Raw genomic sequence first — 55,290 nt, 5'->3', positions numbered from 1 at the left:
AATTTTTATAGGGACAGAAATTTTCTACGGCCTCTTTACCAAGGGATACATTTATTTGGCATTTGTGCTGCTGTCATTCCAAGACACTGTATGTGGAACCATCTTGCACAAGTTCCACACTGAATCTATATTGTGATAAATACATTAAACGTATTAAGAAAATGTTTACTTAAATCTTATCCCTGGAATTTCACCCCAGATTAATTATAGATTATGCACTATTAAGATTATCTACTGTATTGATAGTTTAAATCAATCAGCATCAGCAGTTTTGTGCAGGTCCTCATTTCAACACAAGGAACAGAAATTATATTACTGCTAAATTTGTAAGAAGTGCTCAACACATTAATTGCAAAAGCACATTTTTCCAAATGAAGTGTTGTAGTATAACCAGCAGTAGACCACTGATATGTGTCCTGAATTTGGTGACACTACAATGTGTAACAGTGAAGTTATTGAATATTTTTGTAGGATTATTTTCGGTTTTGCACTTTGCAGACGGTCCCTGCGGACTTGTATATCAGCCGAATGCGCGTAGAAATCAGTGTACTTTGTCCAGCTCGGAGGAAGGCTCGTTTAGATGAAAATGAGGTTATAGCTCGTTGTCTACATTACTACGATTGGAAAGAGGTGTCATTTGTATTTTAACAACGTTTCTGTAATTAGTTATTGATCCGGGAATTTCGAATCTGTGAATATATTTCCAAATTTACCGGACTGATGTCTAACGCGTCATAATATGAGCTAGTCCGAGTTAACAAACAATGCACGCTCAAATCCACATACAAAGCTGGACTTATCTGTACACGTCAAAACAAATACACTTCACTTCATTTAATGGAAATCAAAGCTTTTTCTTTGCATTTTGTTGGGTTGAAGTGTTGCAGTGTTGGCCATCACCCTCCTGAAAGTGCGTGCAAGATGCGCAAAAAGACTGCAGTGGGTGAACGGAAAAGTCTTGAATAAAACGACCAGTAAACACAAGGAGGTTTGGTGGGCTGTTCAATCATATGCGTCTAGTCTACGATTTTAGGAGGCGAACAGATCAAACACATCTGTGTTGATTGAACTGGAGCTGTCTTTCAGCACTATTCCGATCAGACACTAAAAACAATGTCTGAATAACACGCATACATGTTCCCATTAGTTTCGTTACTTGTAGACTATAATAAGAGTGCGTTATCTACATTTTGTTTTAAAGGATTAATTATTGCATATGAGCAGATGGTCATGAATAAACCACCGTCAAAAGAGCTGCTATCTCGTTTCACTTCGTTGACATCTAGTGGTTGCATGATGAGGTAACCTCACTGGATTTAATTTGTTCTATACTGACTTTATCATGAATACAAGAAAGGACGGCATGTTACATTTTAATTTCGTCTATAGGCCTACTAAGCATACCCAAATAGTCCTGACAACTGTGTAACTGCTTTGTGAAGTGCCCAAATAAGTGCCATTACAAAAAAATAAAAATAAATACAAAATTAAACAAACCTTGGGCACTGCCATGCACTACTTCCATTCTCACCCAATCAGAACAGGGCTTTTTGACAGGCACTTGAATTGTCCAATTAAACATTCGTTCTCTGAAGGCAGAATGGACTTTAACAACTGCACTCTATCAGTGGGGCTCTGGTTTTCCAGAGTGGTTATGAGTAGACGGAACAAAAACTTTTAAAGAACTGTAATTTTAAAGAATGTTTTTATTTAGCCATAGATAAGATCTGCAAAACGTCTTTCATTCATCCTTAATGAGTAAGTTGTTTCGATTTTGGTTATATGTTTTCGATTTATATAAATTATTTTTATATTATACGTGATATACACAACATGATTTTTATATGATGCATTGGGACTGGAAAATATATAGATGCATTCTATATAATATAATATGTATATAGAATGTACAGTATATATATTTATATATATATGCGATATAGATATATGTAAAATATATATATATATATATATATATATATATATATATATATATATATGTAATGTTTACAAATACTTGTTGTAAAGTTTTGAATAAATTATGTAGATACTGTGAAGTTAACTGAAAGAAAACTGCTGCTGTATTTATTAACTTAGTGCCCAACTAAGTTGTTTCAAATTTGGTTTCTTAAAAATACTATGAATCTCAGATCAGTTGTGTGTATATGTATAGATAGACAGATATATAAATATATAATATATATAGACATAAAACAGATTTAGATATGTAAAAAAAAAACATGTTGTAAAGTGTTGAATAAATTACATAGACAAATGCTAATATTTAAGAATTTAAGTTAGCTGAAAGAACACTGGTGCTATATTTATTAGCTTTCTTTTAAATTTAATTTAATTTAATTGATCAGTTGTCACACATTATACATACACTCACCTAAAGGATTATTAGGAACACCATACTAATACTGTGTTTGACCCCCTTTCGCCTTCAGAACTGCATTAATTCTACGTGGCATTGATTCAACAAGGTGCTGAAAGCATTCTTTAGAAATGTTGGCCCATATTGATAGGATAGCATCTTGCAGTTGATGGAGATTTGTGGGATGCACATCCAGGGCACGAAGCTCCCGTTCCACCACATCCCAAAGATGCTCTATTGGGTTGAGATCTGGTGACTGTGGGGGCCATTTTAGTACAGTGAACTCATTGTCATGTTCAAGAAACCAATTTGAAATGATTCGAGCTTTGTGACATGGTGCATTATCCTGCTGGAAGTAGCCATCAGAGGATGGGTACATGGTGGCCATAAAGGGATGGACATGGTCAGAAACAATGCTCAGGTAGGCCGTGGCATTTAAACGATGCCCAATTGGCACTAAGGGGCCTAAAGTGTGCCAAGAAAACATCCCCCACACCATTACACCACCACCACCAGCCTGCACAGTGGTAACAAGGCATGATGGATCCATGTTCTCATTCTGTTTACGCCAAATTCTAACTCTACCATCTGAATGTCTCAACAGAAATCGAGACTCATCAGACCAGGCAACATTTTTCCAGTCTTCAACTGTCCAATTTTGGTGAGCTCTTGCAAACTGTAGCCTCTTTTTCCTATTTGTAGTGGAGATGAGTGGTACCCGGTGGGGTATTCTGCTGTTGTAGCCCATCCGCCTCAAGGTTGTGCGTGTTGTGGCTTCAAAAATGCTTTGCTGCATATCTCGGTTGTAACGAGTGGTTATTTCAGGCAAAGTTGCTCTTCTATCAGCTTGAATCAGTCGGCCCATTCTCCTCTGACCTCTAGCATCAACAAGGCATTTTCGCCCACAGGACTGCCGCATACTGGATGTTTTTCCCTTCTCACACCATTCTTTGTAAACCCTAGAAATGGTTGTGCGTGAAAATCCCAGTAACTGAGCAGATTGTGAAATACTCAGACCGGCCCGTCTGGCACCAACAACCATGCCACGCTCAAAATTGCTTAAATCACCTTTCTTTCCCATTCTGACATTCAGTTTGGAGTTCAGGAGATTGTCTTGACCAGGACCACACCCCTAAATGCATTGAAGCAACTACCATGTGATTGGTTGATTAGATAATTGCATTAATGAGAAATTGAACAGGTGTTCCTAATAATCTATTAGGTGAGTGTACATTTCTGCATATACATGGTGAAATTATTTATTTTTCACATATCCCAGCTAAGCTAAGCTGAGGTCAGAGTGCAGGGTCAGCCATGATACGGCACCCCTGGAGCAAATAGGTTCAAGGGCCTTGCTCAAGGGCCCAACAGTGGTGTCTTGGTGGTGTTGGGGGCTTGAACCCCTGACCTTCTGATCAGTAACCCAGAGCCTTAACCACTGAGCCACCACTGAACCTGTTACGTTTGTTTTCATCTAGGTAAGATGGACACTAGTGCCAACCCACCATCATCCCCAGAGACTCCCAGGGAGGATGGTGTAACCCACGAACATATCAGTTTTCCCGTTTCCTTGACCAAATCCATTCCAGGCACTGAGATTTCTCAGATGGCTGGTCCTCCTATTTCAAGCTCTGACAGTGCAGATCAACCACCAAAATCGACCCCTTCTGCAACTCAGGATAGCACCTCAAAACACACTAAAGTTAAAACATCTAATGTTCCACTCAAACCAACACCTGAGAATCCAACAGCACCTACATCTAACCCTGCATTATTTCATATTTCTAAAACTACTCCAGCAATGTCAGCTCCAACACCATCATCATCAACTTCGCTAGCAGGAGTTTCTTCTGAACCCTCTGCAGCACAATCATCTTCTCCCAATGATGTAATGACACCAAACATCACCATTTCTGCTGACCCTGCCCCATCTACACCTCTCCCAGAGGGTTTGAAGTCTACCACCACAGCACCTGGAGTGGACACCATTAAGCTTCCTCGTCAACGTAGCTTTTTGACTGCAGCCAAGAAGGTGATTATGCAGGAGAAAATAAAAAAGGCTGAAGAGCAGGCTAAAGATGAAGAGTCAGGTAAGAGAAGTTTTGCCCAGAAAAGCTAAAATAATCTTTATTTTATTAAGCACAATTGGGATTCCTGATGGTTCCATTATGTTTTTATTGCATTATTGTTGTATGTTCATGTTTAAATGCCCAACTTCCAGAGACACATATTTTCCTGGTTTACCATGTAAAACAATACTTGATCCAGTCTAGCTTTGAATTGTTTATTTTTTGATATTGATTCAAATGCCTCATTACATTTGTACTATAATATTTTGCTCAGTATATAGTGCACAACACATTTGTCTCAATGATAAGCACCAGTGAGACATGCTGGGGCAGTAGTGTTTACTAGCAGTGTTATGCCCACAAATGTGTGTGGTGACTCAAGCACATACATCCTTATTTTATCACAAACCTATATCCAACAACATGAGGAGGCTTATGTGGGCCTGGAGAAATAGATTCACCCCTCACTTCAATAAGGGATACACCTATATTGTACTTGGTATGGTTCAATATTGTGTCAAAATAGCATTCCAGTTGTATGAGCTATACGTTGTTTTCTCTCCTAGATGATGCTGATGAGGATCTGCCTTTTGAGGAGCTACTGGAGAAAGCTGAGGCTGGAGATCCCAAAGCACAGAGTAGAGTGAGTTCATTAATACACATATGGAAACTCACCCACATTATTTGTAGATTGGACCCTTTATATCATGGATTTTCTGTTTTATAATTATAAAATGAATTGTGAGATTCTTGTGGTATATATATGACATAAAATGTTGCATGCAAAACATTAATATTGTTGGGTATTGACACAGAACTATACGAACACAATATTGGTTGTGGCTTAAATATATTAAACTATCCACAGTGTATTATCAAGTACTCGATTCTTTAGTGTTTTCTGACTCTGTAGTTGACAGAGTGTCCCTCTTGGCCAGGTCATGAGTGTCTATTTTCAGCTTTCTGGAAGATGAGCCCACTCTCAAAATAACTGCTCTTGCATGAACACATTCCACATAAAGTACTCTCACAGTCAGAGCGGATGAGTCTGCATACAGACCAAGCTGACACACATAAACGCATGTATGTATACATTGAAAGATGAGCCCTCCTGACTACTTACTCAATATTCACTTCTCCTTTCCTCTAAAATAAATCTCATACCTAGACCTTTTCTTACTCTTGATAGTAAGGATCAAGACAGTAATATGTAGTGAAATCTGTTGAATAGGGGTCAATCTAAAAGATGGACCATACATTTCACAGCATGCAGTAGTTCTTGTATTACAGCTTATTCTCTGTTGATGATGTATTTTGCATTTGGTGTTAAAAACACACTGTAAATATCTTACTGTGGTTTAGTAATTAGGGGTTAACATTAGGAGAGGCTCAAATTAGATTTTTTTATTTGATACTTAGCCTGGCTTTGAGCCTCTAGGATTTTAGGTCAGTTGTTACTGTTTATTGAAAATGTACTGGGCTGATCAGTAATGTAGTCAATAGTTTTGGTATAAGTTTTAGTGTTATAATGTATATGTTTGCTGTAGCTTGGTAAATACTACCTTAAACTGGGAGCAGAGAAAGACACAGAGGTAAATGACCATACAGCTGTTGAATGGCTGATGAAGGCGGCAAAGCAAGGTCGGATGGATGCAGCCAAACTACTTCAGAAGTGCTGGATCCAAAAGAAAGGTGAGGGGAAGGAATGAGGGAATTCTTAGAACTTGTCTTCATTGTTGGCTATGTCCTCGTACCTACCTAAAAGGCTCTTAAATTGTCATTTGAATTGACAAATAAAAGGTAATAATCACAAATGAACCGTTGAAACAAAACCAGAACAAACCTGAAGAAAACCTGATTCTCTACTGGCAGGCATCACACCAGAGAATGCACAGGAGGTGAGAAGGCTCTCCTCAGAGAGCAAGTTTGAACAGGCAGTGAGGAGGGCTGCCATGATGATGTACTGGCAACTCAATCCTGACAAGAAGAAGACAGTAGCAATGTCTGAGATGCTGGAGAACGTTAGCCATGTCAATGCTGTACCAGGTAATAGGCAGAAAACGCAAAGTTGCATTTGCTCATCTGGCAGTTTTCTTGTAACAGTATAGTAGTAGTAGTAGTTTTCAGACTTGTGGCCTTTAAAACGCTCTTTCGATGTAGTTATATAGATACCATTTAAGACAATTTGTGACTGATAAAAGTTTTTATATTTTTTATATTTGACACGTCTTGCAAGCAGTATGTCATAAAGGCGCAACAAGTAATTTCTCTGCCCACACTGAAAACAAAAATGCTGTGTGACACAACACAATTATATTTCAAAGGCCAATCAGAACATTATGGGATTTTGTACAGATGAGATTTCACTGTTGGTCTACCAAGAGTGACACCACATAAATAGACACCAAGCAACTGACAAAATGTCCTGTTGGGGTGGAGGGTGGTTAGGACAAATACTCAGTTTTACATGGAAGAGATTTTGCTTTTATCGCTTAATCATGTCACACCTGGTTAGGACATGGTGTCAGTGAATTAGCGCAGTAGTAACTCACTGGTTCTTTTTATTTGATCAATCACTCCTTCCTTTCAGGTGAGAATGCAGTATGTGGCGTAACACCCACATTACAAACTCAAAGGAATATGTTGGAAACCATGGTGTCTAGAGAGTGTAAGTGCATGTACTGTATGTTTGAATGTTGTATGTGCGTGTTAATTGATCTTGAATGTGGGCCTGCATATTTCAAGTTAATCCATACAGAAGTATCTCATTCTGAGATCAACAAAGTATAAAACAAAGAGATGTTTGTGAGTGATTTTGTTTACTCTGTGACTCTTTGTGAGGTACCAACCTTAGCTGTAATATATTTTTACAAAATATTTTAGCCAAAGAACCACAACTATGCCTTTTCTGCTTCTTCTACAGGTGGCTCTAAGTATGTGGATTTGGAAGATTTTGTGGAGATGACAAAAAAGTTCACAGAAGGAATTGGTTGCACTGCTACAGCGAGCAGTGCAGGTGTCGATGCAAAGAGAAACGAAGACACATTAAGGAAAAGTCCTGGTGATGGAGCCACACTTGATAAGGTGAGGTACTATGGAAGAAGATCAGAATCTTCTCAGAAAATCCATATTGTTGTTATTTAAACCTCAGCTACTTTACTGATGACAGCAAGTTCCCAAAACCTTGATGAAGTTTGTTTTTGAAAAATGCAAGGTTTCCATAATTCTATGGAAATCATCATTGTGCCCTTGAGCAATTTAACCTCTGGTTGCTCCAAAGTGACTATTCCCATAATAAGCACACTGTAAGTTGTTAAAAGCGGCAGCTGTATGATACACGCTAATAATTGTAATTTTTTTTTACTTGCTCATACATACATTTTTTTTTTTTAAATCTAGACTTGCTCAATGCTTCTGAAAGAGTTCTTCACTAAGTAAGAACTTGATTGTGTTGGTATTTTCATATAGGGAAAAAATGAAATGGCTCCTGTCTCTCATAAGCGCCTTCGAAAGACCAGCTGGGGAATGGGAGGCAGTGGGATGATGCTGGCAACCAGACGCAGTGATGCGATGAAGAAAGCCCTGGATATAAAAGCTCACTTCTTGGTAAAATCCATAAATGATATATTAATTTTAGTCCCTAACTGGCATAAAGCCCATTTTGTAATTCAGCTTCTGTTTTACAGTATACAGATAAAACATTTCCTATGCAAACATGTTTTACTTTGTGTAAATGTCCATCCTTTTCTTGTAGGGTCTCCAGTATCCTCTCCACATCATTATTGAGATGAAGGAACATTTAATTGACTGGGCATCTCGTGCTGGCGTACAGTGGCTGAGCACCATCATCCCTACGCAACATGTCAATGCCCTTATTTTCTTTTTCATCATCTCCAATCTCACCATTGATCTGTTTGCATTTGTCATCCCACTCTTCATCTTCTACCTCTCTTTTGCCTCCATGGCCATCTGTACACTGAGAGTGTTCCAGAGCAGCAAAGGCTGGGACAACTTCCGTGCCTTAACTGCCCTCCTCATCCGCTTCGAGCCCAACTTGGATGTAGAGCAAGCAGAGACCAACTTTGGATGGAACAACTTGGAACAGTACCTCTACTTCATGATATCTGTGTTCTTTGTGATCTTCACTTTCCCAGTAGCCAATAAAGGCTGGATCCCATGTTCAGAGCTCTCCACGGTGGCCATCTTTTTCACGGTATTGAGCTACATGAGTCTGAGCCCATCTGCAGCAGCATATGCGCGAAAGGCACTGATCATCGAGGTGGCATCATCATTGTGTGCCCTGGCCAGCAAGTTGCCCAAGGAGATGGTGATGGTCAGGATGCTGGGGCATAATTTTGCAACCATCCCTCTTGGAGAGTCAGTGGTGCTGGAGCTCAGTGTACCCTGTGTACTCTACATCTACCTGCTCTACCTGTTCTTCAGGTAAGGGGAATGGTTTTGCAAGTTCTGTTTAAGCCAATGTAGGTCAATTCATTGTTGGATTGGATAGTGGGAAGTTTCACTTCTCTTGAATTTGTAAATGTCACTTTTTAGTGTTCAGGTTTCTTCAGGTTATGACTGTTATGGTGTAGATGAAGAAGTTCAAAAATGAATAGATATTCCTTTCAAATATTTAAGTAATGCACACAGGAATTCGTAAAATTCAAAACCTTGAAATGCAAAAATAATACATTGACACTTTATTGGAAATTGGCATCAGTACAGTAATTCAATATTATGACAGTGAATTGCATGAATTGCTCTGGTAAGATTGTTCTCTAGAAACAGTTCCTCTTGTATACTGATTAAAATCTCTTTTTTTTGGTGCTTTATAGTATGGCACGTATGAGGGGATTCAGAGGGACGTACTGCTTCCTGGTGCCTTACCTAGTCTGCTTTGTGTGGTGTGAGTTCTCTGTAGTTCTGCTACGGAATTCAACCACTATTGGTCTCATTCGCACCTGTGTTGCTTACTTCCTCTTCCTGTTCGCATTACCTCTCTTGGCTATGGGTCTGGTAGCAATGCTGATGATTCAGTTGGTTAAATGGTTCCTGGAGCTGGAGTTGACTAAAATGCTGGTAACGCTAGCAGTGTGTGCTGTGCCAGTGACACTGCGGCTATGGACTCGATTCAGCCTCTCCATTCTCCAAGTCTTCAGCTCCATCACCCACAGAGGCCCGGTAAAACTGATCCTCCTATGCATCTCTACATTGATTTTACTCTCTGGGGTCTATGTCTATAATGCTGAAGGTCTGAAGGTTTATAACTCCACACTCACCTGGCAGCAATATGGTTCACTTTGTGGCCCACATGCCTGGCAGGATCGTGGCATGGTTCAAACACAGCTCCTCTGTAGCCATTTGGAAGGCCATCGTGTCACCTGGACAGGAAAATTTCGTCATGTTCGCGTAGCTGAAACAGAAAACGGAGCTCAGTCTGTTATAAGCATGCTACCAGTGTTCATGGGAGACTGGCTGCAATGTCTCTATGGTGAGGTTTACCCGAAGTGTGAACCATGGAATAATACTTCTCCAGTTGTAAATGTAACTGAAGGTGACTCAGTGCTTGTCAACACCACCATGCTGTTACTCCGACAGGAAGAGGAAGAGCTCTGTCGAATAAAAGCCTTTGCTAAACACCAATGCCATGTAAAACGCTTTGACAGTTACCGCTTTGAAGTGATGGTTGGCATGCCTGTGGATGAGGTCACGAAAAGTGATGATCTGGCAGGTGATATCATCTTGATGGCAAGTCATGAGTTTAGACAGGTGCTCCTGAACCTCAACCCAGGCAGCATGGTAGAATTCAGCACAAAGCTGGAGGGCAGGTTGGGTGCCAAGCTACCTGCATTTGAACTGAAAGCCATACACTGTCTAGACTGCAGCTCATCACTGGTGCCTGAGGGACGACAGGTCAAGATTGAGCGCAACTGGAGAAAGACCATGCTTAAAGCAATTAAATTTGCATTTGACTTCTTTTTTGCTCCCTTCCTATATGCTAGAATCAATGTATAAATGAGAATACAGAGATTCGGGGCCTGGTGTATAAACACATGCAATTTCCCAGAAAGACATCAGGATTTATAAAAAATAAAGTGAAATCGGATCACACCATCCACACACTATTGACTGTATGTATGTACTCTTATGTGAATTGGTGACTCCAAATGACCATGTAATGAACTGATCAGACTGATTCGAACTACTCCACATTTAGAATAAAAAAGCAAAGATTTAAGCATTTTGCATTTGTTATCACTATCTACGTGATTTATTATAAATATTTTATGTAACTAATTGAAAAGGCATTAAAATGTGATGCACATTGACTGAATGGTAAAATAAACGGTATAATGCTGGACACATTGAGTAGATGAACAAACAATTGGAAAGGCTAGAAGTCAGCTGTTTGATAGTCTTATCAGAAACACTGTACAGTCCAGCCAAGTAGGGACATGCACAGTAAAAACAGGCATTGTAAGCCCATATGTGGTATTTTGGGGAGGAAAACTGGGTGGAGAATAAAGCTATTGGATGAATGCACAACTGGGATTTATTAAGTGAACTTTGCCCAGGTTGTAGCGTAGGTGCAGTTTTCTAAATCTGAAAACTTTGGGGATACACATGCTTTTGGATAGAACATATGCCAAGTTTTATACATGAGGCCCTAGAAGCGGCCGGAGAGATGACAGAGGTATGGAAGTTTGAATAAAAGTTTAACACTTTTGATGGTGAAAAACTTAGTAGGATAGACTAGAAATTCATGCTCCTAATTTCTATGATCAATCGTAAAAAAGGGTGTCATGACAATTTGCACGTCACAAAAGAAAACTTTTTAGAAATCAAAAGTCTTATTAGATGTTGTGGATTATATTTGTGGCTTAAGTAAAATGATTCAAATCTAGAAGGGCATGTAGTGAGTAGCCTATGATTGATGCTTTTTGATAAAACAGGATTATTATTTGCATTATTATATACTATTTGTACTGCTGCTTTTATGTTCTCATTAGAGTTATATCGGGTAACGCATTATAATAACTTTATTTAGTAATTTACTAAATGTTATCATCAAATTTGAATATACATGAATCAAAGTTGAATGATTTTTGAATGAATGTACCATAGTAATCTATAAAGCATTTTATAATGTATTGATTATTAAATGTAGGTATATTTTCAAAATGTTACAAATATATAATTTCAGTTATTATCCAATGAGTATTTTTCAACTGCCCTTATTCCATATTTTAATCTTGTTTAATTCTCCGCAGTGTTTCTGCTGTTTCAAAAAAGGTACTTTTAGTGTGCCACAGAGGGTTTGATATTAAAAGTGTTTGTCCTGTTTAAATGTAAGTTAGGATTGTCTTTGACACTTTTAGGTAAAGTAAGTAACATTTAATGTCATTTTCTGCTTTTTATCATAAACTGAAAACGGCTTGAGTTTTTTCAGCCAACCCTATACAATCCAAAATGATAAACCACATAATTATGGTTATGATGCATGTGCAAGGCAACAGATTATTATTTCCAGTACATGTGTATATATATCTTGTCTTGTGCTTTTATTGTAGACTTTTGACTGACATCACTTTTAGTCATGTATTACAGAATGCTCTGAATATTTATGTATGGCGAAGATTATCTTATAAATCAAGCTTTTGTTGGAATGGTTTTTTTTGTGATACACAGATATTAGTCTACATCATTCAAGTGTCTAATGTAAATACATCACACAGCCAACTTACAACTCTTTGTCGCACTCTGATGATGTTTTCCTGAAAATCCTCTCCTGATAGTTGTGTACAACCTGTCTACAGTATCTCACAGTGTACTTTGTCCTATGCTGATCTCTGGATTCTGGGATTTTATATCAGGGATTCTTTCTATTTTTGTGAAAATGTAAAAATGAATAAAAGTGAATTTAAGGTTCACGATCTGTCCTTCTAATGTCTTTGTCTGGATGGCTGATGGCATTGTAATCATGTGTGGTGTGTGCATGTGAATTATAGACAGAGAAGGAGAAAGAAGGAGAAAGAAAGAGTGAGAAATAGCGCAATTCTGACACTGAAAACATTATAATCTACTTATATATATAAACTTAATCAGAGGTAAACAGAGGCCATATAATCACATTCCTCCATTAGCTCTTTTATTTTTCCATTAAGTGTCAATAGAATATGTTTAGGCATCATAGATATAGACATTTGTAATACTGGATAATGATAAACATGCTTGTCGGTGTGTATACTTGCATGTATGTGCCTATGTAAGTGAGTGTGTGTGCGTGTGTATGGGAGAGAGTGTGTGCCCTGAAAAAGTCAAGCCATTATTCCCTGGTTGCATTGTGAATGTGAGCACGTGTTTCACTGCATGTCTAAGACTAGAGCATGAGAGAATGTGTAATGGCAGAAAGCTTATCGCCATGGTAACAGTATGTCAGATGGTCATGATGCTGTGGTATTCAGTGAGAGAGAAAGAGAGAAAGGAACAAAGTGTGAGAGAGAAGCGTTGTACAAAAAGTATGTTAACTATAGTGCATGATGTCAGCTGTCAGTAAAAATAAAGAAACCTGATTTGCATTTCCTAAAAGAAATACTAGTGCTTGCAAGGCAGCACAGAAGTAACGTTAAAGTTTTAACCAAGCTTAGGTTTTAAGCTTTGGTTTTGCGTAAACGAAACGCCGCATCAGAGCTGCTTAGGTGTTGCCGTGACACTCAATCTGGGTTTTATGTCAACGGTGTATGAGTATCAACATGACACAAAATTTGCAGCGCAAAGGCTCCTGTATGGTTAACTAGTTGCAAAAGACAAGACCAATCACAAATTAGTGTGCAAATGGAAAAATATGAAAGAACACGTATATGACACTGTCATCGTTGTCAGTTAGATTGTCAATGTAAGTATAAATGGGACAATTTCAAACATTATTCTTACATATTTTTAAATTATGAAACCAAAAATAGCAGGCATACATAAGGCTGAAATTATCTACAGAAAGTTTGTGCATTAGCAGTAGTGGCTAAATGAGCTGCTTTAATACTTGGAGTTTGGGATTTAGAACAAACCCCTGACAAGAATGCATGAGAAACATCAATACAGTACTGCCATGCAAGCACTGTAACAAGAGTAAAAAAAACAAACAACTAAATGAGATAAAGACAGGGAAAGAGAGGGAGAGACTGATTGTAAGAGGCACAGCCCCTGTATATGCACAGAAAAGAGCACTAGACAAATGGGACATGGAAACACGTGAACGACACTGGAAAAGACAGAAAAGGGATGATCAGACAAAGCCAAGAAAAATTAGAAAGCAAGCAAGCTCACTTGTCAATTTTAGAGCACCCCATTAACATCATAAAACTTTAAAAATGAAATAACAAAAGCATGTGTTTGTCAGTTACATTCATTCAGCCTTTGCCATATAGCAAAAACAATCACTGACCTCTGTGTCATAAAGGCTACGCAGACACCCAACACTTCAGTACCACATCTACACCAAACTAACAGTCACCCATTAGGTGATTGGCACCTCAAGAACAATTACTTTCATGTACTTTCTACAGTGAATAGGGTGTTACATGTACACCTGTGTGGTCTTAAAGATAGCAGGCTTCAGCTGTTTTTCCAGATGTCAAGGTGCACTTAGTAAATTTTAACAGTAGCATACTTTTGAAAAATGTTTAAAATGATGTACACTCGCATGAGATGAAAACTGCTAAATCAGCTATATCAGCTTTTTCACATCAGAGAAAAATACAATAAGATGACCAGCCAAATGCTATTCAATTTATCTGGGTAACCCTTATATTATTTACCACTTTTGGTCGGTTAGTTCATCCAATTAATAATTTCATAATTTACTCACCGTTATGCCATCCCACATGTATACAGTTTTCTTTCTTCTGCTGAACATAAACACATTTTTTTAGAAGAACTCTGTAGGTGCATACAATCTGGGATGCCATGAGGGTGAGTAATTGATGAGAGAATTTTTATTTTTGGGTGAACCATCCCTTTAATAAATGAAACACGGGTGGCAAATACGTCTACAATAGCATCTGGTAACTGATTTTGGTTTTGCATGATGCTACATCCATGCCGTTAAGCATCAGCATAAGGCCCAAGACCACTGTTCAATCTACCAGTGAAACAAAATTAATAACTAAACTATTTTTTTATGTTCACCTTTAAAAATGTATATCAAATATACTGTAAATATACCAACTGATTTCCCATGTTTTGCAGTATTTCTCTCATTGTTTCTGCTGTCACAAATTGTTCCCACTTATTTTCTTTACATGATTGAACTTTTTTGAGGGATCAGTACAATCAAAATATAGAGTTTTTGATTGCAAAATTTCTTTCTTTCCACATAGGTCTAGATGTTACACATTACAAGGTGTAATCCAGTTAAAACTGTTTTTTTGATGAAGTGAGTTTCCTGAAGGAGCATCCATCAGATCTGTGTATATTCCAGATAAATACTGGAATTTGAACCTCTTTTAAGTGTGGTATAGTGATTCGGTCTTCTAGGCATCCGTGTCTCCACAAATGATCAACGCAATGTGAAGAAAAATGAGTGCTCGTGTAGAAGATGCATTGTGGGATAGGTTTTTGGGAAGCACGTGATAGGAAGACTGCTCAGAGCACTCTTGTTACCATGACAACTGAGTAACCTGTTTCCATGGCAACTTGGCATGGTGGAGTGGAGCTGTCTTTTTCTTGGTCTTCAGCCCAAAGTCACCACCCCTTATTCCTGTATGCTGTCAGTCACAGATCAGCACATTCTGGGATTGGTTGACAACACCATCAATCACTTTTCAAAGGAGTCCAGGATTGGCTAACCATGCAGTCAATCAAAAATGTCATGTACCATAGCTAATTTGCATCATTCTTGGTGGTGTAATAAACCAGAGAGTTATTGGTTACACATAAATGCTCCTCCACCTGTGCAGTTCTCTTCTGTTGGAATGGCGTAACTGTAAAGTCCATATGAGTACTACAGGAGTTTGGCAACTATTTCCTTCTCCACAGGGCCAATAATACATGTTTTGTAAATTATGTTTTGAAAGGATGAATTTGAGTGCATACATGTGTGTGTTTTATTCACAATTTTTTTCTTTTTCTTTTTCTTTTTTTGTGTTGTGGCCCTGTGAAGATCACCATTGCTTCCCCTGAGTGAGTTCTTATGTCACTGGTTTTCTGCGTTGACCCTGTCCTGAAAGATATATAGGTTGTTAGTGGCTGCTATGGCAATGATGTTTTCGGCTGGGTGCCAAGCCATGTGCAGAATCTTTTTACTGAAGTCCAGACTGTCAACACCCACATCACCCCGGCGCCGACGCCCCCCGGTGTAAATGCGGCGAGTCCGCAGCACGGCTCGCGGTTTACTGCTCTCACGCCACGCCTCGAGGGTCACACCACGACCGGTCTCTCGATCAAACATCCGGAAAAAACTGTTATACGCTCCAGTCATGATTACACTTGATGGGGGCACAATGAAAGGCAGCAAAACATAATGGGAGCATGAAGCGAGAATGAGTGAGAAAAAGTTCAACAACAAATGAGGAGATCAATGGATGAAAAAGAATATAACAGAAATGCAATGGAAGAAGAGAAAGAAGTTTTGAGTAGAATACAGGAAATATGATAATTGTATAATCTAAATAAGAAACCTCTATAATCATCTGAAGCCTCAGAAATTCTTACCTGTCTGTACTATTCCAGACACACTCAAACTTGTCAAAGATGCAGTCGTTTTCATACAGGGAGCAAAGTTTACTTCTTAGGTACTCATGAACCTGGGAAGGCAAGAATTTCTAGAAGTTTACATTTTGTGAAAAAAAAAAAAAAGGCCAGTGGTGCTGAAAATATAAAAGTTACCGCCACAATGCTAGGATGTGACGATGCAGTGCTACTAAACATAATAGCAAATATGGGCCCTATTTTAAGAGTGCTATGTCTGCAGCGAAGCACTAAGTGATAAATCATACGCACAAAGTCAGTGTGCATGGCCATGAAGTTTTTATATTTTTGTGCAAGTATGTGCTAAGTCTAGGTGCATGTGGGTTGGTGAATTCATGCGTGCAAAGTGGTATTTAATTCTGAGGTTCAAAATACATTAGACCTTTTACGCACTTCCGCATTTTTCGACCGGAAATACGTCAATGAAGTGTATTAGAACTTCCTGTTATCGTAGTGGCAGATACGAAAAATGGCAGAGTCGAAGAGTCGCAGTTTCTGTTGTGTTCCTGGCTGTTCGTCTTCCACCCATAAACAGCCCTACCTTTCGTTTCATTCTTTTCCTGTCGATCCAAACCTGAAACCCAAATGGATGCAGGCGATCCGAAGAGAGGAAGGGAACAGTTTTGACATAAAAAGAGGTAGCACCTATGTCTGCAGCCGGCACTTCGCTCCGGAGGATTACGTTGGTGGCTGTGTCATTCGTCGCCTGAAGAGTGGTGTTGTTCTGAGCCTATTCCCTTGGAACAATTTTACTGCTCCTTTGAGAAGGGAGTCAGTATATGACAGAACCATCAAACGTCAGTCTAGTATCCAGCTATGCTGTGAAGATAGCACCATGGTGGCTAAGGCAGTAAGGATGGATCACGACTACGTGACACACCCACCTGCAGGTAAGATTGCTCATAATGTGTTTAGTAAGTTAACGCTAGTCAACTATGTGTACCGTTAATGGATAAATGCATTTCTAACTGAATAACTTAACCCTTGTGCATCAATTAAACCGGCATTCTGTCTATAGTCAAACCTCCAGTTTGTGAGGCTCCTCGCTCTTCCTCATTGACCTGAAGCATCTACCTCTCACTACAACCTGTCCCTGGAGTATATTTGATACTATAACCGCATGCAACAAGAAAATATTACGTGTTATCTCACATAGAAATACACAACTTTACTTCGTAACGTTAACGTTAAGTCACAACACAATGTCAGTAACATTTACCTAGTACAGCTTCACCAAATTACTGGTTATGTTATCTCATACCCTCTCACTTAAACATACACACGACATATTCACTGCGATGTGTTATACCTTATATTACAAATTCACAACACCTAAGATTTACCATTAAGTTACTTACTTTACAGTTAATGTTAACAGAGTGACCGGTGATATGGTTAAAGCTAGCTATAGCAATTTCTTGATTTCTTACCTTGGTAATTGTGGATAAACTCTTTGTGGAAGAATTTATATCCCTTGTCCAGTTTGTTCCCTTTAGTGGACGAATGTATCTCCACACTCTTCACCACATCGGCGCTGGTGAACTTCGGAAGACAAGTCAGGCTAGTTGAAAACACTCTAACGGTAGCTGCCATTTATCCGTCAACAAAGCTTACACCGGAACTGGGTTTATGCTTCCTTGACGTATTTCCGGTTTTTGCGTAAATGGTCTATACAGTCTGTGACTATATTGTCGTCTGCACAGCATTTCTGGAACTTTTGGTTCTCGTCCTGCTCGCCCATGTCTCATCTGGTTGAAATATGCATTCCTTCTCTTCCATTGTTCATAGTTTTTTAATGTATATTTCTTATTTATTTCTCTTTTTAATGTCTTCTGTTTAATTTCTATACAGCATCCTTGAGATTCGGAAAGGCGCTAAACAATATAAAAAGCATATTGCCATACAATCATATCTACAGAGACACAAAAAATGGCTATTATTAAAAGTGATCGATAGCTCTTTGACATCATCTGCTGGTGGAATTCTCAAATTGCAAATGCAGGAACAGACATTAGACTTTGTGCAGAGACTAGATGGGGTCCTCAAATGTCTTAGCATAATGTCCTATTTCTCAGGAAAATAGCAAATTGTGCTCTGTGCCACTTCATTAACATACAATAAACCCACAGTTTGTGCGCCTACACCCACAGATAGCACAAACACTCCCACACACGCCCACTTGCGCTGTGTGCTGGTCCAAAAATTGCACTTAGAATCAGCACTCCAATGAAAATTGGATAAGAAGTAGCGCACGGATGTTGCATGTAGTGCTGTGCCTAGCGCATTCTTGAAAATAGAGCCCATAGTGTAATCAGCATGTTACCCTCTGTGTTCTCACCTGATAGGTCTCCAATGGGCCCTTCTCCATATGGAGGTCCCAAACCTTGACAGTTAAGTAGTCTCTGGTGAGGAGATATCGTCCACTATGGCTGAACTTGACATCAGAAACCGATGAGATGATCTCAGAGAAGAAAGAACGATTGCCTGGGTCCTCTGGCTCCTCGAAGACTGAGGTAGAGAAAAGATGCAGATTCAAACTGTGTTCAGATTTACTTGAAATAATTAGAATAGGGAAGCTTTTATCAGCTTATTGCAATAACTTTGCATTGATGAGCTAGCTTCACAGTTTACACTCTAGCCTTCAGTCACCAGGCATTTTGTGTCAATCAAACGCTGCTTGGCAACGGTTTAAATGGTTTTACATGTAATGATGCAATGAAAAGCCTTTAACAATGTGGTCTGCTTGTCTATTAATGCTGCTATAAGTGTAAATCTCACTACAGTGCTACTAAAGTGCTACAGTGCTAATTGCCCCAGCAGCTAGTGCAGCTGATCTTCTTAATTGTTTTCGATTTCAGTGCTTCCCTGCTGTCATTTTTAACTAAGCTACTTCCAGCAGGTTCTGTCTAAGTCAGTTTCAAGGGCATAATAAAACTCAGAAGGTGGAAACAGGGATTCATGGCAACTTGAGGTTCATTTATAATATTAGTAAGATTTTTTTTTACACAAAAAAATGTCAAATATTTGTAAAATATGATCATTTTCCACCTTCATTCTGTCAGAAACACTCTGTTTTGGTGATTCTTCTCCTATAAAGGAATGAAAATGATCTCATTATTAACTCACCCTCATGATATACCAGGTGTGTATGACTTTCATTCTTGACCAGAAAACATTTGAAAAAAATTAGTAAAATATGTTAGCTCAGTAGGTCCTTAAAATGCAAAATGACAGTGATTTATCTTTTGAAGCTCCAAAAAACACAGTCAGCATAAACGTCATCCACATGACACCAGCTGATAATGTCTTAAGTGACACAATCGCTTTTGATGTGAAAAAGATAAACATTTAGGTACTTTTTTAACTCTAAATCATGCATGCATGCTGCAGCATTGCATATGATCGCACTGGCATTTGAAACGTGAGAACTGACACACTTGAGTCACAGCCGGAAGAGCAGTGCTGTTTACAAGCGAGAAAGAGGAATGCTGTACAATAACTTGGTTGGTTTTGGTTTATATTTGTATTTAGTGTTTCTAATCACAATGATGCATGTGTGTTCTTATCAAGGATGTCTCAACTGAGTGGAGAACTTGAGATAACGTCGGTATCATGGTAACGGTAATATGTCACATGAAAGAACAATCTCCACCCTCTCATGAAGCTTACCAGAAGTGATAATTAATACGTCAATAAGTACTTAAATGTAGATTTTTTTTCCCACCAAAAGTGATTGTATCGCTATAGAACACATACATTTTTGGGTGAACCATCCCTTTAAAACATGACAGTAAACACCCACTGTTATGATTGGCTCTCTGCTCTTGACTGACCTGCCATCTCACTGCCAAAGAAAATGTGATTCCTTCTGTCATGACCCATTTAAAGATAGTTGTATGAAAGTAATCTATGCATCATTACGATTTTCAACACAATAAGTTGTACTTTTTAAAACAAAATGTAAGTGGCTTTCACAATTGCCGCAGGAATATACATATTATATGCACAACTTTTAGAGAATATAGTTACCCTTATGACATCCCAGCGGAAAAATCTTAAATTGAGTGCAGCAGATGAAAGAAAGTCATACACATCTGAGATGGCATTAGAGTAAATGATGAAAGAATTTTCATTTTTGGGAGAACTATTCCTTTAAATATATACACCATAGTTAGAAATTCTGACTTCTAGATGATATCTTTAAACTATACATTTACATGTGAGTGGTACTTGCCATCACAATGCTAGGGTGTTCTTAGTGCTTCCCAGGATATTGCTATGCAGTTGCAAGGGTGTTCTGAGTGGTTACTAGTTTGTTACTTACTAGGCCAAGTCAAGATTGCCCACCCCTGTCTCTATAATATTCTGATTTCTAGAAATGCCTCTGGTCTATCCTTCATTGTAAATTTGTGGGATTTTTCCATTTGTTTTGTCATTTGCCATGCAAAAATCAAAAGTCTAAATGTTCAGAAAAGTAATAGCACACCACTCTTCAACAAACCGCATGAATTGGATATCATTCATGTCTGTAGAACAAACAATGCTGGATTATTTACACGCCAAAGTATAATACTTGCCATTAGGGGTTATCAACAGTAGTGTGAGAAATAGTAATAGTGATGATTCCTTTAGCAAGCACCACTAATACATATGAAATGAGAGAGTACAGACTCTGCAGAGTAATATTAGAGCGTTATATGTAACATCATATGTATCATACATTTACAAAAATGCATATACTTACTTTTGGAGTGCTTGTCACAGAGTGCAGACTCTCTCATGTCACAAAGGCGTAGAGTGCCCTTACTACTGCTATACACAAACAAGTGACAGTGGTGTGGATGGAACTCCGCTGCTGTTATCACCTCTGTCAAGTCCTCCATATTGGCTGGCTTAATATCCACAATGTCTGGGAGGGGCAGTTGTCAAGGGAAGCATCTTATTAACTGTTCTGAAAGCTTGTACATAAGAATACGAGTATAAACAAATTGGGTGATAATTAAATATTTTTTTGACCATAATTGATCATAACTGTGTGATCTTGGATTGTGGAAACTGTGAATTACAATATACAGTACTTGTTAGACCAGCGACAGTCCCAAAGGAGCAACCTGGAACTGCCTTACTCAAGGGTGTTGTTTATGATTCATCCCTTGTGGGGTTTAGACCTCCAATTTTGTTTTTGCCATTTTAATGATAGGGGTAGATTGAGAGGAGATAGGAAGCAATAGAGAGGTAAAAATAAAGCAGAATTGGGATCAGGAAATGATAGGAGTCGAATCAGCCACAGCAGCTCAGGTCTAGGCTACAATAACAAAAAAATCTATCAATATTTTGAAAATTAAAATGTTAGAGTTCTAAAGTACTAAATAAGGTTAATATAAAACTAAGATCACATAGGGTTCACAGCTAAAAGCACATTCCGACAGTGATAGCTTATCAACAGTATAAAGATTTCAGTTGTTTTTTATTATTCTGTTCACACATGCATACAGACTCAAATTTCATGCATGCACGCACACTGCGAACATTGCTCCTGAAGGTAGCTATTATGAGATTTAGAGGAGAGTGTTTCCTTGGTGAATTATTTAAATGTTTCCATAGATATTTCTTTTCTAGGTCAGCGCCCTGCTCGATGTCTGGAACACAAAAACTCTCTGGCTTCAGCCCAGTTTCAAGACTGAATACACAGAAATGTAAGCCATCCAGTGCAGGAACATAACAATTTTTCAAGCTCTTAGTTCATACTAATTAGATCTCAAGGATGCAACATTATGTCCCAATTATTATGTACTGTATTATGTTGTAGCAATTTTCTTGGTGCTTGGTTTAAAGAGACATAATGGGTAGGGTGTATTTCTTCTTTTTCTTTCTGTGCTTCTCTCTTGTGTGTGTGTGTGTGTGTGTGTGTGTGTCGTGTGTGTGTGTGTGTGTGTGTGTGTGTGTGTGTGTGTGTGTGTGTGTGTGTGTCTCTGTGCTCGTGTACACGTGAATAAGACTTACAGAGCCAGAATTTTGACTGTCTGCATTAAGTCTGGTCTATTTTGTAGCCAAGAATCACCCACTCAGACAGGCAAAGACCATCTGATTGATAGGTAAAGCGACCGATTACAGTTTCACTTTCAGGGGAGTGCAATTGATTGACACGCAATTGAGTGGAAGAACGCTCAAATAATGGTGCAGCGGTCTGTGTGAACGGTTGTAAAGACAACAGCTGAGAAATTCCACAAAAATGTGTATAGACTTTAATAGAAATCGATTATACAGACATAACTCAGGGGGCAAAGCAGTATATACAAATCTTAAACAAAACCCTAAATGTCTTTCAAAGATTATATGTCACAAACCTCACACACTTTGAAAACCACTGATTTGTTCTTCCTAAGAATTGTATCAACCAAGTACCTTGTAACACAACATTGTTTCCAGCCTGACTGATAAAAACCTGTGCACCCTCACCCGAAAATTGTGTAGCAACCAACAAATCAGATTATAACTGGTGATTTCAGTCAGCTCTTTTCACTTTTGTTTGCGGTATGCATTATATAGTCAGTCAACTGTCAATGGGTGTGCATGGGAGGAATGAATAGACCTAGACATGAAGGATACTGAAGCTTCTGTCTGTGATGTCCAAGTGCCACATGTTGATTCTGAGATCATCCGCAGACAGATAGGTCTCCCCATCGCTATTGACTGAGATAGAATTGACATGGTAGGTGTGGCCGTTAGCAAAGATTCTCCTGGGCCGCACCTCAACCATCAGGTCAGCGGGTTTCAAGACTGGCACCTTGAAGTAAATAGATTAAGGCATCTGACTAAGGAAATCACCTCAAAATCCTTGTAACACTATATAGTGACTTTACTTAAAGGGATAGCTCACCCCAAAGTTAAAAGTCTCTCATCATTTACTCACCCTCACGCCATCCCAGATGTGTTTGACTTACTTTAGTTTGTAAAACACAAACTAAGATTTTTAGAAGAATATATCAGCTCTGTTGGTCCATACAATGCAAGTTAATGGTGACCAGATCTTAGAAGGTCCAAAAGAGGACATAAAGACAGCATTAACGTAATCCATATGACTCTAGTGGTTAAATCCATGACTTCTAATACTATATAATATGTGTGGGAGAGAAAAAGATCAATATTTAAGTACTTTTATCTATCAATATCCACCTTTGACCAGCCCCAACCAGAGGGTATCTGAATTTGAAAGTTACTTTCACACCAGAATGTGGAAGTGAAAGTGTAGGTTTACAGTAAAAAAGGACTTAAATATCTATCTGTTTCTCACCCACACCTATCACATTACTTCAGAAGACATGGATTAAACCACTGGAGTCTTATGGATTACTTTAATGTGGCCTTTTTGTGATTTTTGGTGCTTCAAAATTCTGGTCACCATTCACTTGCATTGTAAGGACCAACAGAATATTCTACTGATATACTTATATAAATCTTTGTTTGTGTTCTGCAGAAGAAAGTCAGTCATACACATCTGGGATAGCATGAGGGTGAGTAAATAATAGAAGAATTGTAATTTTTGGGTGAGCTATCCCTTTAATAAATCATGAAAAACTTTTACACAAGGTCAGAAGTTCATTTACAAGTCAATATGAAAACATATAAAGTTTCATGACATTTTAATGTATCTGAATGTCTATTGACTACTGATCTGTAAATCATTATATAATGTAATGAGAGTTTTTCATTAAATGTTTGACCAAAATCAGTGACTACAACAAATGCTATATCACACCAGTCATACACAAGCATGAATTGGATAAGCTATCCATCATTCAACGGTTAACCCAATATGCCAGCTGTGAAAATACCCGTAATGAGGTCACGGTGGAAATGTCCTTTATTCGCCCTTCTTCGTCTTTCAGATTATAGCCCTCTGGCCGCTTGTCTCTCTCACTCACCTTCCAAAGCTTTATTGTTTTATCTGTTGGAGTTTACATACCACATCAATGAAAAACCATTTATTTTTATGTAACTGAAATGAACTGGTCACCTTGCAAGGCCAATTTATCTAACTATGATACTATTATTATGTCTTATATTTGAATGGCAGATTCATGCAAGTGATAATTTCTTAGAAAGTGTAATGCACTATTTCAGTCTAGTGTTTTATATTGATCTATAGCACAGATTAATCACAGACCAAGATCTATTCCATTTATTAACATGATGATATCCTACTTGGTCAAATATTAGACTAGTTTTAACCACTGATGGGTAGACAGACAAAGGTTTGCTTACCGTTGGTTGATAGGAGAAAGTGGGCAGCATTTTGTTGTGGCAGCCAGCAGATTTTGTTGATCTTCTCCTCGATTTCTAAACTCTTCAGATAGTCAAAGTCTGGCTCGTGACTCTGGAACGTACTGTAGACATTATACTCACCTGATTCTCCCAATTCCTCAGGTTCATCTTTAGACTGTTACAAGAAAGAACACACAAATACATAAACACAGAAATACACACCACATAAGCAGCAAAGGCAAAATTATAGAATTCTGAAATGCATTAATCATATTTGTGTTGAACATTAACAAATATACAATATATACAGTACATTATATAACTGAAGGTGATACAACACCTATGAAACAAAGTCTAGTTTTAGTTATATGTGTAATGCATAAATATATGTCATTTCCTTGTGTGACAGGATAAAAGAGCTAGGTTATTGGTTTATTAGTGGATGGGTGGAAGACCAATGAGGTGGTAGCACCTTTAGTATTTAAGGACCTTTATTTTGACGTCAGTTGACGTGTCTTGCTGATTCTGGGCTCCCCCCTCTCCCCCTTGGCATTTCCTTTCCCTGTTACGGTGGTTTGCAGGTATGTTAAAGCTAGTAGCATTTTGCAATAGGCTGGACTGCTCTGTTGTAATATGTACTGTTTATAGTTTGATTCACAGCATTGCCGGCGACATGGGCATTGGGAGGAAGGGCGGCTGTATGTGATCACAGGTATGTGCGGCATTCTTGGTAAACTTTACTAGCGGTTATAGTAGTTACGATGTACTGCTCTCGCTAATAGTAAAATAGCGGGTGTGTGGGTGCTGGCTGACAGATTGGGCTGCGGCGCTTGGAGCAATCATACAGCGGACCGGTGGATGTTGTTTATTTAAAATAAACCAGGCTGTGGCGCTTTGAGTAGCCACATAACAGGCGGTTGGTGTTCACTTGGAGACACTAAGTATTTCGTTCTTTTTTTGGTTTGAGATTTTTTTTAGACTTTGTTTAATATCTGGTGTTGCTGGTGTTAAAGGGAAAGGGGACTTCACCATCAGTAAACTTTATCCAGTGTGAGGACCATACCGGAGATGCCGCTGCTGTTTTGCTATCGGATCAAATTTCTTATTTTCGTTTGTTTGTTTGCTCCGCTGTGCTGAGTTTACCGCTTAGCAGGTTGGTTCTTTTGGGTCAACCAACCCACGCTCTGTGTTACTGCTTGTGTGATGTACGATTGATTTGACTGGTTAAGTGTGTACATTTATTTGTTTGTGTTTGTAGGATTTTTTTCTTGTAATTACTGCGTGTGGATTATTAGGGCCCAAGCCTTGAAAAGGCAAGGCCCTATTGTTTTCGTTAGGATGACTATGATTATTATTTTTTTTACGACTATTGGGGCACTTTTGGGGCTCTTAACGTGCTCGAAAACTCTTGAAACTTTGCACACGGGTCAGAACCCATGGCCATTAGGGCCAGGCTGAAGCTGGTACCTGGGCGTGGCAGGGGGGCTCGACGGCGCCCCCTGGAACGGGGTCCGAAAACTTGGTCCATAAATCAAACACGCTTGCATGTAATAATATGAAACTCGGTACACATATAGATCTCATCGTTTCATATATCCTTCATACTTTTACTTTTTACCTCAGCCCAACAGGAAATTGTCTATTTAGGGTTTTTTGGAAAACGCATGCAATGGAATTTGAAATACTCCTCCTGGAGAATTCCACCAATCGCCACGAAACTCGGTCAGCATGAAGTCAAGACATTGAGGTTGAAAAATTGCCGGCGGAATTTTGATATGTCGAACGGTTTGGCCGTGGCGAGGAAACGAAATGATGGCGTGAAAAGAGAAACAGGAAGTGTGTTATAACTTCTGCATACATTAATTGATCTCGATGAAACTTCAGCAGTGTGTTCGCTGTAACAGGCCGATCGCATGGATGTGACTATTGTGAGTCAAAGTTATAGCGCCACCAACTGGCAGAAGGACGTGTGTCACTTTCAAAATGCTTTGAAATCACCCTCTTATTTTTACCCGATTTACTTAAAACTTTTGGTGTGTAATGTAAACACACGGCAGATGTAGACATGGGAAAGGATTATTGATATCTTAAACTGTTGTCGTGGCAACGCTTCAAACTTGAATATTCTTTTTTTTATGCTTTTGAGACTCTTAGCATACTTGAAATTGCATGAAACTCAACAGACACATCACATTTATTAGCCAGTAGACATGTGCAAAGTTTCAGAAACGGGCGTGGTGCAGGGGCTCAGTAGCGCCACCTTTTGACAAAAGTGGGGGGGTTGCTTTACACTTTGACCCACAGTCACAAAACTCAGTAATTATATTGTTCTCATCGAGCCGGACAACTTCCTAATTTACAGTCATTAGCTCAGACCAACAGAAAGTCAGCTATTTTGGTTTGAATGTGGATGTTTTGGAGAATTTTCTCTCCCTCTCTCACTGACCCTACGTCTCTCTGTGTCTGTGGGGAGGGTGCTGATTTTGCTGAAGAGTGAAAATGCTTTTATTTTAGTTTTTCAAGGTTTTGGGGCCCTTAACGTCCTCGAACACTCTTGAAACTTTGCACACGGGTCGGAACCCGCGGCCATCAGGGTCGGACCGAAGATGGTACCCGGGCGTGGCAGGGGGGCTCGACAGCGCCCCCTGGAATGGGATTCGAACACTTGTCCATATATCAAACATGCTTGCATGTAATGATATGAAACTCGGTACACTTGTAGATCTCATCGGGCCGAACAAATTTCGTGCTCTAAGTTTTACGCCAGCCCAACAGGAAGTCGGCTATTATGGGTTGTTTGGAAAGACATGCTCTGGAATTATATATATTCCTCCTAGAGAATGAATCCAATCGCCACCAAACTCGGTCGGCATGAAATCAAGACATTAAGGATGCTACATTCCGGACGGATGTTTGATATCTCGAACGGTTTGGCCGTGGCGAGGAAATTGATTTAGGACTAAAAATGGACACATGAAGTGTGTTATAACTTAGTTAGTTCTATCTACAGTTACAAAACTCGGCGTGTATATTGTTCTCATCAAGCCGAACAACTTCCTAATTTACAGTCATTAGCTCCGACCAACAGAAAGTCAGATATTGTGGTTTGAATGTGGATTTCTTTAAATTTTTCTCTCTCTGAGTGACCCCTCCCGTTCAGTGTTTTTTCTCTCTGTGTCTCTCTGACAGACAGAATGGCCCTGCCAAATTTTTTGTGTGTGGGAGGGAGGGAGGGAGGGGGTTCTCTGTTGGGTGAGATTTGCTGTTTGATTGTTTTTCAAGGTTTCTGGGACTTTTGGGGCCCTTAACGTGCTCAAACTCTTGAAACTTTGCACAAGGGTCAGAACCCTTAACTTAGTTAGTTCTATCTATAGTTACAAAACTCGGCGTGTATATTGTTCTCGTCGAGCCGAACAACTTTCTAATTTACAGTCATTAGCTCCGACCAACAGACAGTCAGATATTTTGGTTTGAATGTGGAACACATTGCAAATGAACTTTGAAGCTCCAAAAGCACATAAAGGTAGCATTAAAGCAAGGAAGTGTGTTATAACTTCTGCATACATTAACTGATCTCGATGAAACTTCAGCAGTGTGTCACATAGATGTGACTATTGTGAGTCAAAGTTATAGCGCCACCAACTGGCAGAAGGAAGTGTGTCACTTTCAAAAAGCTTTGAAATCACCTTATGTCTCAAGTGAACAAACAGACCAACAGAAAGTCAGATATTTTGGTTTGAATGTGGAACACATTGCAAATGAACTTTGAAGCTCCAAAAAGCACATAAAGGCAGCATAAAAGCAAGGAAGTGTGTTATAACTTCTGCATACATTAACTGATCTCGATGAAACTTCAGCAGTGCGTAAATTATAATTACATTAATAAACCTGTTCAGAGACCTCCGGATAAATACTGGCCTTCTGGATTAACACGTTTAAGTGCTGCAAAAGATATTGACCTATGACATCAAAAATTATTCTACATTTGAATTACCTCATAGATGTGACTATTGTGGTTCACGGTCATAGGCCCTGTCCCAAATGCACACTTCATATGAATTTTCAGTCTTGTGTACTTATTTCTTGTGTCCATTAACTCCATGAGACCGGGTGTCTCATTTTTCATTTTAGGTATCGGAAGGGTGCTCACGCATACTTTGTGGTTGATATGTGCCCTCCATGCGCACTTTTGCAGAGCCCACGCTGATGCGAGCTCTACAGCACACGTCTTCTCGACGGTCAAAGCGAGGTTACGTTATTGCCCATCGTGCACAGCGACCCTAAAGGCACGGGGGTAGCGGTGCCAGCAGCGACCCTAAAGGCACGGGGGTGGCGGTGCCATCGGCTTGGGCCCGCCATCGCTGCTTGCAGCTATATTTTGTTATTGGTTTCTTTATGGTTTTTGTGTTATTTATTTTTTATATATTGGTACATACTAATTGATGTTTTCGTTGTACAACTCATTGTAACCGTAACCACGCAGGCATTGCTCGTTGATCGGCCTTATCTGGACAGGCGGCTGGGGCGCCTTTGACGTGCCAATCATTGTGGTTGTACATTTCATTTAGGTTGGGGGGGTTTTGTAATATAACTTCTCAGTTAATTATTATTTGATTCTCTTCTTGTGTCTCCAGGAGCCGGTAGGGGTTCGAGGTGGAACGGGGGAGGCCGGCTGCCTTTCTTTAGAGGTGTGTGTGTGTGCTTCACAGTGTGTGATGTGTATTAACACAATTGCTTTGCAGTGCCTCGCTGTCTGATTTTGGGGTGAATTTAAGTGGGTTTGGACGACCTCTGAGTGTGCCTGGCCTGCCTTGTTCCTGCGAGGCCTGCCCTGGAGAAGTATTTTTCTATGGTGTGTTTTTAGTGATGTGTCTTTTAACAAAATAAAGTATATTTTGTATTGTTACCCCTGTCTCACTGGCTTATATCTTCGCCCTCAGTGGGTAATACTTACCTGTGTGTTCTTCCTTGGAGTATTTCCCTGGCTCTCCACCAGGGTGGCGTAGTCTGATTTGCAATTAAAGTGTAATTGCAAATTTCTTGTGCTTACCCGCGTCACATTTTGGCGTAGTCGGCAGGATTTGCCTGGTAGGGCGAGGATGTTCTGAAGTGAGACTGGGGTGTAATTGTGTTTGAGTGGATATTTTTGCCTGTTTGTTTTTGTGTTTTTTTTTTTTTTCCCCAGAGCAAAACAGCAGCGTGCGTCTTATTTCTCGCAAGACTGTATCCCTTTTTCGGGATTTTGTGGCTTTTTCTCTTTTAGGGTGAGTATAGCGGACGAGTATGGAGGAGGAAATGCAGGAGTTGCGAGAATTAGTGGCGCAGTTGCGAGCAGACAATGACCGGTTGCGTCGTGAGCAGGTCCCAGGTGAGTGGCCGGGCCCTAGCACTCCTCCTGTTGTCGCCGCTACGGTAGCTGGCCCTCCTCAGCCAGAAGGAATTGATACTGTGCCGGAGCGGTTCGTTTTCGTACCTAGGGATAGGCGGTGTCCAAAATTCTGTGGCAGATCCGGCCCTAGTATTGGTGAGTGGGTGGTAGAGGAGGCCGAGGCTTGCATGCGGGCTCGTTATTTGTCCAAAATTGATAAAGCATTTTTTCTCTTTGATCATTTGGAGGGTGAAGCACGGGAAGAGATTAGACACAGTCCCAGCGAAGATCGGGGGGATCCAGATAGGATTATTGCGATTTTGCGCGAGTTGTATGGTTGCTCTCAATCGTATGTAGCACTCCAAGAAGCCTTCTTCTCCAGGAGACAACAGGAGGGGGAATCTCTGTTAGAGTTTTCCCTCGCCTTGATGTCTCTCCGCCGCGAATTAAAGCAGTTAGTCCGCCGGCAGCGCACCTGTACCTTATTGGATGTACGTGGGGAAGCCATTAGGTGGGAGCGGGAGGGAATGCCAGGGGGTGCGAGAGGTAGGAGTCAGTCGGTCCCGATGGCTTATGGCATTCAGTATGGTGTGCAGGGAAATTCTCAGTCTGAGTTGTGGGAGTTGCGGGAGATGTTAAAATCGCAGCAGCACCAATTAGATCAACTCACTCAGAGTATCGCAGGTATTCGGTATCCCCAACAGGGTCGTCGGCCCGCCCGTACGGAAGTGTTACTCTGTCACCGGTGTCAGAGACCAGGCCATTTTGCCCGTGAATGTCACGGAGAGCGCATTCACCCACCTCCCTCTTCAACCCGTGGCGAGTCGCCCTCTATGAGGGTTGGGCGGACAGGTTCTCAACCGACGGAAAACTAGGTCCCGCCGAACTGCAGGGTCACAGTTCGGTAGGGGAAAGTCGGGACTCAGGGACATTAGGCCCCGGCCGCATTTAATGGCGTCGTGTCCTCATCTCGTTGTCAGTATGGGGGTACGGGTGCCCTGTTTGATCGATACTGGCTCCATGGTGTCTACAATTACGGAAAGTTGCTTTGTTGAACAGTTTGCACCATGGGGTCAGGATCGGCTCAGGGCATGCCAATGGTTGCAGCTTCATGCGCCAACGGGTCATTGATGCCATATGTGGGCTACATCGAGTTGGACGTTGAGCTTTGTGGTCGGGTAATTCCAGGGTGTGGCATACTGGTGGTCAGAGATCCTCCCGGTGGCACCTGTGCTCAAGTCCCTGGTATTTTGGGAATGAATGTGTTGAGCCGGTGCTATCGGGAGCTCTCTGGACAGCATGGTCCCGGCCTCTTTGATGCACCGTCTGTGTCAGGGGCCTCTAAGGCAGTGTTTCATGCACTACAACACTGCCGTCAGGTTAGCTTTGTTCCTCAAAATGGCCATTTGGGCAAAGTTCGATTACGGGGCCGTAGTGCGTGTCGTATTCCGGGTGGCACAATGAAAGTTGTGGCCGCCACTTGCCCTGGATACCTGGCAGGGGAGACCGTGCTTTTTGAGCCACCAGAAGCTGGGTTGGCTGCAGGTCTGTTGGCGTCATCAGCTTTAATGCAGGTGTCCCGAGGTACGGTTTATGTGCCAGTAGTCAATGTAGGTGTGACAGATGCATTGCTTTTTCGGAACTCCATGTTGGGTACGTTGCAAAAAGTATACATGGTGAGTTTTCCCTGTGGGGTTTCCGAAGTTAAATCAGTGTCGGCGTCAATAAACCTCCAAATTCCTGCTGTTCTTCCTTCCGTGCAGGAGCAAATTGAGAGTCTTGATTTGTCCATGTTGTCCGTGACTGAACAAGAACAGGTTAGGTCTTTGTTGTTAAGATTTCAGACGGTCTTCTCTGCGTATGAAGGGGATTTGGGATGTACTCAACTTCTTTCTCATGACATCCCTTTGACAGATTCGGTCCCCATTCGGCACCGGCGGATTCCGCCGTCTGAGTACGACGTGGTGAAGATGCACATAAATCAGTTGTTGGAAACCAGCATTATTAGAGAGAGTTGCAGCCCCTATGCCTCCCCCCATTGTGTTGGCCAAAAAGAAAGATGGCTCGTTGCGTATGTGCGTAGATTACCGCCAGCTGAATGCAAAAACACGTAAAGATGCTTTCCCCGCTCCCGCGTATAGAGGAGACCTTGGATTCACTGTCCGGGGCCCAGTGGTTTTCCACTATGGACCTCGCCAGTGGTTATAACCAGGTCCCTGTCACGGAGGAGGATAAATGCAAGACCGCTTTTTGCACCCCTTTCGGTCTTTTCGAATGGAACCGTATGCCATTCGGGCTCTGCAACGCCCCAGGCACCTTTCAGAGGTTGATGGAGAGGTTGTTTGGGGACCAGCAGGTGTCAGTCCCTTTTGTTATACTTGGACGATATAGTGGTGTTTTCCTCCTCCGTGGCACAACATCGTGAGCGGTTAGAAGTGGTTTTGAGTCGAGCTTGAGCGAGAGGGTTTGAAGGCTAAGTTAACTAAATGCATGTTTTTCCAGCAGGAAGTAGGTTATCTCGGACACGTCATTTCGGCCGAAGGGGTGTCGACCGATCCAAGTAAGAGAGGCAGTGAAGCAATGGCGGCGCCTAGTGGGGTGGCAGGAGCTCCGTTCGTTCCTGGGGTTTGCCAGTTATTATCGACGGTTTGTAGAGGGTTTCAGCCAAGTTGGCGGCCCCACTAAACCGTTTGGTCGCTGAGGTTGCTGGCCGTAAGCCTAGGGTTCGAGCAGAATTGAGCTTTGGTTTGGCCTGGACAGAGCAGTGTCAGGGAGCTTTGAAGAGTTGAAGAGTAGGCTCACCTCTGCCCCTGTACTAGCTTATGCTGACTTTTCCATTCCCTTTATCTTGGAGGTAGACGCTAGCCATGGAGGTTTGGGAGCGGTTCTGTCCCAGGAGCAGGGAGGAAAGGTGCAGCCTATAGCTTATGCTAGCCGCAGTCTCAGGCCCACTGAGCGCAATATGTGGAATTACAGCTCTATGAAGTTGGAGTTCCTGGCACTCAAGTGGGCCATGACAGAGAAGTTTAGGGAATATCTACTGGGGCAGAGGTGTGTTGTCTTTACGGACAATAATCCCTTAGCCACCTGGCTACTGCCAAGCTGGGGGCCACTGAACAGCGTTGGGCTGCTCAATTGGCTGCCTTTGACTTTCAGCTGAGGTATCGCTCCGGAAGGTGCAACTGGAATACAGATGCCCTTTCCAGACAGGGACCCTCCAGTCCGGAGGAATTGGGACAATTGCTACCAGGAACAACTTTACCCACCATGGTAAGGCAGGCGGGAGAAGTAGTGGTGGGTTCCCAAGCAGTGGTCACCGCACTGCCTGGTTTGGCTGTGGACATGCAGTCACTACAGGAGGAGGACTCCGTTATTAGCAAGCTGTTGCAGTTCTGGAGGCGTGGGGTTCCCCCTAATGCCGACGAGCGTCGGCAGCTGCCCAAAGCTGTGGTGATCCTGTTGCGCCAATGGGGTTGGTTGGTGAGCGGGATGGCATACTGCATCGTCGTGTGTTCTGCTCGGATGGGGGAGAAGAAGTACTTCAAGTGCTCTTACCTTCACTGTTGCACCACGACGTGTTGACATTGCTTCACCAGGAACATGGGCACCAAGGGGTGGAACGCACCACTGAGCTGGTGCGGCAGCATTGCTATTGGCCAGGGTTGACATCAGACGTGACCCAATGGTGTCGAGAGTGTGAGCGATGCCAGGCCTCCAAGGATACCCAACTTCGTTCTAGTGGTTTTATCTGTTGGCCTCGAGGCCAAATGAGATATTGGCCATAGACTTCACGGTGTTGGAGCCAACTCGTTCAGGGCTAGAGAACGTGCTGGTTATGACTGACATTTTTACCAAGTACACCTGGGCGGTGCCTACACGGGATCAACGGGCCGAAACAGTGGCCCAAGTTCTGGTGCAGGAGTGGTTCTATAGGTTCGGTGTCCCTGGTCGGATTCATTCCGATCAGGGACGGAATTTTGAGTTCTCCCTAGTACGGCAGCTTTGTACACTGTACAAGGTGGAAAAGTCTCGCACAACCCCTTACCACCCAGCAGGTAATGGGCAGTGCGAATGCTTTAATAGGACGCTGCATAACCTTTTGCGTGCGCTGCCGGCATCCAGGAAAGTAGACTGGGCCTCATGCCTCCCACAGGTGCTGTTCTGCTACAACACTACCCCCCATCAGACGACTGGCGAATCCCCATACGTTTTAATGTTTGGGCAGGAGCCAAGACTTCCGGTGGACTTCCTTTTAGGTAGAGCCCAGGAGGTGGGGGTGGGTGGTGTGCATGAATGGATGAGGGAACACCAGGCAAGGCTTCAAGTGGCGTTTGAGGGGGCACAGGGACGGCTTGAAGCTGCTGCTGATCGCCGTAAGGCGCAACATGATGCTCATGCCCGTGATGCACCACTGGGGGAGGGCCAGTTAGTTTATCTGCGTGAATATGGCGTTAGAGGATGCCATAAAATTCAGGACCTGTGGAGCCCAGTCGTGTATCAGGTCATAAGGGCACCCAAGGAGGGTGGGGTGGTATATACCATCGCACCAGTGGGCGACTTGGGGAACGGTAGGTGTGTTCATCGTTCTGCTTTGAAGGCCCGGATCCAGAGAACCGGTCCAGTCTCTGCCCCAACACCCTCTCTTGGGCTGGAGGAAGAGTTACCTTCAGTGGAAACGCCCGTGGTAGACATCGACCTGTTTAGGGTGGTACCGGTTACCCTCCCCGTATGTCAGGGGTCAGTCCCTGGGGTGTCGGTGTCCACGGGTATTTCTACTTCTCAGGCTGGGTCGGTGGGGTTTGCGGAGGCTACCCCAGTTGCTGGGGGCCACGAGGTTTCTGATTTTGTATTGAGTGTACCATCGGGGCCAGTTAGTTTGTCGGAGGCCCAGTTAGCGGGGGTGGATGGCGCCTCCTTGAGGAGAACCGGGCGGGTTACTGCGGGGCACCACTCAAATCTGCACCATCTTCCACGAGCTGTTGAAGGAGGGATAAGATCTGGCACCCTACCAGGACCTAGCTCTAACCAGATTTCAGCGTGGTTTAGACCCTGGGATGTAGGGCGGGAATAGTCTACGGGGAGTTGTCCTTGTGTCATCAGCGGGTCGCTGATTTAAAAAAAAAAACGGGGGTAGAATGTGACAGGATAAAAGAGCTAGGTTATTGGTTTATTAGTGGATGGGTGGAAGACCAATGAGGTGGTAGCACCTTTAGTATTTAAGGACCTTTTATTTTGACGTCAGTTGACGTGTCTTGCTGATTCTGGGCTCCCCCCTCTCCCCCTTGGCATTTCCTTTCCCTGTTACGGTGGTTTGCAGGTATGTTAAAGCTAGTAGCATTTTTCAATAGGCTGGACTGCTCTGTTGTAATATGTACTGTTTATAGTTTGATTCACAGCATTGCCGGCGACATGGGCATTGGGAGGAAGGGCGGCTGTATGTGATCACAGGTATGTGCGGCATTCTTGGTAAACTTTACTAGCGGTTATAGTAGTTACGATGTACTGCTCTCGCTAATAGTAAAATAGCGGGTGTGTGGGTGCTGGCTGACAGATTGGGCTGCGGCGCTTGGAGCAATCATACAACGGACCGGTGGGTGTTGTTTATTTAAAATAAACCAGGCTGTGGCGCTTTGAGTAGCCACATAACAGGCGGTTGGTGTTCACTTGGAGACACTAAGTATTTCGTTCTTTTTTTGGTTTGAGATTTTTTAGACTTTGTTTAATATCTGGTGTTACTGGTGTTAAAGGAAAGGGGACTTCACCATCAGTAAACTTTATCCAGTGTGAGGACGCTACAGGAGATGCCGCTGCTGTTTTGCTATCGGATCAAATTTCTTATTTTCGTTTGTTTGTTTGCTCCGCTGTGCTGAGTTTACCGCTTAGCAGGTTGGTTCTTTTGGGTCAACCAACCCACGCTCTGTGTTACTGCTTGTGTGATGTACGATTGATTTGACTGGTTAAGTATGTACATTTATTTGTTTGTGTTTGTAGGATTTCAGTTGTTTTTTTGTGTTCTGTCTTGTTGGATTTTTCTTGTAATTACTGCGTGTGGATTATTTTTTATTGGTTTCTTTATGGTTTTTGTGTTATTTATTTTTTATATATTGGTACATACTAATTGATGTTTTCGTTGTACAACTCATTGTAACCGTAACCACGCAGGCATTGCTCGTTGATCGGCCTTATCTGGACAGGCGGCTGGGGCGCCTTTGACGTGCCAATCATTGTGGTTGTACATTTCATTTAGGTTGGGGACACATGAAGTGTGTTATAACTTAGTTAGTTCTATCTACAGTTACAAAACTCGGCGTGTATATTGTTCTCATCAAGCCGAACAACTTCCTAATTTACAGTCATTAGCTCCGACCAACAGAAAGTCAGATATTGTGGTTTGAATGTGGATTTCTTTAAATTTTTCTCTCTCTGAGTGACCCCTCCCGTTCAGTGTTTTTTCTCTCTGTGTCTCTCTGACAGACAGAATGGCCCTGCCAAATTTTTTGTGTGTGGGAGGGGGAGGGAGGGGGGTTCTCTGTTGGGTGAGATTTGCTGTTTGATTGTTTTTCAAGGTTTCTGGGACTTTTGGGGCCCTTAACGTGCTCAAACTCTTGAAACTTTGCACAAGGGTCAGAACCCTTAACTTAGTTAGTTCTATCTATAGTTACAAAACTCGGCGTGTATATTGTTCTCGTCGAGCCGAACAACTTTCTAATTTACAGTCATTAGCTCCGACCAACAGACAGTCAGATATTTTGGTTTGAATGTGGAACACATTGCAAATGAACTTTGAAGCTCCAAAAAGCACATAAAGGTAGCATTAAAGCAAGGAAGTGTGTTATAACTTCTGCATACATTAACTGATCTCGATGAAACTTCAGCAGTGTGTCACATAGATGTGACTATTGTGAGTCAAAGTTATAGCGCCACCAACTGGCAGAAGGAAGTGTGTCACTTTCAAAAAGCTTTGAAATCACCTTATGTCTCAAGTGAACAAACAGACCAACAGAAAGTCAGATATTTTGGTTTGAATGTGGAACACATTGCAAATGAACTTTGAAGCTCCAAAAAGCACATAAAGGCAGCATAAAAGCAAGGAAGTGTGTTATAACTTCTGCATACATTAACTGATCTCGATGAAACTTCAGCAGTGCGTAAATTATAATTACATTAATAAACCTGTTCAGAGACCTCCGGATAAATACTGGCCTTCTGGATTAACACGTTTAAGTGCTGCAAAAGATATTGACCTATGACATCAAAAATTATTCTACATTTGAATTACCTCATAGATGTGACTATTGTGGTTCACGGTCATAGGCCCTGTCCCAAATGCACACTTCATATGAATTTTCAGTCTTGTGTACTTATTTCTTGTGTCCATTAACTCCATGAGACCGGGTGTCTCATTTTTCATTTTAGGTATCGGAAGGGTGCTCACGCATACTTTGTGGTTGATATGTGCCCTCCATGCGCACTTTTGCAGAGCCCACGCTGATCGCGAGCTCTACAGCACACGTCTTCTCGGCGGTCAAAGCGAGGTTACGTTATTGCCCATCGTGCACAGCGACCCTAAAGGCACGGGGGTAGCGGTGCCAGCAGCGACCCTAAAGGCACGGGGGTGGCGGTGCCACCGGCTTGGGCCCGCCATCGCTGCTTGCAGCTATATTTTGTTATTGGTTTCTTTATGGTTTTTGTGTTATTTATTTTTTATATATTGGTACATACTAATTGATGTTTTCGTTGTACAACTCATTGTAACCGTAACCACGCAGGCATTGCTCGTTGATCGGCCTTATCTGGACAGGCGGCTGGGAGCCTTTGACGTGCCAATCATTGTGGTTGTACATTTCATTTAGGTTGGGGGGTTTTGTAATATAACTTCTCAGTTAATTATTATTTGATTCTCTTCTTGTGTCTCCAGGAGCGGTAGGGGTTCGAGGTGGAGCAGGGGAGGCCGGCTGCCTTTCTTTAGAGGTGTGTGTGTGCTTCACAGTGTGTGATGTGTATTAACACAATTGCTTTGCAGTGCCTCGCTGTCTGATTTTGGGGTGAATTTAAGTGGGTTTGGACTGACCTCTGAGTGCGCCTGGCCTGCCTTGTTCCTCGCGAGGCCTGCCCTGGAGAAGTATTTTTCTATGGTGTGTTTTTAGTGATGTGTCTTTTAACAAAATAAAGTATATTTTGTATTGTTACCCCTGTCTCACTGGCTTATATCTTAGCCCTCAGTGGGTAATACTTACCTGTGTGTTCTTCCTTGGAGTATTTCCCTGGCTCTCCACCAGGGTGGCGTAGTCTGATTTGCAATTAAAGTGTAATTGCAAATTTCTTGTGCTTACCCGCGTCACATTTTGGCGTAGTCGGCAGGATTTGCCTGGTAGGGCGAGGATGTTCTGAAGTGAGACTGGGGTGTAATTGTGTTTGAGTGGATATTTTTGCCTGTTTGTTTTTGTGTTTTTTTTTTTTTCCCCAGAGCAAAACAGCAGCGTGCGTCTTATTTCTCGCAAGACTGTATCCCTTTTTCGGGATTTTGTGGCTTTTTCTCTTTTAGGGTGAGTATAGCGGACCAGTATGGAGGAGGAAATGCAGGAGTTGCGAGAATTAGTGGCGCAGTTCGTGAGCAGACAATGACCGGTTAGCGTCGTGAGCAGGTCCCAGGTGAGTGGCGGGCCCTAGCACTCCTCCTGTTGTCGCCGCTACGGTAGCTGGCCCTCCTCAGCCAGAAGGAATTGATACTGTGCCGGAGCGGTTCGTTTTAGTACCTAGGGATAGGCGGTGTCCAAAATTCTGTGGCAGATCCGGCCCTAGTATTGGTGAGTGGGTGGTAGAGGAGGCCGAGGCTTGCATGCTGGGCTCGTTATTTGTCCAAAATTGATAAAGCATTTTTTCTCTTTGATCATTTGGAGGGTGAAGCACGGGAAGAGATTAGACACAGTCCCAGCGAAGATCGGGGGATCCAGATAGGATTATTGCGATTTTGCGCTGAGTTGTATGGTTGCTCTCAATCGTATGTAGCACTCCAAGAAGCCTTCTTCTCCAGGAGACAACAGGAGGGGAATCTCTGTTAGAGTTTTCCTCAGCCTTGATGTCTCTCCGCCTGAATTAAAGCAGTTAGTCCACCGGCAGCGCACCTGTACCTTATTGGATGTACGTGGGGAAGCCATTAGGTGGGAGCGGGAGGGAATGCCAGGGGTGCGAGAGGTAGGAGTCAGTCGGTCCCGATGGCTTATGGCATTCAGTATGGTGTGCAGGGAAATTCTCAGTCTGAGTTGTGGGAGTTGCGGGAGATGTTAAAATCGCAGCAGCACCAATTAGATCAACTCACTCAGAGTATCGCAGGTATTCGGTATCCCCAACAGGGTCGTCGGCCCGCCCGTACGGAAGTGTTACTCTGTCACCGGTGTCAGAGACCAGGCCATTTTGCCCGTGAATGTCACGGAGAGCGCATTCACCCACCTCCCTCTTCAACCCGTGGCGAGTCGCCCTCTATGAGGGTTGGGCGGACAGGTTCTCAACCGACGGAAAACTAGGTCCCGCCGAACTGCAGGGTCACAGTTCGGTAGGGGAAAGTCGGGACTCAGGGACATTAGGCCCCCGGCCGCATTTAATGGCGTCGTGTCCTCATCTCGTTGTCAGTATGGGGGGGGTACGGGTGCCCTGTTTGATCGATACTGGCTCCATGGTGTCTACAATTACGGAAAGTTGCTTTGTTGAACAGTTTGCACCATGGGGTCAGGATCGGCTCAGGGCATGCCAATGGTTGCAGCTTCATGCGGCCAACGGGTCATTGATGCCATATGTGGGCTACATCGAGTTGGACGTTGAGCTTTGTGGTCGGGTAATTCCAGGGTGTGGCATACTGGTGGTCAGAGATCCTCCCGGTGGCACCTGTGCTCAAGTCCCTGGTATTTTGGGAATGAATGTGTTGAGCCGGTGCTATCGGGAGCTCTCTGGACAGCATGGTCCCGGCCTCTTTGATGCACCGTCTGTGTCAGGGGCCTCTAAGGCAGTGTTTCATGCACTACAACACTGCCGTCAGGTTAGCTTTGTTCCTCAAAATGGCCATTTGGGCAAAGTTCGATTACTGGGGCCGTGAGTGCGTGTCGTATTCGGGTGGCACAATGAAAGTTGTGGCCGCCACTTGCCCTGGATACCTGGCAGGGAGACCGTGCTTTTTGAGCCACCAGAAGCTGGGTTGGCTGCAGGTCTGTTGGCGTCATCAGCTTTAATGCAGGTGTCCCGAGGTACGGTTTATGTGCCAGTAGTCAATGTAGGTGTGACAGATGCATTGCTTTTTCGGAACTCCATGTTGGGTACGTTGCAAAAAGTATACATGGTGAGTTTTCCCTGTGGGGTTTCCGAAGTTAAATCAGTGTCGGCGTCAATAAACCTCCAAATTCCTGCTGTTCTTCCTTCCGTGCAGGAGCAAATTGAGAGTCTTGATTTGTCCATGTTGTCCGTGACTGAACAAGAACAGGTTAGGTCTTTGTTGTTAAGATTTCAGACGGTCTTCTCTGCGTATGAAGGGGATTTGGGATGTACTCAACTTCTTTCTCATGACATCCCTTTGACAGATTCGGTCCCCATTCGGCACCGGCGGATTCCGCCGTCTGAGTACGACGTGGTGAAGATGCACATAAATCAGTTGTTGGAAACCAGCATTATTAGAGAGAGTTGCAGCCCCTATGCCTCCCCCATTGTGTTGGCCAAAAAGAAAGATGGCTCGTTGCGTATGTGCGTAGATTACCGCCAGCTGAATGCAAAAACACGTAAAGATGCTTTCCCGCTCCCGCGTATAGAGGAGACCTTGGATTCACTGTCCGGGGCCCAGTGGTTTTCCACTATGGACCTCGCCAGTGGTTATAACCAGGTCCCTGTCACGGAGGAGGATAAATGCAAGACCGCTTTTTGCACCCCTTTCGGTCTTTTCGAATGGAACCGTATGCCATTCGGGCTCTGCAACGCCCCAGGCACCTTTCAGAGGTTGATGGAGAGGTTGTTTGGGGACCAGAGGTGTCAGTCCCTTTTGTTATACTTGGACGATATAGTGGTGTTTTCCTCCTCCGTGGCACAACATCGTGAGCGGTTAGAAGTGGTTTTGAGTCGGCTTGAGCGAGAGGGTTTGAAGGCTAAGTTAACTAAATGCATGTTTTTCCAGCAGGAAGTAGGTTATCTCGGACACGTCATTTCGGCCGAAGGGGTGTCGACCGATCCAAGTAAGAGAGGCAGTGAAGCAATGGCGGCGCCCTAGTGGGGTGGCAGGAGCTCCGTTCGTTCCTGGGGTTTGCCAGTTATTATCGACGGTTTGTAGAGGGTTTCGCCAAGTTGGCGGCCCCACTAAACCGTTTGGTCGCTGAGGTTGCTGGCCGTAAGCCTAGGGTTCGAGCAGAATTGAGCTTTGGTTTGGCCTGGACAGAGCAGTGTCAGGGGAGCTTTGAAGAGTTGAAGAGTAGGCTCACCTCTGCCCCTGTACTAGCTTATGCTGACTTTTCCATTCCCTTTATCTTGGAGGTAGACGCTAGCCATGGAGGTTTGGGAGCGGTTCTGTCCCAGGAGCAGGGAGGAAAGGTGCAGCCTATAGCTTATGCTAGCCGCAGTCTCAGGCCCACTGAGCGCAATATGTGGAATTACAGCTCTATGAAGTTGGAGTTCCTGGCACTCAAGTGGGCCATGACAGAGAAGTTTAGGGAATATCTACTGGGGCAGAGGTGTGTTGTCTTTACGGACAATAATCCCCTTAGCCACCTGGCTACTGCCAAGCTGGGGGCCACTGAACAGCGTTGGGCTGCTCAATTGGCTGCCTTTGACTTTCAGCTGAGGTATCGCTCCGGAAGGTGCAACTGGAATACAGATGCCCTTTCCAGACAGGGACCCTCCAGTCCGGAGGAATTGGGACAATTGCTACCAGGAACAACTTTACCCACCATGGTAAGGCAGGCGGAGAAGTAGTGGTGGGTTCCCAAGCAGTGGTCACCGCACTGCCTGGTTTGGCTGTGGACATGCAGTCACTACAGGAGGAGGACTCCGTTATTAGCAAGCTGTTGCAGTTCTGGAGGCGTGGGTTCCCCTAATGCCGACGAGCGTCGGCAGCTGCCCAAAGCTGTGGTGATCCTGTTGCGCCAATGGGGTTGGTTGGTGAGCCGGGATGGCATACTGCATCGTCGTGTGTTCTGCTCGGATGGGGAGAAGAAGTACTTCAAGTGCTCTTACCTTCACTGTTGCACCACGACGTGTTGACATTGCTTCACCAGGAACATGGGCACCAAGGGTGGAACGCACCACTGAGCTGGTCGCGGCAGCATTGCTATTGGCCAGGGTTGACATCAGACGTGACCCAATGGTGTCGAGAGTGTGAGCGATGCCAGGCCTCCAAGGATACCCAACTTCGTTCTAGTGGTTTTATCTGTTGGCCTCGAGGCCAAATGAGATATTGGCCATAGACTTCACGGTGTTGGAGCCAACTCGTTCAGGGCTAGAGAACGTGCTGGTTATGACTGACATTTTACCAAGTACACCTGGGCGGTGCCTACACGGGATCAACGGGCCGAAACAGTGGCCCAAGTTCTGGTGCAGGAGTGGTTCTATAGGTTCGGTGTCCCTGGTCGGATTCATTCCGATCAGGGACGGAATTTTGAGTCCTCCCTAGTACGGCAGCTTTGCACACTGTACAAGGTGGAAAAGTCTCGCACAACCCCTTACCACCCAGCAGGTAATGGGCAGTGCGAATGCTTTAATAGGACGCTGCATAACCTTTTGCGTGCGCTGCCGGCATCCAGGAAAGTAGACTGGGCCTCATGCCTCCCACAGGTGCTGTTCTGCTACAACACTACCCCCATCAGACGACTGGCGAATCCCCATACGTTTTAATGTTTGGGCAGGAGCCAAGACTTCCGGTGGACTTCCTTTTAGGTAGAGCCCAGGAGGTGGGGGTGGGTGGTGTGCATGAATGGATGAGGGAACACCAGGCAAGGCTTCAAGTGGCGTTTGAGGGGGCACAGGGACGGCTTGAAGCTGCTGCTGATCGCCGTGAAGGCTAACATGATGCTCATGCCCGTGATGCACCACTGGGGGAGGGCCAGTTAGTTTATCTGCGTGAATATGGCGTTAGAGGACGCCATAAAATTCAGGACCTGTGGAGCCCAGTGGTGTATCAGGTCATAAGGGCACCCAAGGAGGGTGGGGTGGTATATACCATCGCACCAGTGGGCGACTTGGGGAACGGTAGGTGTGTTCATCGTTCTGCTTTGAAGGCCCGGATCCAGAGAACCGGTCCAGTCTCTGCCCCAACACCCTCTCTTGGGCTGGAGGAAGAGTTACCTTCAGTGGAAACGCCCGTGGTAGACATCGACCTGTTTAGGGTGGTACCGGTTACCCTCCCCGTATGTCAGGGGTCAGTCCCTGGGGTGTCGGTGTCCACGGGTATTTCTACTTCTCAGGCTGGGTCGGTGGGGTTTGCGGAGGCTACCCCAGTTGCTGGGGGCCACGAGGTTTCTGATTTTGTATTGAGTGTACCATCGGGGCCAGTTAGTTTGTCGGAGGCCCAGTTAAGCGGGGGGTGGATGGCGCCTCCTTGAGGAGAACCGGGCGGGTTACTGCGGGGCACCACTCAAATCTGCACCATCTTCCACGAGCTGTTGAAGGAGGGATAAGATCTGGCACCCTACCAGGACCTAGCTCTAACCAGATTTCAGCGTGGTTTAGACCCTGGGATGTAGGGCGGGAATAGTCTACGGGGAGTTGTCCTTGTGTCATCAGCGGGTCGCTGATTTAAAAAAAAAAACGGGGGTAGAATGTGACAGGATAAAAGAGCTAGGTTATTGGTTTATTAGTGGATGGGTGGAAGACCAATGAGGTGGTAGCACCTTTAGTATTTAAGGACCTTTTATTTTGACGTCAGTTGACGTGTCTTGCTGATTCTGGGCTCCCCTCTCCCCTTGGCATTTCCTTTCCCTGTTACGGTGGTTTGCAGGTATGTTAAAGCTAGTAGCATTTTTCAATAGGCTGGACTGCTCTGTTGTAATATGTACTGTTTATAGTTTGATTCACAGCATTGCCGGCGACATGGGCATTGGGAGGAAGGGCGGCTGTATGTGATCACAGGTATGTGCGGCATTCTTGGTAAACTTTACTAGCGGTTATAGTAGTTACGATGTACTGCTCTCGCTAATAGTAAAATAGCGGGTGTGTGGGTGCTGGCTGACAGATTGGGCTGCGGCGCTTGGAGCAATCATACAACGGACCGGTGGGTGTTGTTTATTTAAAATAAACCAGGCTGTGGCGCTTTGAGTAGCCACATAACAGGCGGTTGGTGTTCACTTGGAGACACTAAGTATTTCGTTCTTTTTTTGGTTTGAGATTTTTTTAGACTTTGTTTAATATCTGGTGTTACTGGTGTTAAAGGGAAAGGGGACTTCACCATCAGTAAACTTTATCCAGTGTGAGGACGCTACAGGAGATGCCGCTGCTGTTTTGCTATCGGATCAAATTTCTTATTTTCGTTTGTTTGTTTGCTCCGCTGTGCTGAGTTTACCGCTTAGCAGGTTGGTTCTTTTGGGTCAACCAACCCACGCTCTGTGTTACTGCTTGTGTGATGTACGATTGATTTGACTGGTTAAGTATGTACATTTATTTGTTTGTGTTTGTAGGATTTCAGTTGTTTTTTTTGTGTTCTGTCTTGTTGGATTTTTCTTGTAATTACTGCGTGTGGATTATTTTTTATTGGTTTCTTTATGGTTTTTGTGTTATTTATTTTTTATATATTGGTACATACTAATTGATGTTTTCGTTGTACAACTCATTGTAACCGTAACCACGCAGGCATTGCTCGTTGATCGGCCTTATCTGGACAGGCGGCTGGGGCGCCTTTGACGTGCCAATCATTGTGGTTGTACATTTCATTTAGGTTGGGGGGGGGGTTTTTAATATAACTTCTCAGTTAATTATTATTTGATTCTCTTCTTGTGTCTCCAGGAGCTGGTAGGGGTTCGAGGTGGAACGGGGGAGGCCGGCCGCCTTTCTTTAGAGGTGTGTGTGTGCTTCACAGTGTGTGATGTGTATTAACACAATTGCTTTGCAGTGCCTCGCTGTCTGATTTTTGGGGTGAATTTAAGTGGGTTTGGACGACCTCTGAGTGCGCCCGGCCTGCCTTGTTCCTGCGAGGCCTGCCCTGGAGAAGTATTTTTCTATGGTGTGTTTTTAGTGATGTGTCTTTTAACAAAATAAAGTATAGTTTGTATTGTTACCCGTCTCACTGGCTTATATCTTCGCCCTCAGTGGGTAATACTTACCTGTGTGTTCTTCCTTGGTGTATTTCCCTGGCTCTCCACCAGGGCGGCGTAGTCTGATTTGCAATTAAAGTGTAATTGCAAATTTCTTGTGCTTACCCACGTCACACTTGTACAAAGAGAAATGTAGAACATTCTCCTTTCAGTATTAAAGCCGTGTTTTACTAAATTACCTCCAAAATAACAAATAAACAGAGGGCCAAATAAAATGTCTGCTCTTTTGGTGGGTGATACTGCAGATGAGGAGTCTTATAAATGTGTTTTGATTTTAGCAGGCTAAAATCTGGGTTTATACAAAGAAAATGCAGATAAATATTGAAACAGTATTTCGCAATGAGTGATCTGTGAACCAGATGGCACTATGTCATAATAAATATCTAATACCTTGGCATTATGAAGCAATTTAAATCAGATTCGTTTAGATTCTGTCAGAGAGCTCTTTGGGTAATGAAAATTAAAATCACCTCATGCATATTCAGTGTTCTGTGCTGTAGAGATACAAAAACGGTGTATTGCGATATTTTTGTGCAACACAGCATTTTTAAATTATTATGATCTTTGATCTTCCCCTCCCACCAAAGTCAAACTGTCCACAATCTAATTCAAAAACACTGATCTGAACCCCATTATCAATCCCCCACTGCAGGGCTTTGCTCACACTTTGACCCACCTCTGTCTCTCGCTGGAAGATTACCACTCTCCCTCCCTTGTCCCCTGTGGCCAGCAGATCCCCCGTCTGGTTAAACTCCACTGTAGAAATGACATCAGCTGGAATGAAAAAGTGAGGGCTGGTTTTAATCTATCAGTGTAAATAATAATAATAATAATTCAAAATATATATTTTTTTGAGTCTGGGGACAGGGTAGGGAAACTTCTGTCTAGATATATAAAACAGAGAGAGTCATTTTCTACCATTCCCTCAGCGACATCTGCTGGGGTGAAATATTGACCTCGGCCATTGATATTAATAATGCTTTTAAAAAATTCCATTTTGATCTCTATCATTGCACATCTTCGTCTGCTGATGGAGATATTAGAAACTTTGTAGAACCATTAGAACTTCCTAAACTGATGACTGAGCAAAAACATTCTCTTGATTCAGAGATAAACTTGGAGGAGCTTGCCGAGGTAATTAAGGCCTTGCCTATAGGCAAGACTCCAGGGCCAGACGGCTTTGCCGCTGAATTTTTTAGATCTTATACTACAGAACTGGCTCCACTTTTGCTAGAAGTTTATACGGAATCATTAAAGAATAGAAAGCTTCCACCAACCATGACACATGCCCGGATCAGTCTGATTCTTGAAAAGGACAAAGATCCAAGCGAGTGTAAAAGTTACCATCCAATTTTCCTGATCTAGCTAGACGTTAAAATATTTTCAAAGATTTTGGCCAATCAATTAAGTAAAGTTATGTCATCTAGATCAGGTGGGGTTTATTTAGCTCTTCTGATAAATCTGATCACTGCCATCTCTACTTTACTTTAAAGACACGCGGTAGTGGCGGTACAAACAAATGGATTAATTTCAGATGATTTTACTCTGGATTGCGGCACCCGGCAGGGTTGCCCTCTTTCCCCATTATTGTGCTGTCTTGCCTTGGAACCATTAGCAGACGTGATAAGAAAGGAGTATAATTTTCCAGGGGTGGTGGTGGGAGGTGTGGTACATAAGAATTTGCTTTACGCAGATTATATTTTATTATTCATCTTCAACCCTACTAGATCTATGCCTTGCCACCACAGAATTATTAATTCCTTTTATAAGTTCTCAGGATACATTAATTAGTTGTAAAATCAAAAAAGAAAGTTAATTGGTTTAAATCCTAAGCTTTGTTTCTGACAGCGTACTGCCCGGTAATGGCTTTTCAGTCGGGCACCTTCCAGTGGCACAAACAGGGCATTGAGTATTTAATTATTTTAATTAGCAAATGTTTGTGATAATTATACAGTTAATTTTTACCCTTAATAAAAAGGTTTTTGAGCTATGTGGGCAGGTGGGCTTCATTTCATTTATCTATGATTGGGAAGGTAAATATTATTACAATTGAATCAAAATTCAACTACCTGCTACATTCTCTCCCTATAGATGTTCTCCTCTCTTATTTCAAGCAATTTTATAGCATATCAATGTCCTTCATTTGGAACATCACAGATTATATTTCAGTAAATTGCATAGGCCGATTGACAAATGTGGGCTAGGCCTACCAAAGATTTTGATTTATTATTATGCATTCGGCCTCAGACATGTGTCATATATGGATAAATGTTGATTCCGTGTTTTCATGTACTGTTTGTGTTAATTTGAGTATGGAATCAATAAAAATTGTTAATGACAACAACAATTTATTGTTAATTTAATTTATTTGTTTTATATATTTATATAATAATAAAATATATTTTTGTTATAGTAATTCAATAGTTTTGTATATTTATAGAATAATAACATAAATAATAATAATAAAATGTATATTTTTTAATAATTAATAATTAATAATTGTTTATATATATATTTACATAATAATAATAATAATAATAATAACTATAATTTTGTATGTTAAATGTAAAATAATTATATCCAAAACAGTAGTAATTCTAATAAACAAAGTTTTATCATTATTACTTGTCACGAACCCCGCTCCTCTGCCCCATCCCCGCTTCGTCGCACACACACTCACTCCCTCGACCTCGCTCCGCCCCCTCGAGCTTTTCACGCTCTTTTTGCTCGCACGAGCCCTCACGCCCACTTTGCTCCTTCTCGCTCACATGCTCGTAGGCAATCTCCCTTCCTCGAGTTTCTCACGCGCTTCCAATCCTCCTGCACATTAGTTTCACCTGCACTCATCTCAATCACCCCTTTATTCGTTACACCTGCACCGCTCGTTAGTTCCCCTATTTATATCACAGCACATTCGTTTCACACCCGTTGGTTATTGTGTTTAGTTTCCCGTATCTTTGCCCCCCGCTAGTCTCGTCTAGTTCTGCCTTCCTCTTGTTTACCCCTTAGCTTGCCAGCTCCCCTTGTTCCCCTGTCTTTGATCCCGTTAGTCCCGTCTAGTTCTTCGCCGTAATTGTTAACTGTTTTCCCGGCTTCGACCTCCCGCTCTCGTTTACCACTCTCTCCCGGATTTGCCCCTTATGATACTTTGATTCCCCGGCTTTTGACCCTACGCTTCCCTCGACGATTCTCCCTCTGGATTTACCCTGTTATGTACTTTTGCCTGCTTTCTATTAATAAAGCAGTTTCATCCGACATTGTGACTGTCTCATCTTGTGTATGTGTGTTCACTACATTACTATTACTATTCTTAATGATATTAACAAAATGTAAAAAAAAAAAAAAAAATTATTATTCGGTCCAAGTCATCCATTTAAAAAAAAAAAAAATACGAATATGAAGACTATGTAAGAATATGTTGGCACAATTATATTTTTGGATTCAAATATAATTAATGCATTTAAATTTAAGCATACGCCTTCAAATAAACATTTCAGTCAAGTGACCCCAAACTTTTGAATGGCAGTGTATATGTATATATTTCCTCTCCCTTGTTTTCTGTAAAGCAGTCCAGGCCAATTTTATGCATAAAGCATAAATTAATTTAAAAAAAAAACATTGCCTAGTTTCACAGTTTAAGATTGTATTAACATAGTGTTTAATATAGCTGTTACTATCAAATAACTCTCAGTAATGTACTATTTATGGGTTTTAGGGATGTGAATGATGGTGGCAACTGGAAAAATTCATAGGAAAAATCAATGGAAAATATTTACACATTGTAAGTATAAAAAAATACACATTTGAATTTAGAGAATAACATTATACTCTGAGTGAAATGAGTACTAATTAGTTAAAGTAACATTAGTTCATGGACATGTGCTAGCATTGCAAATTTTAGTCGAGAGCTTCGTCTGGGATTTAGGATTTCACGTAGTACACACCCTTTAAGTTGATAAATAACACAAGCTTCTTCCAGCACAGTGATGACTACATAAAAATAGCCTGGCCTGCTTTTGATGAAACAATTCTGCACTGTAACTTGATTATGGTAAGCCTGGAAAAGAAACACATCACTCTTAGACAATTTACAAATAGAATTAGTAGGCGCTTGAATGAAAAATTAAAGCATTTGCTAAGCTTAACAATCAAAACATATCATCTCATATTTTGAGATGCATGTGGATTTGCATTATTTTGATGCAGGCTTACCATACTAACAATAAAACACAATAATGGTGCTTTACTATAAACAGCCACACTAATGCATGCTGTAACCCAATAACAGGTGTGTGGTGGGACCAGGTGACCAAAGTCTGATGAGTTAGCTGTATTAGAAGACTTACCACACCGATGCGGAGACCAAGGTAATGTTCAGGACTTCGAGAGGTGAACTGGATCAAATTACAGCTGTGTGAGTGTGTGCAAGGGAATGGAGGCATTTGTTCCCTTATGTGAGTGACTGTATTTGTGGGATTTGTAAGAGGGTGTGTTCATGCCAGTGTGTATGTATGTATATACCTTCAGTGACATAGTCTCGGAGGAAGCTGTGATTGATTTTGGGGCTCTCGCCGTCCTCACCCATCGGAAGCAACGGAGTGCGTAAGCGCGCCCGTCTGGAGCAAAGCCGTCCAATCCTCACTGTCCCACCCCCCCGGTTCTTTGCCCATGCTGCTGTGGCCTAGCAGAGTAGCCTGCCGCACAGCATCCTGGGATACAGTCCACCTTTGTCAGGAGGAAGAAGAGCGGCAAGTGATAAGGACGCAAAGATGCCACACCAAAAGAATGACAGTTGGAATGTAAAACTGTCCCACGTTCAAGCGTGTGCTCAGTCAGTTGACCCTGTCATACACTCACATACATGCATACACACTTGAACACAAGTATGAGGGCCTGATGCTCAGCCGACACTGCCTAGCAACAAGGGAAAAAACCGGAAAGCCTTCTAAGTAGATCCGTTGTGCTGCAGTAAGTCCAAGCGTAGACAGCAGGCACTCCCTTGGTGTGGTAGTCCTTGAAGGAGAGCGGAGAACAGAGACAGGTTGTGTTCTACTGGAGGGATGAACAGGAAGATGGGAAGAGGATACGGCCTGATCCTACCTCACAGCTTCACAGTGTGTCCTCTCCCTTCTGCTGCAGTGTGACGAAGTATGCGTGTGTGTACGCGTACGTGTGTGTGTGTGTGTCTGTGCGAAGGGAAAGGCGAGAGTAAAAGAGAGTGATGAAAAAGGGGGGAGGGAGAGAAAGAGGGAGAGATAGAGAGAGAGAGAGAGGATGCCGCCTGCCTGTCTTTCTCGACTACCACTGCTTCTGAGCATCTGCACAGCATCACAATGTCACAGAAGCCTCCTCCTTCCTGCTTGGCCAATCAGAGCTCAGCTGTCTACGGTTGGCATTCCCACTGCAGGTGACAAGAGGAATGAGCCTGGAGAGGAGAGTAGATGAGGAAATCTGAGAGATGAAGGTAGGAGGATCAGGAATGCAGAGCAATTAAGGGGAGTGAGAAGCATGACTGCGAGACAGTGTACCAATGCAATCTGCTGATCGGAATTGGTCAAGGTGAAAGCAGCTTAAATGGTAGTAGAGGAAAGATGGCAAGGATGGAAGTGGAAACTATAAATAAAAATGTTATAGTTTATAAAAACTATAAAAAAGTATATTCTGTTTAGATTACAGAAGGATGAAAATAAACTGTAGGAGTACAAAGAGATAGCTGTAAATTAATGTAAAATCAAATTTTAATTAACCCTTGTGCATCAATTAAAAAAAGTTACACATAGGTTCATTATGGACAAAAATGTCCATGTCCAAAAACTGTCATAAAAATATTATAGATTTATATTTTTTTCCACTTTCACTGACGTAATTTTTTTAAACAGCATCAGCTCTAATCATAATGACCAAACATTCATTCATTTTTAGAATTTTAACCCTTTAAACGCTGGTTTGTTTACATAATGTCACTGTTGTTTTTTTTAGGAAAAAAATGAAAAATAGTAATTATTTTCAATTTAATAAATGCTAAGCAGAATTTTTTTGCTTTGATTATTAGAGCCTCGGATATGTCAATGATTAACAACAACATTCATTTTGATGCTTTCATATTTTTTATGCAGTATCAGATTTAAAAAAAGATACCACTCAGGTCCATAATGGACAAAAATGGCCTTGTCAAAAAAGTGTCATAAAAATATTATAGAATAATATTTTTTTCTACTTTCACTGACTTATATTTTAACCAGCATCAGTTCTAATCATAATTACCAAACATTCATTTATTTTCAGAATTTTAACACTTTAAATGCCGGTTTGTTTACATAATGCCACTGTTGTTTTTTATAAAAAATATAATAATTATAATTATTTTCAATTTAATAAATGCTAAACAGATTTTTTTTTTATTTTTATTATTAGAGCCTCAGACACATACAAACCACAATCTGAAATCCATACCAACACACTCACACAATTATATATTCATAATGTATCTAATTGGCTCTATAATATGCATAAGCCAAAAACAGCAGAAAACAACAACAAAAGCGATGATATGCCAAACCTGAAAAAATGGCACGATCTGGTAAAAAATATTTAAAATGTAAATTTTGAAGCCTTGCCAACATAATGAAAGCATGTTAAACAAGATTGCATAATTTTATAGTTAAATGGCACTGGGATTAAAAATCGCAGTTTTAATGGGTTTCAATGTGCCATTTTTGTCCAAAAACGACGTATTTTGTGTAACTAGTGCAAAAAATATTTTTTTTAAAGAAAATAGGGTGAAATATTAAAATTCCAATAAAAATTCACACCTGTGGAAAATTTTATGCAGTTAGCATTAGGCTAACACAGACAAAGTTATCAAAAAAACAACTGAAAAAGCCAAAAATGTCCACAAGGATGCACAAGGGTTAATTAAATGAGATGGAGAGAGTAGGGGGAGCTGGGAGTGAAACAGTAGTGTATTCAAAATTATATTAAACTTGTTGAGTGGCTCCCCCTAGTGTATAAGGATGTTATTACACAGTAGGTTGGGAAAGGATAGGATTTTTAAAAGCCAAAATGAAAACGGCCAACCAATATAAACATATAAGTAAACACTTTTACATTTAAAGAAACCACTGGACCTTCTAGGTTAAAGTAATCCTAAATAATTTTGTTTAAAGAAATATTCCATGTTTAATACAAGTGAAAGGAATATTACGGGTTCTTAAGTTAAGCAGAATCGTTATATTTAATACCACAGACATTTATTTTGACTCGTCCCTCTTTTCTTAAAAAAAAAGCAAAAATATTGGTTCCAGTGTGGCACTTATAATGGAAGTAAACAGGGGCCAATTTTTTTTACGTTAAATTACTCACTGTTTCCAAAGTATAGCCACAAGACATAACGGATATGCGTGTAAACATTAATTTAGAGTGATAAAATCACTTAACCTAAAGTTATAGCCAATTTTACAACTTTGTTACCATGAAGATAATGTCAACAAACCCTAAAATGACTGTAAAAATTTAAACTCTACAGCTCAAATAATACACAAGTTTTAACAAAAGAATTAATGTAAGTGCTTTCATAAAATCATAAGCTTCACATTTCTGTGTTTTTTTCTTTTTTTTAAGAAAATGGAGGGACGAGTCTAAACAAATCTTTGTGGTAATCAACATTATGCCACAAATTCTGTCAATTGAGATGAACTTATATTGACCCCAGTAAATTCCTTTAAGCTCCATCGACAGGATTTTGTGGCATAATGTTGGTTACAACAAAAACAACTCTTCAAAAAAAAAAAAAAAAAAAAAAAAAAGCAGAAATTGTGGTTCCAGTGAGGCACTTGAAATTGAAGTGAATGGGAGCCAATTTGTAAACATTAAAATACTCACTGTTTTAAAGAGCCCATATTATGCTCATTTACAGGTTCATAATTTTATTTTGGGGGTCTACTAGAATAGGTTTACATGCTTTAAAGTTCAAAAGACACATTCTTTTTTTCATACTGTATTGCTTGCAGGAGGACTAAACATGCTGTTAGAAATAGGTCTACATCTCAGCTCTGTCCAAGAGGAAAATGCTGAGTTGAATACATTATCAAACATCTGTTTTATGTTAGCATGGATCTCTCTCTCTCTCTCTCTCTCTCTCTCTCTCTCTCTCTCTCTCTCTCTCTCTCTCTCTCTCCCCCTCCCTACATTGTGTCTGCGTGTACTTTGTACGATTGTGTATGGCGAGGTCCGGCAGGCTACCATGGAACTTGGAGCCTTCGCCATATGGAATTGTTATCTATGAGGTAATTTCTATTGGTTTAGAGATGTGAACTCCCTTCAGTATTGTCATATATATTTGTATGTTATCCAGGAGAAGGGGAGATGCATACTTTGCTCCCCAACGTTGGTTTCATTACTTTGTATTGATTCATTCACGACTCAATAAAAGACGGAGAGAAAAGGCACTGCTATCGTTTAGAAGACTTTCATTTCTAACACATGCATAAATAATAAATGAATAAATGTAATAATACAAAAATAAATAAAGGAATAAATGTCTTGATGAATACATTTAATTAAAAACTAATTATATTTGTTTTTAATTAAATTTATTCCTGAATTTATTATTGTATGACTTTATTCCTTTATTATTTTCTATATTTATTTTTTACTTTATTTTTATTCTTTTTAGCTTTTAATTATTTATTCATTTATTTTGCATATTTTTTTTATTTATGTGTTCATTTATTTTTTATATTTATTTATTCCCACATATATTTATTTCCATATTTATATATTCCCATATATATTTATTTATTTATACATGTATTTATTTTTTGTTCCTACCCTCACCTATGGTCATGAAGGTTGGGTCATGACCGAAAGAACTAGGTCGCGAGTACAAGCGGCCGAAATGGGCTTCCTCAGAAGGGTGGCGGGCTTCTCCCTTAGAGATAGGGTGAGGAGCTCAGTCATCCGTGAGGAGCTCGGAGTAGAGCCGCTGCTCCTTTGCGTTGAAAGGAGTCAGTTGAGGTGGTTTGGGCATCTGGTAAGGATGCCCCCTGGCCGCCTCCCTAGGGAGGTGTTTCAGGCACGTCCAGCTAGGAGGAGGCCTCGGGGAAGACCCAGGACTAGGTGGAGAGATTACATCTCCACACTGGCCTGGGAACGCCTCAGGGTCGCCCAGTCAGAGCTGGTTAATGTGGCTCGGGATAGGGAAGTTTGGGGCCCCCTGCTGGAGCAGCTGCCCCCGCGACCCGACTTCGGATAAGCGGTTGAAGATGGATGGATGGATGGATGGTATTTATTTGTACTTTTCTGTGTGCAACATGTAAATGAGGGAGGCGGTCCTTGCGGAGCTCCAGTGCATCATTGGTCGAGAGCTCAATAGTATTATCGGGAGCATATGGACTTCCCACCTCAGCACCCCCTGACTCGCACAGATTTAGAATATGCAGGGAAACGTTTTGCAGAGAGTTTAACAATCCAGGATGTGCTTCTACATTCATACTGGCATACAGCTTTCCCAAACCATCAATAAGCACCTCTACTCTAAATTAAACATTTATTTGATGCCTGATTATCCACTTCATTAGCATGGCGCGCAACTCTCTAGATATGTGAAGCGTCAGCTATAGATTATATACATGCATAAACGATCAGGGAAATGAAGCATGGTTGTATCTTTTACAATGAACAATCATAATAACAGAAAACAATATTATGAATTTGCAGACATCAAAATATGAAGTTATATACACACACACAAAAAAAAGAAAAGGACAAAGTTAAATCATATAATTTAAGAAACTTGCTCATTTTGTGGATTTGTTGAAGAAACAGCTCCCTATTTATTTTGTGATTGTAGTATAACCAATAAATATTGGCTTGACTGAAGCTCTTATGTTTATAGCCCCACAAATAGCTATAGTTTACACGCAATATGGCTATGACCTAACGTCACATCAAAACAAGTCAAGAGTAATCGAGCACACGCTTCAATCTACAATAAACCAATGGTAAGCAGTACCCGCCCACATCATTATCATACAAGAGACAGAAATGTAAGAATAAATACAAAAATAAATACATGTGGGAATATTTAAATATAGAAATAAATACATGTGGGAATAAATAAATATAAAAATAAATGAATGCATAAATAAATAATAATAAAAAAACAAAAACAAATGAAAGAATACATTTTTTTAA

The 55,290-nt window shown here is 41.8% G+C and overlaps 2 protein-coding genes across 3 annotated transcripts; one reads left to right on the top strand and one right to left on the bottom strand.

Annotated features, from left to right (window-relative positions):
- The first annotated feature begins 1,629 nt into the window (after positions 1-1,629).
- LOC127651906 (wolframin-like) lies at positions 1,630-12,386 on the top strand. 2 transcript variants are annotated; one of them, XM_052137959.1, is made up of 10 exons: positions 1,630-1,758; positions 3,856-4,467; positions 5,013-5,089; positions 5,994-6,138; positions 6,319-6,492; positions 7,037-7,114; positions 7,370-7,530; positions 7,948-8,052; positions 8,201-8,889; positions 9,282-12,386. In XM_052137959.1, exons 1-10 carry the CDS (start codon positions 1,755-1,757, stop codon positions 10,459-10,461), a joined length of 3,225 nt encoding a protein of 1,074 aa, XP_051993919.1. In that variant the 5' UTR covers positions 1,630-1,754; the 3' UTR covers positions 10,462-12,386. The 2 variants fall into 2 exon arrangements, with proteins under 2 accessions (XP_051993919.1, XP_051993918.1); XM_052137958.1 differs by having other exon boundaries at positions 7,915-8,052; positions 9,282-12,385.
- Positions 12,387-12,569: 183 nt separating this feature from the next.
- On the bottom strand, positions 12,570-50,376 carry LOC127651912 (serine/threonine-protein phosphatase 2A 55 kDa regulatory subunit B gamma isoform-like). The gene is made up of 9 exons (XM_052137973.1): positions 49,618-50,376; positions 45,773-45,870; positions 24,457-24,631; positions 24,027-24,139; positions 22,801-22,978; positions 20,936-21,100; positions 18,530-18,699; positions 16,156-16,247; positions 12,570-15,929 (listed from the first exon to the last, which is right to left on the bottom strand). Exons 1-9 carry the CDS (start codon positions 49,679-49,681, stop codon positions 15,638-15,640), a joined length of 1,347 nt encoding a protein of 448 aa, XP_051993933.1. The 5' UTR covers positions 49,682-50,376; the 3' UTR covers positions 12,570-15,637.
- Positions 50,377-55,290: the final 4,914 nt, after the last annotated feature.

This window comes from Xyrauchen texanus, chromosome 11 (assembly GCF_025860055.1).
Source record: "Xyrauchen texanus isolate HMW12.3.18 chromosome 11, RBS_HiC_50CHRs, whole genome shotgun sequence".
In the NCBI taxonomy this organism is placed as follows: Eukaryota; Metazoa; Chordata; class Actinopteri; order Cypriniformes; family Catostomidae; genus Xyrauchen; species Xyrauchen texanus.
This window is presented reverse-complemented; position numbering and strand designations above follow the sequence as displayed.

What these genes read in the sequence shown, in the direction of transcription:
- LOC127651906 (XM_052137958.1), top strand. An exon ending in ATCCCAAAGCACAGAGTAGA is followed by an intron (nt 5,090 to 5,993) that starts GTGAGTTCATTA and finishes TGTTTGCTGTAG; the next exon opens with CTTGGTAAATACTACCTTAA. An exon ending in AACCATGGTGTCTAGAGAGT is followed by an intron (nt 7,115 to 7,369) that starts GTAAGTGCATGT and finishes CTTCTTCTACAG; the next exon opens with GTGGCTCTAAGTATGTGGAT.
- LOC127651912 (XM_052137973.1), bottom strand. Translation starts at nt 49,681, where the DNA reads ATGGGTGAGGACGGCGAGAGCCCCAAAATCAATCACAGCTTCCTCCGA. An exon ending in TCTTCCAGCGAGAGACAGAG is followed by an intron (nt 24,632 to 45,772) that starts GTGGGTCAAAGT and finishes TTCTTGTAACAG; the next exon opens with TCTAAAGATGAACCTGAGGA. An exon ending in GTCTGGAATAGTACAGACAG is followed by an intron (nt 15,930 to 16,155) that starts GTAAGAATTTCT and finishes GCCCCCATCAAG; the next exon opens with TGTAATCATGACTGGAGCGT.